Here is a 58,175-nt window from a genome sequence, read left to right as displayed (position 1 = left end):
CGGCGAACCACGCGGGTGTCTCCGGTGCCGTAGGATTAAAACAACGAAAATTTTTCACTTACGAGACTAATTTGCAACATGCTCCACTTACGGGACTAAAATGATAAGGGGTTCAGTTACGGGACTAAAAAAAACAGTTTAGCTTAATTCAAAAGTTATACTGTTACTAATTCTATAAAAATAATAGTAAATTATTATTTTTTTTTTAAATTATATAAGACTGGGAAGGCCAGGATCGAGTATATATATATAGTTAAATTGAAGATTGTGATATAAGATCTATGTATATAAAGTAAAAAATTATTGAATAATAATTTACTATTCACTTATTATCAATCAATTTTTTTCATTATGTTAATTAGTTTATCATATGATATTTCTACAATTTTTTGTGTTGATAATATGTAGTAATTCTCAATATAAAAAAAAATTGTTTAATTATATAATAAATATATTGAATCATATTTTCGATATCTTAATCTAAAAAAAAAAAAAATTAATATTATCTTAAATTATAGTATAAAAAAATTATTGAATTGCACAAGAAAAGAAATTTGTAATCATATTAATTCAACAATATTGAAATTATTATAGTATTAATTTGACAGTGCACCCGCACGCACACTAAAGTACTTTGAAGCCGTACGTACCATACACATACACACCTACCAAATTCTGACACTGGACTTTGACTTTTCTATTGGATAATAATCATAACATATATTGATATTGCATTTTTTAAATAACCCGTGTGTGAAAATAGACTTACCATTGTTAACCTAATTGTCGATTCTTACCCAGACAACTCACATACTTTGGTATTTTATGATGTCAAATATGCACGAATTTTAATAAAAATAAATAATTATTATTATTTTTTTCTTTTATAGTAAAAAAAAAAAACAAAAACATAATAATTTTTTACTTAAAAAAGAAACGAAAATATTTTTTAATGACAATCGAAAAAGAAAAGTGAGCATAGATTTAAATGAAGGAGTAGGTAATAATAATGGTTGTAAAATGTTCAAAATTTCAAATTTGCAAGGCTTTAACTAACATTTGTGGAATTACTCGGTAGCCAATGTTTGACCCAATAATAATTGGATTGTTTTGTATGGTTATAAATTGAGTTATGATATATGGTATATATTTTAAAAGTAAAATTTCATATTTTAATAAAATATATTTAAAATAGACATTGTCATATATATATATATATATATATAATTGTTGTCCTAAATGTGGGCAACTTTTTTTGTTTTGTTTTTTTTTTTTTTTTATCAATAATGATATATATAATATTCATTTATGTGTGTGTACACTAATTTGGATACTAATTCAAACATTTTCTTTGTGGTGGGGTATTAACTAATTTCTAAAATGTCATCATCCACACAAGTTAATTAATAAAATATTTAAATTGTCCTCGAGTAAAAACTTCAACACGAAGACTTGAGCACCTACCTACCACAAAAAAATTATAAAATACAAAACGATGCATAAGCATGTTAATAAAAATTCAACTTCTAAACTATACATCGAAATATTTTTATATATCATGAAGGGATCTTGTCAAACTAGCTTTAATTTATTTGAAAATGTCAATTGTTTTAGTTTAATACATGTAAGAAATACAAGGGAAATTAAAAATAAAAATAAAAAATGTATATGTAAGGAAATTATAATAATGAATATCATTGTGTTTGAAATGCAAAGCAAATGTATTCATAGTTACTTATAAGCTGATCAAATTCACCAAAAATAGTTACTTAATTTGTTTTGAATGAAAATAAAATGAAATAGTCAAAATGTATTTGTAAATCAAGCTAATATTGGAAAAGTCTAACCAATCATAAGGTCAAATAAGGTTAATAATGGATTTTATATGACTTGTCGAGTGTGAACTTTTGAAATGTAATTTCTAATATGAATGGATCCAAACAATTATATATTTATTATTTTATGTTATCTCAAGATGTAGGAATAGGTAAAGTATATTTCTAGAGCATTGCTATGGAGATAAATATTTTTAGATATTTTTTATTTTTTTGTATATATATATATATATATTTTCAATATTATACCCCCAATAAAAATACTCATCATAAATATTTTTTACTTTTTATTATTTATTTATTTAAAATTATTATTATTATTTTTTAATATTGATTTATAGTTGGTATCTTGTCATAGGTTTCAAGTACATGAGCGAAGGGCAAGGGGGCTCCAGCTGTCTCTCTCCTCGCTCCATTCTTTTTTTTTTTTTTCTTTTTTTTTAATATATTTATTTTTATACTATATATTATAAAAAATAATTAAAAAATATTAAAATTTTGGTATAAAAAGTTTTTATTTATTCTTTTGTTATTATAAAATACCAGAGTTTAGTATATCATTTTTAGTATGATATCTATAGTTTAATATTTTCAGTATATATTGAAATAATTTGATAATTTAATATTCGATATATCAAAATATATTAATAATTCAATGTATTAATACCAAAATTATTATTTTAAATTTTATTTTTTTCGTCTCACTTACAATGTCCGAGTTACTCAAGAATTTAATATAAGTATAATTAGTAAATAATTAATAATATATTAATAAAAATAATTATTCTAAAATAATTATAAATTAAGATTAAAATTACTAATTAGTCTCATTAAAATAAAAATATACATATAAATTAAAAAATTTAAAATGAGATTAAGTTGTGTAATTATTTTCCAAAAATAAAAAAATAAAATTAGATGTGAGATGAACAAAAATAACAATATCAACACAGTGAATATTGTATCAAAATTTCAATAACTATGTATAAGGACCGTAGGAGGTAGGGGTTAGGGGAAAACTTTCCCCAAGCCCTTTCTTTTATATATATAAGTAAAAATATTTTTAAAATTTAACTCTGTAATTTTTTCTCCTAATCCAAATCCCTTAACTCTTTTTCATCTTTCATTTTATTATTTTAATTTACAATATTATATGATAATTTTAGTTCTTACTAAAATATAATTTTTTTATCCTAAATATTACTATACTTGTAGTATGCATTTTTTTTTCTTCCCTGTTATTTTTTTGATTATTTAAAAAAAAATTCACGTACCCAAAAAAAAAAAGAAGTCAAACTACCATATTAAATAAAATAATCTGAATTTAACGGTTCGAAATATTTTAAAATTGAAATAGAATAGTAAAAAATAAAAAAAAATTAAAACCGACAAAACAATTTTGTCCCCCCTCCCCCTTCCGTATCTGAGTATCTATATTTATCATACCGATTTTTCTGTATATTAAATTTTTTTATACAATATAGATACAATTTTTTTAAAAAGAAAATAATAGCCCCCTTTGTTCCAATTCTGATTCCATCATTGTTTAGGTATAAGGAATTTTTTTTTTTTTTTTTTTTTGGTTCGTAATTTAAATCAATTTTTTTTAACTATGCAATTTATATAATTTTATTAAAAATATTATATTATTTACTGAATATTATATTAAAATATTGTTTATATTCAAATTCAAATAAAAACTAATAAAGTTTTACTACTAGGCAATACATTAAATAAAATGAATGAGCCACCATATTTAGAAAAGTGTCTTAGGATTGTTGATATGGACTTTTCATTACCTGCCCAACAAAGAATGTAAGAAGGGCAATATGGTCAAATTACAAAATTTGTGAATAAATAAATTATACAATTTATTTATTGAAAAGAAATAAATAAATTATACAATTTGAATTTGAAAATACCTAATATATATTTAGTTTTATTGCAATATGAAACATCATTAGTAGATTAAAGTAATAGTACACCTTAATGGATCATATCATAACCTTAATGATTATTTAAATGACTGAACAATTCAAAGTTGAAATTGATTAATTAATACTATTATAATTAATGTTGCGTTTGTTAGTTTGGGTTTTTAATTTTGTTTTGATGCTATGGAAATGGTAAACCATAAAAATATTTATTATTTTATTGTTAAAAAAAATATCATACTCAACATATCTATATATATTTATATTTAGATTTTTAAGTATTGCTATCAAAATTCATTACTTTATCATGTTCGAAACTGTATGGTCGGTCCCGATTAAGGTGGTCAGGCAGCGGGTCTCTTTTGTGATAGGCGGGGTGCAAACTCAAGTCCCACATTGGAAGTTGTGAAGAAAATTTCACGTCCTAAGTGAACTCCATTAGTACGAGGTCTTTTGGAGAATATCCAAAAACAAATCCGTGCGAACTTAGTCCAAAGCGGATAATATCATAGTTTTAGTGTTGAGTTGACCCAATCACAACAGAAACACCGTAAACCATACACGCTTAGCCTTGTTTACTTGAGTGTATTCTTTTAAAGTTTAATTTAATTTTATTTGTTTTTAATTTAAGGGTAAATTGTTTTTTAGTCTCGTAACTGGACCCCCTTATATTTTAGTCCCGTAAGTGGAGCCTGTCGCAAACTAGTCCCATAAGTAAAAAAAGTTCGCTGTTTTAGTCCTCCGGCGCCGGAGATGCCTGCGTGGCTCGCCGGAGGTGACGTGTCCGCCAGGTGTCGCTGACCTGGTAGACACGTGGATTTTTTTATTATTTTTTCATTTTTTTAATTTTTTTAAAACTTATTTTTAATTTATTTTAAATTTTATGTGTATTTTTTTATTTGGTACAATTAAAAAAATTTAAAAAATATAAAAATAAATCCACGTGTCCGCCAGGTGTCGCTGACCTGGCGGGACACCTGGCGGACACGTCATCTCCGGCAAGCCACGCGGGCGTCTTCGGCGCCGGAGGACTAAAACAGCGAAAATTTTTCACTTATGGGACTAGTTTGCGACAAGCTCCACTTAAAAGACTAAAATGATAATGGGGTCCAGTTACGGGACTAAAAAATAGTTTACCCTTAATTTAAATAGTGGTTTTGGTTTGGTGTATGGTATTGTAAGCTGAATAATTAATTACATAAAGTAACCGTGATTGTTGTATAATGAGAAAAAAAAAAATCAAAATTTGGTGTTTTGTATTTGCTTTTTAAATATATTTAAATAAATATTGAATGTAATGTCTTATGATAGAGTTTGTTTGGTTTTAGTTTGAAATTGAAATTTTATTTAAATAATATTTTTTAATTATTGAAAACTGTATTGAATAATTTTGATTTTGAATTTGAATTTTTTTTTTAAAAAAAATAAGGATTAATAAGAGTTGAATAATAATAATAATAATAATAATAATAATAATAATAATAAAACAGAAATTTATTTTCCATATATAAAAGCATTGCATTCAAATTTCTTTCTTAATTTATTACTAAGTAATTTAAAATGCCAAAAATCCCCAGTAACAAAAGCATGTACAAAATAATTAGATGTGATGATTAATATTGCTTATTCCTTAGTATATCATGAATTTCTTTAGTTGTGATTTGAAATGAGATATTATTTTGAATTTTTTATTTAAATATTATTTTGATATGATACTTTTTTTTTTAGAGAAAATAGTATATTTCGATTTTTTTATTGTGATATGTTTAAATAATTAAATGCACCAATATTTTTTTATGAGAAAAGTGCAATTGTTTTGAAAATCTAATTGCATTTAAGTTTCTATAGATTTTGATTGATTAAAATACTACCTTCGTCCTAAAATTTTTACTTGCTTTAGTAATTGAATTTTTTAATTATATAATCCACATAATTATTTTAACCTATTTTGTACCGCTTTTAACTTGCTTTTATTTTTATATATAATGCAAACAAAAAAGTAATATAAAATTCGAATAAAAGAACACAAAAGTTTAGGTCCCCCCTCCCAAAAAAAATATTATAAAGAAAAAAAAAATAGGGATGTGGATTGTATATTTGGTGTTATTCAGAAAATAATATATAATTATATTATATATATATAGCACGAAATAAATTAAATGATGACATTTGATAAGGTGTGTATCATATCAAATTAAATGGAGTACAAGATCAAAAACATACCCTCGATACAAAACTGATCAAGAAACCCTAATCATCAAAAGTCTATTTTTTTAGTAGAAAAATCATATTAGTTTTTACTATTTTAACTATTTATTTATATATATTTTTTTACTTTTTTTACTATGAAGAGTAAAAAATACACGCTATATTAAAATTTATATCTAAATCAAATGAGTTTATTTTTATTATTAAGAGGGCAAAGGTGGTATGCATGGTGTGACGATGGTGATGGCCACATGCATGCAATGCAGACGTGGTTTTCTTTTTCGTGCTATTAAGAAGAAAATGACAGAATGCTTCATAATTAGGATCCAAGAATTAATGTTGGTTGGTTGCAATTGCAATTGCAATTGCAAGGACATGGAACAAACAACAATGTCCTTTCTTACATTGTCCTAATCTTTACACGTGTCTCATTTCTCAGCCCCATGAAACAACTACCTTCATTTACCTTGCTCCAATTACTAGTAAATTTGTGGCCGTGAGGTTACAAGTTACAGTGATCTTGTGCTATTTCAAATTATGATTTTTTTTTGTTTTTTTAAGATCTAAACAAACCCTTAATTTAAACTTCTGTCCTAATCATTTATACATGTCCACAAGCAATGATCACTTGTAGTATTAAGTTTCAAATAATTAAATTTTATCAAAGTGATAATAAATCTCCTTTGTAGAACATTAGAGTTAATTTATATATTTTGTTTGTGTAGGAGTTACTCTGCTTTTTTTAATATATATATATATATATATTTTTTATATCTATTTCATTATTATACAATTTTTTATATTTAAAAAACACAAATAAATAATAATAATAATAATAATAATATTTTATTTTAGCGCTGCTTTATAGGTTATGACAACGTATTAATATCGTCCATTAATGATGAGCGGTGGATAGGGGCAATAGGCACAAAATTTATTAAAAGGTTAATTGCAGCAATATTAATTAATTAATTAATTAATATTGTGACAAGATAAATTAATTAAATTGGGACGTATACACAGGATGATGTTTCTCTTAATTATGTGAACAAATTAAATAACTGCCATAAGTACGGATCAGTAAGTCAATCAATATAAAATATATATACTATCTTAATATATATGTTTGTTAAATTCAAAAAAAATTCTAATCATAAATTATTTTAATAACAAATTTAAATCTTTTTTTTTTTTTTTTTTTTTTTTTTTTAAACCCATCAAAACAAACATACATTATACCTAATTATTTGACAATAAATATATACATTATTGCTATTTTTGAACAAAGCCAGAAAGATTGAAATGTGGGTGAGGTACAATAAATAGTGATTTATGCATTTTTGTAGCAACCAGACAACATAATGACAAACAAACTAATTTTATGGTACATAATCATTTTACTTACCCCCACTTTACTGACACTATATAGTATATACTATAAAAATGGCTTCTTCTTTAGTTTTTTCCTTTTAATTTCAAATTGTGTATATAACAAATTAAATGTCGAGCCATTAAATTTAAATTGTTAATATATAATCCAGAATATATATATATATTTTCATAATAGAGAATATATATTATGTTGAAAGTGGACTCTACATGTGTTTGGATTTTGGTTGATGTTGTTTGTAGGTGGTCCGATCAACAGACGAATAGATGCGGCCCAATTTGTTTTGAGTCTAATTTGTTAGAAATTTTGGGGGAAAATAACGAGATTGTCTTATTGATCATCAAAATAAAGAGCCTATACATAGGCAATACAAAACAGACTCGATAGACTCAAATCTAAGTAATCTAATCTATGAATAAGATCAAATCTAAATATAAATCTACTAAATCTAAAACTGAATATCTAAACTATCTCAACATCCCCCTCAAACTCAAACTCAAGTGGTATAACATAAACCAATTTGAATTTGATGAGAAATTTGAAATCTAAAACTGAATATCTAAAATATCTCAACATCCCCCTCAAACTCAAGTGGTATAACATAAACTAACTTGAGTTTGATGAGAAATTTGAATATAAACGCAAAAGGAAAACATAAATAAAATTAGCAGTTGACTCTCCGCCCACCAGAGCAAAAAACGAGATGACTCTCCACCGGAGCAAAAAACGAGATGACTCCACCGGAGCCGAAAATGAGATGACTCCACCGGAGCTGAACAAGCCGAAAATGAGATGACTCCACCGGAGCCTAAAACGGAATGACTCCACAGGAGCCGAAAACGAGATGACTCCACCGGAGCCGTCGAAAACGAGATGACTCCACCGGAGCCGTCGAAAACAAGATGACTCCACCGGAGCCGAAAACGAGATGACTCTACTTGAGTCGAAAATCACATAACTCCACCGGAGCCAAAAACCACATAATTCCACCGGAGGCGAAAACAAGATGGATTTGCAAAAAGACAACTTGCAAAGACATGATCTCAAAATTACAAAACCTCCGGGTACAATCCAAGTTGAATGCACCCGGAGAAACACGGGTTGATAAACTATATCTACGGCATGATAAAAATAGGCTCTGATACCATGTTAGAAATTTTGGGGGAAAATAATGAGATTGTCTTATTGATCATCAAAATAAAGAGCTTATATATAGGCAATACAAAACAAACTCGATAGACTCAAATCTAAGTAATATAATCTATGGATAAAATCAAATCTAGATATAAATCCACTAAATCTAAAACTGAATATCTAAAATATCTCAACACAATCTCAAACAAAGAAATGACCCAAATTGATCAATCCAATGAAAATCCAATCGAATTGATCTAAAAAATTCGTTGGTCCCCCCAATCTATGTGTGTGAACAACAAATGTTGATTATAACAAACTTTATGAATTGTGGGAGAGATAGTGGAAGAATAGATTTTATTCTTGTTGAGTTTGTTAGTGTGAATATTCGTAGAGCTTCTACATGGTAGGGTGAGTTTTAAAAAAGATAGTGAGCTGAGGCAATTGAATAGAGAACTTAAGTGAGAGACACAAGTTCAATGAGTTGATGGTGATGAGGGGGATAGATTAGGAGTGGGGTATATTCAAGAAATAGTGAGATAGATTTCTTGAGAGTTGAGATTCTAATTATATCCATGGAATCTCATGCTTCGACTACTTTGATAGTGAAATTTGTCTGGATTGGAACTCCCAAATGTAGATCGTTGATGACCGAACTGGGTTATCAATTGTTTTGTATTTCTTGTTCTCATCGTCATCAGTGTGCACTCGCAGTTTGATCATCCAGCAAACAACCAGTTCGACATATTCTTGGTGGTGAAATATTCTTGGTGGCGAAATATTCTTGCTGTTTGATTTGGAGCGAATTTGGAGCCAACATATTATAATTATATTTTAGTGATAAATTTTATTTTCATCAAATTCACCCAGCCATGATGTTGATATATTTTATCTCACGTGAAACTCTTTAAATTATATTCAAGTGATTTTACATATATTATTCAAATAATTAAGTAGTTTTTTTTCTTCATTTTATTTTAAACTTTGAGAAGCAACAATCTTATCAAATAAATCTGGATTAATGTTTTTTTTTTTAATTAAGATATGTGTATTATATACGTGGATAATACTTGGACAAGTAATCAATACCCAAAATTAATCGTGGAATATTATAAACCATAAAACAAAGCCTTTATATATATATATATATATATATATATACATAACATGTGTATCAATTATATAAAGAAATAAAAAAAGAAAATTGAAAGTCATTAAATAAATAAACAACAAACATTAGAAGAGTTCATAATTACATTTTAAATGCAATATGCATCATTCCTTCGATGTTGTTGTAAAGTCGCTTTCAAGCTTCTACCTTGTTCCATACTCAATAAATTTTCTGCTGTATAAAAATAAATATAGTTTGTAAATTATACACTTAAAATAATGTTTATTTACTTATTTATTTTAATTTCACCAAATGCCTTGAATTGAAAGAAGAAATACCCAATTTATATTGCAATTGAAAAGTATATATTTTTTTATTAAAAAAATCCGAGTGACTTTTAAACTATGGACCCAATGATGGCAACATCAACAGCCAATATTTGTTACTTACAATTCAGTTTGGAAAGAGAATATACCCATTCGAATTTCTGTCTATTTTATTTTTTTTAATTTTGTTTTTATTAAAATTTGGACACGAATCTAATTCAAATTTATTAGATTTGAGTTGAATTTTACGAGTTTAAATCAAAATTGAATTAGACCTACCTCGAAAAAGTTAATAGTTAGGCTAAAGTGTGTTGTCATATTTTGTGTTACTCGAGAGATATTATTGTTGACATGATAATTGGTTTTTTTTATATATATATATATAAATTTTGGTGATGAAATTAAGTGGGTTTGTCACGAAAATAAAATAAAAATTGAATAATAGAAACAAATTTATTATTGATCCCCAATTATATTTAAAAATGAATTGAAGTAGGTAACATTATCCTATTTCTATGACCCATCCCTAACACAACATTGCAATGAATGCACTACATCTGCCCTCACAATAATTTTCATTGCCAAATTACTACTACCATTATTAAGTAATAATAAATTAAATACATACAATTATATTCATATTATATATATATAAAAGTAATTATTAATTAAGTATTATATTGGGACTTGTTTGTTCCAGTTGAGGTCTGGTCAGGAAGCAAAATGAATGAGATGAGATCTATAGAAATTTTAGTTGATTAATTAGACTGAATTAAATTAATTTTTATTTTATTTTATACTATATATATATATATATATATTTTATTGATATAATGAATTAATTTAAATCCAGCGTTTATAGATAATGACAGCGAGTATATGCGCGTGTGTGTATTTGGGCCTGTCATTGATTATTCTTCCTTCATCTCTATAAAGCAGCAGCGCAGACACCCCCACCCCAACCTTCACACCCCCCCCCCCCCCCCAATCGCCGCCGTCTGCATCGCGCACTCTGCTGCCTCCTGCTTCTCCGACTGCGGCGGCGAAGGATATTTTTAATTAACTAATTAATTAAACAATCAGTTAGAGAGGAGAATGGGAAGATCGCCGTGCTGCTCCAAGGAAGGTCTGAAGAGAGGGCCGTGGTCGGCGAGGGAAGACGCCATACTTTCCGACTACATCCTCCAGAACGGCGAAGGTCAATGGCGAGCACTCCCCGGAAAAGCTGGTACGCACACACAAATTAAACAGTACTCGCCTAATTCTCAATTGATTTGTGGATTGATTGATTGAGTTGCTGGGAATTGGAATTTTGAATTTTAGGGCTGTTGAGGTGCGGGAAGAGCTGCAGATTGCGGTGGATGAACTATCTCCGGCCGGGGATTAAGAGGGGAAATATCAGCCAGGACGAAGAAGATCTGATCGTGCGGCTGCACGGCCTCCTGGGCAACCGATGGTCGCTCATTGCCGGCAGATTGCCAGGTCGAACGGACAATGAGATCAAAAACTACTGGAATACTCATCTCCACAAGAAGCTCGCCGCCGCCGGAGTTCTCCCCTGCCCGAACCGACCACTGCCCGGCTCAATCGCCTCCGAGAAGAAGAAGAAGACGAAGGAGGATAAGAAATTGCCGGCGAAGGAGGAGGAAGAGCCAAACAATGATGCTGCGACGAAACACGGCCGTGTTGATGATTTGGTTCCTCCGAAGACGAAGGTGTACTCGCCGAAGCCGATGAGAGTGTCGCCGGGGTTCTCCAGGAGCAGCAGCTACGACAGCTGGGCCACCAGCGGCACGTCCAGCAGCGACGGCGCAGATAAGGCGGCGGCGGCGCCGTCGACCGCCGAGGTGTTGTCGTATGTTTGGCCGGCGATGTTTCCTGCCGGAGACGGCGGGGATGAGGAGGGGGATGATTTTCTCGGCGCCGGAACCTTCCTCCCGCTGCTCCACCACCAGATGGACGCCATCGCCGGCGACGACAAGATGCTGGATCAAGTCTACGACGAGTATTTGCAGCTTCTCTGAAATGTTGAAATTATAATAATAACTTAATTAATTACTAAGACCATGTTCTTTTGTTCATCGTAATTGTAACTGTAACTGTAACTGTGCAGTGTATAAATAATTAACTTTTTCTAATTAGTGCTAATTCTCATTTCTTTGTTTACTTATATCTTTTCGCCCATCTTAATTAAATTTATATCTTGAAATTTATTTTATTCTACAAATTTAATAAAAATAATATAAATGTTTTTTTTATAGCCATAAATTCATAGGAAAAACTGAGCCCTGAAGATGCCACGTTATATTTATTCTGAGTCCCATATTTTATGGACGACTATAATTATTTTATTTTATTTTATTTTTCAAATCCTCTTGCAATAAACTTTACAGATATTTATTAAAACTGAAAATAAATCTAATTATTTTTGGCCTACTAGAAACCACATTAATTAAGTGAGGGTTAGTGTCAAGTTAGTGGAGAAGTCCCCCTCATGTTTTTATAAAATAAATATTTTTATGATAATAATTAAAACACTTTTATCACCTTAACACAAAAATTATAAATATAATAATAATAATGGATAAAATAATTATCAGAAAATAATAACGTGAGGTTAGTTGACTGCTGTGGTATTAGTGACTGCCCCAATCACACAATAAATTAATTACCAACTTGATATACATTATTATTACCATTATTTTCTTCCAAAGTAGATGTAAAAATAATAAATAAAAATAATAATTATAATAATAACAAACTTGTAAGAAATGAAAATGCAAATTACAAAAAGATGTATATATATATATATATGATTAACTAACATTCAATTGGTTTTATTTTATTAGCAAACAACCAGATATATTATATAGCATGTTGATGGGGTTTCATATTCATTCAATTTATTTATTTATTTATTTTTAAATGTGACACGAGAAAATAATTTATGATTTATGTGCGACGAATTATTTAAGGACAGTCGAGGTTTAGATTAAAATATATTGTTTAACGACTAATTAATTACTTATTATACATGATTATTGCAAGCCTGTACATGTACATGTACATAACAACGATCTGCCAAATATTCTCTTTTTAAACAAAATAAAATTATAAATTATAATTTTATTTAATTTATTGCACCCTTTCCATTTATAACGTCAATAAATATTCGAAATTATTGATGAATAATTTATACTATAATTTATTTATTTATTTATGCTAATAATAGGTGGATCTCAATTCTCAATTCCCAATACACGTGCACATATAACTAGTGATCTAAAATGTAAAAATTAATGTTGAAACAATCTAGAACAGATTTGGGAATTTGATTTATTTATCAAATTAATTGCCATTATTTATAGTTTTGGGTGTAATATTTTAATTGTTTGTTTGGTTGAATAATATATCAATCATTGTAATGTCAATAATTGAAATTATTCCGATTAAAGACAATTTAAGCAATTGTGTTGGAAATGATTCTAAAGATAATATTATGTCAATCATTATTTGATTTATTTTATGATTAGCTGCTTATTTATTTATTTTTCGTTTTTTTCAAGTCCAATTAGTACAAGCAATAATAAAAAAAATAAAAAGTAAAAATGGTCAAAATTCCGGGGATATTATATATATATATATATATATACATATTAAGTGGTAAGTAACATCAATTCAACTAGTAGTACATAAAAATTTAAATTATATCATGTTTGCTGAATGTGAATGTATTAATTATATATGTTTGTGTGGGGATCATTCATCATTATTTACTTGAAGAAAAATATTTTATGACATTCAATATTGAATATTTTTTATTGAAGTCTTTGACACAAATATATTTTTTTGTTTTTAATTAAATATGTATTATATCATATATAGTTATTGATTAATAATATATCATTTTAAATAATAAAATCCAACTTTCAAGTAACAATATGAAATTGTAACTAAATAGACTCTAAAATGAATTATTTGAATAATTCAACCAATATAATTAGATTTATTCATTAAGTAAAAGAACCCAAATAAAATATAAATTTTGATGAATAAAAAGTTCTTCTCACTTGACAATTCTTTCAACATTTTTTTTTTACCTCATCTCTCATAATCTTCTCTAAAGATACAATATTTTGTATTACAAAATATTATATTCAAATTAAAAAAAAAAAAATCAACTAAACATACCCCTAATAATGTAAAAAAAAATAAAATAAAAAATTAAGTTGTGAATGATTAAATAATTTGGAGATAGTTAAGTGTTAATTATACTTGATTATTCAGTGACATTAATTAAATATTGATGGACGAAAAATGATTCATTACATCAGCATAAGATAGATATTCGAAAATTGATTTGACAGATATGCCAACAAATTTTCAATTTTGTTGAGTATCAAGTCGACATTACATGGATTTTGAAAACAATTATATATATAACATTTTTGTAAAATATATTGATATAGTAAAATTTAATTTCCCTAATTTTTTTAGGACAACTTTGGTAAACACGAATGTAATGTTTTATAACAGAAATTATTGATCTTTACAGCTATAAAAATTAAATAATAATAATAAAAAAAATTAAATAATAATAATAAAAAAAATGAAAATGAATATTCTTAGTTGGGATCACGTAGGAATTCGTGCAACCCAAAAATTCACCAAAAATGGACAATAAACACATACATGCATAACGCATTGTAGAGTAAATCAATTAAATAAAGAAAATGGATTGTCTATATTTAATTTAATTTTTTATTATTATTATTATTTTCAAATGCAGCGAGTCACGAGGGATTATTATTATAGTCACAAAAAAATCACAATATTGTTGGACTTACCAATTAATTATTTTCAAAAAATATGAATGACACACAGGGAAGAAAGACAGCTAAAAATTCCAGACGAGTGCAGAAAAACACAGACAAAATTGAAACGTTCCAACGTATTTAAAAAATGAGAAATACAATGGAATAGTCAATTATGAAAATTAGTTTCTTCACAAGGAAGAAGATTATTTATTTATTTATTTCAATTATGAAACAATGACTGTTTGTCAGACTGTCACTGAACATCGATCCTTCTACTACCAACTCCAAATTGACCAATTAAGGCTGCTCATAATCTTTAAATAAATATAGAGATTTGGTGCAAGTCTTTTTTAAATCATGGAATCTTCCAAGATCAGATTCTTCGTATATAAGTATTACAGTACCATTTTATTTATTTATTTCAATACTATGGTTCTGGCAATTTCATAGATTATTGAATTCCCAGTACAGCTAATAGACAGATGATGGGTCGTTGGGAAGTTGGCTTCAGAATCAGATCATCCATTTTCAGACCACTGTAAATATATACATCACTCATTTATTGATTTTCAGAATACCAGCAATTATTGCATCTATCTGTCTTCCTTTGGTATCTGTGTAGTGTAGTGTGGTGTAGTGTAGTCAGTCGAAAGTAGATTTCTTCAATTAGTTGAAATCAACCTCACCATTCGAAAATAAAAATCAGCAGACGGCAGAGTAGATGAGAATTGAGAAGATATCATCATAAATAGAAAAGAGCAGAAACTATCTCATCAATTTATTAGTACAGCAGCAACCACAAAGTGCCCAACCCTACAAAAAGGGCAAGAACTAAGAAAGCACACCGGACAGGACTACCTAATTGAACAATGATGTTCTATACTAATGTATTTATTTTATTTTATGATGATTGTACAATCTTCTTATTATCCAAGAATGTTACTTTGAAGGGATTCACCCTGCCTTCCTTCCCAGACAACCTGCAGTTGATCCACACTTATCCATATCAAGATCCTAGCAAGTTGGTGGTTTTGTTATAAGATTCAAGTAATCAATGGCACTTCCACAACCCACAATCTATGACAATCCACTTATGATGTATGAACCTAGGGATTGGATGCATTTCCTGAAAAAAAAATGTTCAAAATCTCAAAATAGAGGCATGAGAACTCACAAGATGATTCCAGGGCTCATCAAGAAGCAAAATGTGTTATCTTGGCAGATGCAGCCCTGCTTTTATGATCACCTGGCATTTTGTTCAAAAGATATCAAATAAATTCCAACTCACCAAGCAGCTATGGAAAACACAAGTACTAGAGTGATCCTACCTGATAATGTATACATTGGCTGTAGGAGCCATAAATATCGCCGACAAAATATAGAATATGAACTTTGTAGACCAATTGATAAAATTGGTCCAAGGGAATAGAGAGGTAACAAACTAACAATAGATCATGCATTAGAAAGTGACAAACATTGGCTATACCTTTGCCTGGTTGAAGCTCCGCAGAAATAAACTTGAGTATGGTTGAATTTCCAGTACCATTTGGGCCAACAACTGCAAGGCAAGTATGCAAATATGCCCGGTTGGTACTAAGTGAATATAAGAAACTACCTCATAAGTAATATGCATAATTCACAATCGGAAACAAAAACTGGAGAAGCATTAGTTCACATTATTTAATCGATGTATCATAACCACATAGGTAGTGGAAACAAGTTGAACTATAATTATTAACACTGGACAGAAAAACATAGGCGTTCAGCGAGTTCCAAAAAAGATATCTTATTTGATATCCGGCAATCAAGATCAATTCCAAAATTCAGTGTATTGAAATATAAAAGAAAAATAAAATCTTATTTGTGACTACTACCTGAAAGAAAGAATCAATAGAGGGTATTTTTTTAGACAGTAGTAAAACAATACAAGCTAACCTGGAAACTATTATCCAAAAGATAGTTTAACACAAGCATCGACAATAAGGTCATGCCCCGACAGAAACATTAAGTTTTCCATGTGGATATCTCTCACAGCTGCGCCATCACTGTTCTCATGGGTTACAACTGCATCAGGAATCCCAGCTCGGACTTATACAAAAAATAGATAGTTGACACAAATGCCAACTACTTAAACACGTTTCTTCAACCTCTTGTTTTTTTCCTTGCATTATGTACTAAAAAACACTAATTACCCATATATGAATGAAGATTAAAGATATATAAAGATTCAGCCAATCCAGGATTCAACTCCCAATCCCACACTATAATATTTTTCCTTTTTCCCCTATTCTTGAGAGCCAATGAGATAATCATTAGACCCTGCTGACTATACACTGCTATGAATCTGCTAGTGTATTTGGGAATACATTCTGCTGAAACTAGCACTAAACATTGAATCGCTTTATATTCTTGACATTGTCTTGTTTCTGCCTCCAATGAGTGACAAATACTTCTTCCTAGTTCAACGAGGTTGCAGGAAATCTGAATCACAATAAGAAGAGGTTTTTCATTTTGTTCATTAGTACCATTCTTATCCAACGCTTTCGTTAATGCTAGATCCACGAGTAACATTAGAAGTTGATATAGAACACAATACAGTAATTCGAAAACCAATTACAAAATAAAAAGCATCCAACTACGATGACGAGCAACATCAACATATATTGGCCACTATCCAAATCACCGAAAAAATAAAAAAACAAAAAACAAAGCTTGAATACAATCAACCCATATCGATCGGCGTTCAGAATCGTCGTCTGCGCATCAGGAGTCCACGAGAAGCTCCCCCAAGTGCCTCGAATACACCTTCCCCGTCGTGGTCGAAATCTAAATCCTCATCGGCGAGGACGTTGATGATATACTCTACAATTGGGAGGATAATTGTAGAGGTCTAAGTCATCCAGTCGCCTCCCTAAAACATCGTGCACCACCGCGCTTGCCACTTCCGCCATCTCAACGGCAGAGTCCAATCAGTTTCAGCAGTTGCTACCAGGGATCGAGTATGCTTCGTGGGGTGATGCTTCGCGTGGAGCAAGGCCAAGAAATATGAAAAAGGCGGCGAGGCAGATGAAACCCGTATCTCGTTAAATTGCACTTTGACCATCAAACTTTATCAAAATTGCACTCTCTCTACTCTCATACTTTGGACCTTTCTTTTTTTCCTTCCTCTGTCTTCCCCTCCTCCTCTTCATCCTCTCCGGCGCAGCCTCTCCACCACTTCTCCAGCCCCCGCCACCGTCGGTGTTGTAGGCGAAAGGAAAGGTGAGCCGTTCGCATTCTCCGTCGTTACTCTCTTCTTCACCTCGTCTCCGGAGATCTGGGACAGAAGCAATCGGCAATCCCTCGTTCTTCGGCTTACAAATTGATTAGAGAAAGATTGTGTCTGCGTCGCCGTCTCGAGCAATTGTTCTGATTTTATCTGATCCTTGCCAAATTGTAAGATTGTGTTTGGAGGAGGAATTTGAAGGTAATTTCCTAGTTATGCTAATTTTGGGATTAGATTGAAGTGTGCGGAAACTTGAACAAAAAACACCCATCTTGCTTTACTGAATGAGTGATTTTCAGGTTTCGATATTGTTTACTGAAATTTTAATGGATGCGGATGTGAAGAATATCAAGAAATGGATCGTCTTATACCCAATTTACATAAACACAAAGAAAACCCTCGCTGAAGGTCGGAGAATCAATGCCAGCAAAGCATGTGAAAACCCTACTTGTGCCGAGATTTACGATTGCTGTACTCACCTGAAGCTCCCGTCCGCAATTGAGGTTACTCCTTTCCTTTATAGTTTCTCTATCACCGTCTTGTCCGTAATTTGAATTTGCAAGGGACTATCTTTATGCACAACCTTATGACATGCATGAATGAAATGCAGAAATTTCTAAGAGATAAGAACAAACTTCAGAACAAATGGAAAATGAAATTGTTTTGATGCTGCTGCTTTAATCCTCCAAGTACTTGAATTTCAAGCACCTCTTTTGAAGATTGAGAATTTTTTTACTACCCTTGAGAAATTAATCTCTATTTAATTTTCCTACAGTGTGTACTTCAAATATGATCCCTCAATTTATCAGTCACATATATAACTCTTTTATGTTGTTGGTATAATAAACATTAGAGCGAGAAGGCATATCCCCGAGACTTTATGCAAAGAGGAAGAGTGAGGGTTTTGTTGAAAAGGGAAGATGGGAGTCTCTACAACCCTGCCATATCTTCAAGTATGCAGTTTGGTTCTTGTTTCCAAGTAATCTGTGTAATTTATTGTTGTCTTGTTGATTGCATGCATTGGGATGCTTTACTTTTTGTAATTTATGCATTTTTGTTAGTGCCGAACATCTAATTTGACATACAGTGTATGCATGATAGATCAACATATTATGAGTGACACTTTCTCACTGGAAAATAAATCCTCAGAATCTTAGATGTGTCTTGAGTGCTTATTGTTGATTTAATCTTTGCTGTTAACACCTAGGCCCAGTGGATGTGCGATTCTTCATAAATCTGAGCTCTGCATACATATATGGGTAAAAGAAGGTAATGAAGCAAAGTAGATGATCATTGTGCTGAATCTAGTGTGACTGTCCCATATCAGGAAGTAGAAAACATAGCTATGCCTTTGTTTATACAAAGTATAGAAAATGAATAGCAATTGCTTTGCCATTATTAGAACTTTATAGCTATGCCTTTACTATTGTAATGTGTGATACTTTCGGATTTTGTGATTGATGGTTGGCTCTCTTGCATCTTGAGCTGCTAACGAGTTAAACTAAATCGAACTTTTCAAATTTGAGCTTTAACATTTTTAGCAATGCATTCATTTGTTTACAAAGGATTGACATGAGAATTTGATTTGGATCTAATGTTATAAAATTTATAATGTGAAAAAATTAATTTATCCTCTTAGCTGCTAAAAGTTTGCAAACAAAGCTGGAGGTTGTTTGTTAGTTTAACCAATTTACACATGTTTGTAAATTGCTTGCTTGTTTTGCAGCTTCACTTACATCCTATCCTAGGTTTTATGGAGTTGACATGTTTGGCTGTAAGACTTGCATAGCCCTTGTATATAATGATTGTCGGACACCTGTCTAACTGTCATCGGATGCCATTGCAGGGAAGCAGCTAATGCTTCATGTTGCAGAGTTGGTACCTCGACACCCTGGTCGAACCAAGAAGCAAGAACCCCCCTCCACCTCAGCTACTGGTGGCTCCAAATCTGGGAAGGGCGGCAAGAAAAAACGATAGTGGAAAGACAGTTTTCAAACCAATCTATCTACCTATCTACATTAGCCCTGAATCATTTATATTTTGATCTATTTATATTTTGCAAGATTGAACTATTTATATTTTGAACTTTCTCTCCTATCAGCGTCTTCTTGGACTGGCTACTCGAGAAATTGTATATTTTCTTTGGATATACAAGCTTTCTCTGCTGTGCTGAAGTCCCTGAATTTTGAACCATGGATTAGTTGTGAAGTGAAGAATGGATAGATTTATATCTAATTGTCTTTATAATATTTAAAAAAAATATAATCCCTCCGTCCACAAAATAAGTATAAATTTATTTTTGGCGGTAAAAGTAGTGAAATGACATTTTTACCCTTATTTTTTTATTATAAAAGTAATTATGTGATGTAAAGTAAGGGTATTTGTGGAAAAAATTGGTTATTTAATGAGATGGTTATTTGTAATGTAGGGAGTATATTTTTATTATTAATAATATCAAACAAATTTTTAATATATTTAAATAATAAAATAAATAAATAATATTAATTTTATATTAATTATATAAAAATAATAATAATAATTTATTTGTTTTTTAAAAATAATACTCTCTCGTATAAAAAATATATGTAAATATATCATTAAATAATTTCACAAAATAAACAAACCCGTCTTTAATTCCCCTTTGGATTCTTCTCCGTGTGCGGCTTCGTGTTGATCCTCTCCGGTTTCAGCTTCTCATAGTAAAAACGCCGACGTCTTCCTACGGAGAGAGGGGCTGAATCACATCCTTGCCCTAGGTTAGTTCCGCCGCTGCAGGGAGATACCACAATGGTTAGAGGAAGCCTATCGCTGCTGAAATGCGCCACAACTGGAGCCGGACTGAACGCTACTCTGACCGATATGCTCGTCTGCCCTCTCTCCAAGCAGCCGTTAAGGCTCTGCCGGGAAACAAATTCATTGATCAGCGATTCCGTCGGCGTTTCTTATCCGATCGTGAATGGAATTCCTCGCCTTGTCCCCGCAGACGGCAAGGTCATTGCTGAGGATGACGGTTTCAGCTCCCAAGATGCAAAGGCTTTACCGGAAATTAATTCATCTGCGGAGAAGTAAGCAGTTCGCTGTCTTTTTGTGTCTTTTCCTTCCCAAAACGCATTCCATTAACAAATTGAACGACATTTTCGGCTTGAAATCAGGCATTTGAATTTATCGGAGTGAGTTGGCTGATAATTATTTCAATTTCCGGGACCGATTGCTTGATTGCACTAAATTGGCAGTGCTAGTTAGGGTTTTAGTAGATATATTTTTGATTGAGCAAAGTTCGGTGTTATGCTTGGTATATTTATCGATAATCATCATCCAGTTATGTTTCAGCTCTGTGATGAGGAGATTCTTTCCTCTTTACAGTCAATTAATCTCATAGTCCAAAAATCAATGGCTTTGATGTTATTTTAATTCATTTGGACATCCAGACAAGAAGAAAATCAATTCTTATTGCCTATAACCAAAACAACACTTTAAATTCAAAACATTGTTCTGTTGTTTTAATTGTTATCCATTGTTTGTCAATCTAGCTGACTTGATTAGAAGCTTCATTGTCTTTTTAGCAATTTGCTATGATGTCGACAATCCAGTACTAGCAGAATGAATACTTATATATCATTACCCCCAAGTTCGCCTTTTCTTTATTTATATACATTGATCCCAATTGATGTTATAAGCTATACACAGCAGAACTCACTCTCTCTTAAATGTTTATGATGACAGAGATTACTACAAAGAGAGCCGATGCAAGAAGAGCTGAAGTACAAATAATCCTTGTGGGGATTCTTCCTTCGTCGGTCCTCCACGCCATTGCTTCATAAACTGGCCAACTATTCGCTACTCCGAAACATGTAAGCAACATTTGTCCATTCAGTTCATTCTGCCATTTTCCCCTAAGTACTTGCAATATTCCCCAAGAACATGCTGCTAGATTTATTATTGCAGCTGCCGTCAGCGGCACAAACATGGGAGAGGGAACTCCAAATTCGAATTTCCCTTCATTGTATCTTTTCCTTTGGTTGTTGTCATCGACCTTGTTGGTCACATCAAATCCTCTTGTAGTGATTCCCAATTGGTTTCCCGTGTACTCTATAGTTCCAAACAAGTCGGATGAGAGTACCCTTATGAGCCACATCCGTTGATCGTTCCACCATCTTATTGCCGTCCCCTTCGCTAGGAGAAACTCTATCAAGTCTTGTCCGTAGGCACCTAAAAAGAGGAAGGCGTACACGAAGAACCGTGGCTCTGATACCTATTGTGACAAGAGATTAGCTTTCTAGTAGCCACATATACATCTTCATTTCTTACATCACTCAAAGAACTAAAACATTACCTTAGGGAAGATTGAGACATTGTTGAGCATAGTGATTTGAGGGAGGAAGGCATAGATAGATATAGGAATTGACCACATTGGCCCGAAAGCATAGTAAGAGTAACAATGGGCCATTAATGGGCCGAGATATCTTGGACCGTAGATTATTGTGCTATACTTCGACAAAGACACTTCAAGAAGTCCAACGGACCATCGCTTGGTTTGGGCCACAACATCCCTTAGAGAAATAGGCATCTCGGCCAAAAATGCTGCCCGACTCGGGCTACAATACACGGACTTCCATCCCTTGCAATGTAGCCGATAGCCCGTGTAATAATCCTCCACAAGTGAACCGTAGAAGAACCCTACCTACAAAAATCGAACAAAATTAGTCAATTCATACACAAACACAAATTCGACAAAAGCTTGGTAAAGCCTCACATTGATGCCCCACTCGGTTTGGTTCTCAAAATCGCAACGGGCCACATCATGGGCCAGGCCCAAAATGACTTCATCATTGATGGGTTTCTCGACAACATAGTCGGGGTCCAATTCTGGGATTTCGGGCACTATCTTCACCGATGGATTGCCATGAAAGGCTTGGCGATTAAAAAACGTGCCGGTTCCGAAGTAGTCAGGGCCCGAGAGGCCATTCATACCCAATGGATTGATGTGAAAAGGGCGCTTAAATTCAGACGAATAAATATCGGCATTGTTGAGCCCATCAAAACAAACAGGGAACTGAACATATCCCAAGTTGGGCTTCAATCTAGTGTCCATGAAGTAGCAAAGCATCTTGTGTGGGGTGGAAGGGTCATTGGAGATCATGTCGCAATCCAATGTAAGAATCATCGGCCCATTTGTCATAACTGCCGAAACTCGAAGCTTAATCCAAAAACAAGTGTTAGAACATGCAAATTTGAGAGAAAGATCGAATCAAATTTTGGAATTGTAGTAATAATATTGTCTTACCAGAGCATTTAGGGCACCTGCTTTAAAATGATGGAGAGGTGCTCTGAGGGAGCTCTTCTCTCTGGATAAGTAGATAAGGTTTGGCATGGGACACCCTGCAACATCTTTATCCTCACTAGTTTGTGCAAGAACCTATCTTGTAATAAGAACAAGATTATGATGATGATGATGATGTAGGGTAAGATCAGAAATCTCTCTCTATACCTGAATGAGAGGAGGATGAGAGTGCTGAGTAAAAGCTTGGGTCCAATGGCTGAAAGCTTTGGCTGCTTTGTGATCATGATCTTGGGGTATCCGTTTTGTAGTAGCTACTTCCTCTACTCTTTCCTTCATCTTCTCGTACATTTCCTATATATATATATATGAAATATATATACATATATATGGCCCACAATTATTTAGAAGGTTAGAAGTACTAACCTTAATTTTCCGGGCTTCAAATGTGGAGCAAAGGTCCGACCCGAAGAAAGATTCGGGGCAGCGGGCAGTGACCCGGTTCTGCTTGCAGAACGGCAGCCAAGACTTGCCGAATTCGGCGGCTTCCGCCAAAGCGAACAGGGTTAGCTCCGACCATCCGTCGTCGGACACGTAGATCGACAGTTTCTCAGCTGGGTAGTCGTAGGCCATCGCCGACAGCGCTGTGCCGGCGACCTGGATCGGCGGCTCCTTCAGCGGGTCGGCCGTGCATATGAACACGTCCAGCGCCGGGAAGTCCTCTGCCCGAGTCAGAGACTGCCGGAGTTTTTCGGGGTAGGGTTCGGTGGCGACGGGGTTCATCCGGAAGGCCTGGGAGTTGAGCCACTGGAAAGCTAGGATGAGGTCGGAAGCGAGGATCCCGAGGGAGACGAGGAAGGAGGTGGGGTGGGTGAGGAGCGTCCTCCCATGGTGGTAGAGCAGGGCGGCGATGGCGGAGGAGTAAAATACGGCGAATAGGCGGTTGAAATTCCGGCGACGGCGGAGGGGCCGGGATGAGTAGAACATTAGATTATTGTTTTTTACTTTGGCTTTACTTTCCATCACTACTGTGGTCAGTGTGGTGTTATCTTGAGATTCAGGGAATGGTATTTATTATATATATGGTAAATTGATTGATTATTATTTTTTAGCCATGATTGCAGTACATTTTTGACAATTGGGAAGATGGGGGTTTTAATTTAAATTTTACATCACTCAGTCTTTGAGTCTCTCTTGAGATGGATTGGGGCATGTCCTAGTCCTAGTCCTTAGTCCTACTATCATGGCGGTGCACACGTACAAATCTTGAACCATAAGGACAGAGACAGAAAGAAAGAGAGAGAGAGAAGTTAAAATGGATATATTATTGTTATTAATTTCACCATCTCCACAATACACAAAGTTGCTGCTGATGCTGTTGTCTCCTCTGTTTCTTGTCGTTTTGTGCAGCTGCTTTTCGTCGTCGGCGTTGAATGTGAGTGATGCATTTTCTCCACTCTTCAGCAAATTCAACATCCAGCCTTCTCCCGACCACTCCTCCGTCAGCCTCCTCCTCAATCGCCTCTCTGGTAATTCCATTAATTTAATTTTGTTATTTCATATCGCAGTTATAATTATTGGTTGATATAATAATATATTACGCAGGTTCTGGCATTATATCTTCCGATTATTACGACTATGGCTTCTTCAGCGCCAACATCAAAATGCCCTCCCAACACACTGCTGGTGTCTGCGTCGCATTTTATGTAATGTACACCCCCCCTCTTTCTCTCTATGTATATATATTGTGATCGATTATATATATATATATATATAATCATCGATGATGCAGACGTCGAACGTCGACACATTCGAGAAGAACCACGACGAACTAGACGTGGAGTTCTTGGGGAATGTAAGGGGGCAGCCATGGCGGTTTCAGACCAACATGTACGGCAACGGCAGTGTCTCCCGCGGCCGCGAGGAACGCTACCGCCTGTGGTTCGACCCCACCACCCTCCCCCACCGCTACTCCATTCTCTGGACTCCCCAAATCACCATGTACGTTGTTTTTTTTATATATATAACGTAAGAATTCGAAAGATACACCTTCATCTGTCTCAATCTCAATATGCAGATTCTACGTCGACGAAATTCCGATCCGAGAAATCGTCCGCAACGCCGCCATGCGCGGCGACTACCCCTCGAAGCCAATGTCTTTATACGCCACCATATGGGACGCCTCGTCCTGGGCGACCAACGGCGGCAAGGAGAAGGTCGATTACACCTACGAGCCGTTCGTTGCGGAGTTCCGCGACGTAGTCCTCCACGGCTGCGTCGTCGATCCCACCGACCAGATCCCCTCCTCCAACTGCACCAACGACATCGCCGCCCTCACCGCCAGTCCCTACTCCACAATCACCCCCGCCGGCCGGAGATCCATGAAATGGTTCCGCCAAAACTACATGTACTACTCCTACTGCTACGATCGGGTTAGGTATCCGGTGGCGCCACCGGAGTGCGTCGTTATTCCGTCGGAGAGAGAGATGTTGACGGAGACTGGGAGGGTGAGGGGGAGCGTTAAAGCTCAACGCCGCCGTGAGCGCCACCGCCGAGGGAAGGGCCGCCGTGGTCGGAGTAAGAGTGTTAGTGAAATTTAATTAGTTACTTACAGTTAGGGACCACATACATATCTCAAATCAATTATAAATTTGCAACAAGTTCAAAGCACAATTAATATAAAGAATAATCAATTATCATAGCTTCGCCATAGACAAAAAAAAAAGTGTTCCTTTCTTCTTCATGCACGTATTTATGTATCTATATAGATAACCGTTAACGGTCAAGAACAAGAACGAAGAAGAATGAACTTAACATGTCCAAAAAAAATCAGGGGAACTGGAAGGAGCCGCCGATCTGGGTATTCCCCGCCGGCGGTGAGATCGCGACCCAGAGCAGTGAAATGGTGATGGCAATAAGCCCCGACCAGACGTAGACGATCGTCGGAGTCCTCCCGCGCCTCCCCATCAGCCCTTTCGCGAACGGGTAGAGATGCGCCAGAACCCAGAAGCTAAAGAACACGCCTCCGATAAGTCGACTCCACTGCGGAATTGCGCTGTAAATCGTCCGGCTGAAACCCACCGCCACGGCGATCAAGTTAACAATAATGATCGTGATCGGCGGGATCATCAGAGACGTCCATTTCAAGATGTACAGATCCGCAAACTCGTCGTCAATGTCATCTCCGGCAGACTTGGACGTCAGCGTGAACGAGATCTCCACCCCGGCGACCACCTTCAGCAGCCCCTGCAGCACCGCCGCGAGATGCGCGCTGGTGCCGCCGATCAGCCAGAACTGCTCGTTCCGCCACCACTCCTCCAGATTGATCCCCGACCACTTCACCTCCAGCATCGCCAGCACGCAGAGCGTCAGCGAAATCACGAGCAAGTACGTCAGGAACGCCACATTCAACGACTGCACGATGAACTGCCCGGAAAACAGTGACAGCGCCGGGAGAAAGCAGTACACGATCAAGAACAGGGACGTGAACGGGTAGATTCCGACGTTCAGGTATGCTACCCTCTGTAAGAACTTCATCCTCGGGCTCGCAAGAAAAGCATTGTTGCGCGAGAAGAAGATCTCGACCGATCCCGTCGCCCATCGCAGGACCTGGTGAAGCCTGTCCGTCAGATTGATCGGCGCCGTGCCGCGAAAAGCATCCCTCTTGGTGACACAGTATATCGATTTCCATCCACGGTTATGCATTCGATACCCCGTCACAACATCCTCCGTCACCGAACCGTAGATCCACCCAACTCGATTCCCCCAATCCGTTTTATCCTCGTACCAGCACGAAATGACGCTAATCGCCTCCGCAACAGTCGTGGCATCAAGAAGTTCGCGAGGGATCGTCAGGGCGCCAGGCGGACGACCGTTCTTAACAGCAGGGTGATCGGCAAGCGGTCTTCCCTGAAATTCAGCCACCGGAATAGACTCGACAAGGAAGCTCGAGTTGCCAAACCTTTTCGAAAACAGAGAAGGATTCATATCTTCTTCATCGTCCTGCATTCTAAGAGCTCGGTGTTCCTCCGGGGTGGAGGTGACCGACGAAATTTTTTTGCGACGAGCAAAGCAACAGCTGCAGAAACCGGAGTGCTCTTTCGACCTGGGTGGATCGAAGCCGTAAAGCGCGGTTCTTCGGAAGAGACATCCGGTGCCAACATAGACCGGGCCCTGGAGACCGTCGAGAGCGCGCATGTTGACATCGAAGAACACGGTGTTGTGATTAGCATATCGATCGGAAGGATCTATTCCCTCGAACCGTTGCGGAAACTGGACATAGCAAATGCGATCGCCCCCGCGATCCATCATGAAGCACATGCCTTCTCGGATCGCCTGCGAGTTGTAGATATAGTGATCGCAGTCGAGATTCAGAATGAAGGGCCCGTTGGACATGATCGCGGAGGCTCGAACCAGCGCATTCATCGCCCCAGCCTTCTTATTATGATCGTACCCGGGTCGCTTTTCTCGGGAAACGTAGACGAGCAAGGGAAGCCTTATGTCGACTTCGGTGAAATCGAGAGGACTTCCCTCGGCAGTTCCATGCAGCGATTCGTCACTCGGAGGCTTCAACATTACCTATTGTCGATTTGCAGACAAGACGCAATCAATCCAACAAATTCGAAGAAATGTCGATAACATATTACAAAAGATTGAATATAAGTACCTGTATGATGCCGGCATGATCGCCCTTGGAATGTTCTCGACCGGGTACAGTCCATGTTCCGGGCCAGTGTGTTCCATCAGCCATCCACGTTGCTCGGGAAACCTTCAACGGTTCTAACAGGTCATCCTCTGCGTTCTGTCGCTGAATCTTCATCGCCTTGATCTCTTCTCGGGCGTTATAGGCATCAGAGCGACGACGAATCGAATCAGGGAGGCCATTGATCCGAACCTTGAATTCATCGTACTCGCGCTTCACCCTCCTTCGATCTTTTACAAAATCCGGCCGAACTTTATTCTTAAAGGGATCCCTTTTCAGGCTGAAGTAAGACTCCGGATTTCTTGGCTCAATATCATGTTTGCGACAGAATGGCACCCACAGGTTGGCAAAACTTGCAGCTTCTGCCATGGCCTCGAACGTCAGGAGAGCTCCGCCATCATCGGAGACATAGCAGGAAAGCTTCTCGACGGGGTAATCAGCAGCAAGAATCGATAAAATAGTGTTGGCAGTGACGAGCGGGGGTTCTTTTTCAGGATCGGCGGTGGAGACGAATATGTCGACGCCTGGAAGATCAGATTTCCCCAATGGATTCATGGGGGAGGGAGTTTCGAACTTCTCTTTCAATACATTAAGATCCGTTGCTCGGTTGACAGGGCAGAGCTTCGGAAGCTGATCGAGCAGCCACGAGAAGGCAAACCAAATCTCACAGATAATCGACATCAACCATAGCCATCTAGCATCACGATTCGGGTTACGAACTCTCCAAGCCAGAAACAATCCAAGAACAGCCATACGTACAAATATCAAAAGCCTGCGCAAGAAAAACAACACAGTAATTAAGGGATTCGATCCGAAATTTGTAATGTCATCGAAAATGAAATCACAGAACATATCGATATACCTGTAAGGGCTGATTATAGCAGCAGGTATCTTCAGTTTACGGGTGAGAGGCCTCCACGGTTTCGAATTCAGAAGCTCCGGAGGCTCGCTCGATTCGTCACTTTTATCATCCGAAAATCCTCCCCCATCTTTAGTCCATATAGCATTTCCGTATCCGTATGTACCCTTTGTCTCGAACAACCATCGATTGTGATCCAAATCCGTCCCGGTTTGGCTTCTCATGAGCCCAGACTGGCTCCGAATAACCGACGACCTATTTCCCGACTTCATCAGAGACAATCTCCTCTCCATCTTCGACATCCCGCCAGTTGGAGGCAGTGGCAAAGGCTGTCCCGGCTCCACAGAATTTTCCGGAAGATCGGTGCTTTTGTAAGGCTCCTTGCAGCCCGGGCAGATCCCGTCGCCCGTCTTGACAGAATCGAGGAAACAATCGCGGCATATCTTGAAATCACATTCGCAGGGGAGAATGTCTTTGCCCCTCCCATCGCTCATCACTTTCCCGTCGCAACCTTGGACGGCGCAGGACGATCCCTTCTTACCGGCCATCTGAGGATGGCTGCTCTCGGACTCGATCACTTTATCCATCAAATGCGCACGGGTCACGCTGTTGAACCCTCCCGTGAATAACGAACTCGACACGTACTGCTCTTCCACTCTCTGCGACACCGGAGGTTGCTCCAACCTCGTCGATACAGGCTCCATCGGCTGATTGTCGGGTGTCGGCGGTATATGAACTGTATACTCGTGAAAATCGACGCTATTAATGTCGCTGTCGATACTGTCCCTCGACAGGTTGACGTATCGCCCCGACGATGTTCTCCTCGTAAATGTCACAGTCGGGCCAACGCCCTTTCCCGGCTGCGAAGATCGTCCTGCCATACTAATAATGTCTGCACCAGGAAATTGTATGTATATATATGTTATGCTTATTACATCAAGGATGAAAGATTCAGAAACTGGACTAAGTTTGGAATGCTGGAAAAAACAAATGATTCATGAGAAAATGGATGATGATATAGACGGGGCTTTATATGAATTGAAAACGTGCAAACGAGTAAGTAATCAATATCAAGACACAATCATATGTAATAAGATTTGGGAGCAGGTTGGTGTATGCATGTAGACCACCTCGTCTCGACTACTTCCTCATTCTCCAGCTACTTAAAAAAGGGAGATGCGCTTCGAATAGAAACAAAGAAAAAGCCTACACGAGACGTGTAAGAAACTTTCAAAACCAAATACTACATAAATATATATAATAAGAAATAGTTGTCACAACTAAGGTCACCACTACATACACGAATGTGGTCTGCAGCTATTACCAAAATACAACTGTAATATATCAATGCCGCCGTGACGTGATAGACTCAGTCATCGAATCTGTTCCACAAGATTCTTCATCTCTACCTTAAAAAAATGGAGTTATCGGATAGGCCTTTAGGATTCAAAACACCGAACAATAATTAATCGAATATCGAAGCCGGACAACAATTAAAATGGCGGACGGCAAACTCTCTTCTAACAAATCGCAAACCCCAATCACTGTCTACTGTACAGCGATCGTACATACACATACCTATTTTTCAATTAAATCGACAGACAAAACTCCAGACAGACAATCCAATCTAAGAGAAATCAAACTTCAGGACATACACATACATTACCTATCCTCAAAATCCTCGCAGACTTGAATGCGCTTTTCCCCTTGGTTCGAAAATTCAAACAAGGAACGATGAATAGGGCTTATTATTACCGTGTCCTCTGTAGTCTGGGAAAGAAGAACGATGACTGAGGATAGAAGGCGGAGATTGAGGAAAATGGGGACAGCAAAACGAGGATTTAGGGGCGGTTTGGTTCCTTTACGCGGTCGGATTTGTACACTGTTTTTTTAACTTTTCCTTTTTGTAATTTTTATCTGCTAATTTGTCCTAAAAAGATTTTGCCTTTATTTATGAATTTTATTTACTTTACATATATTTGAATGTATCATAATTGGCTCGCCTCGCCTCGCAATTTACTCTTGTTTTATACGGAAAATTAAGGGGTATTTATTTGTAAAAATTAATACACGTATTGTAACATACCAAGTTCTAAATTGATCCTAACAAGTTAACAGACAGCAGATTTACATACTAAAATGAATGTGGAATGATTGTATAACTTGGTCCTTAATCAAGACTGGCATAAGTAATTTGTGTATATTATTTTGTCTATTGGTAACAGACAGAGTATTACAGCTGTAATTAACATAATGCTGTTGAGATTACGAATATGCCCTTCGCAAGCGCGTAACCGAGTCAGGCAAATCAATTGCGGCGGAAATGGGAAAACGCTAAAAGCGGAAACGCGTTTATTTCGGAGTAATGCGACAATATTGGACTCTAGCCATTGGTTTGGACCAAAGTAATAATTTTGGGCCTAATTGATCCAAGCCCAGATTAAATTCCGGGTCTTAACAATGAATTCGAATATTTGTTTATTTATTTATCATAATTGTGATAATAGGCACCATCGTTATCCTCCCCACGGTGACACGTGGCAGGTGGATGTTGAGGCCAGTGAAATCTTTGAAGGTCAAAGCGGAAATGATGACCTGATCTGACATGACACTGAACACAGTGGGGGCCCACGTGCTCCTCACGTGGCAACTAGAAGTGATAGCAGAATCCCTCTCGTTCCTTCGTGGGTCCCACCGTTCTTGTGGGTGATAACATTTGGTCAGGTCTCGTCTAACCTCTTATCCGGCCGGGCCGGACTGGACCGGATCATACTCTAATTTGCAAAAAATTTTGTCATACTCATACAGCTAGCTATTTGTTTCCTTCAGGTTTTTTTATATTTTCATTTTTAAATTTTTAAATAAATTTTATTGAATGTGATTATTTTAATTATAAAATTAGCATAAATGATGAAATATATATCAAATATATTATATATGTAAAAATAATAATAAAGCTTGAGATGCGTTTTTTTATTATATAACTATGGTGATTTTTTATATAAATTTATTATTTTTATCTTACGTAAAATTAAGTCCAAATCACCATTCAAACAAAAAAATTGTGTGTTTTTTATTTTAAGTTTAAAAAAATTGATTTGAATTTAATATTAAAATAATATTATTTGATAGAATGTTTTGTAAAATTTAAAAAAACTTAGCAAAATAAATACACCATGAACACTATTGGAACGGTACTTATTTTAAGTTTTTCAAATTAATCTTTTTGGGATAAATATATTGAAAAATTTTCATTTAAAAAAACTTCCTTAATTGCATATGTTTTCAATTTCATTTCTCCACTTTTCATAAAGAAAAATAAAATATATATATTCAATACTTTTATATAAATAATATTAATTTTTATTTCATTTTTACTCTTTTTAAATAATTTTAAATAAGTAAACACATCATAAGTATGATTGAAACTTAATGCCCATACATAAAAAATAATCCAGCAATTTTTATATTTAGAGCTGTTAAAATATATTGGCGAGGATAAAAATAAAACCAAACAAACACTCTTTTAAAACATATTTAATGAATTACATATATACATTTAAATTATATTGTTGAATAATAAAAAATAAATGTGCACGGTTTTCGAGAATTGGCCTAGGGGTGTGGACTGGTGTATAATTCAATGGGTCTGTTGTTAATGGCAGTGGGATCCTAAATGAATCTGAATATAAGTCAAACGGCTCAAGTGATTAGGATGAGACGGTCGATACGGAGGTCGGTCAAAAGAGAAAGTCGGGCGAAGAAAGATGAAAGAGCAGACACGGAGGTCGGACAAAAGGAAGTCGGGGGAAAAAAGATAAGATGGTCGATACGGGAGTCGGTCAAAATGAGGTCGGGCTAAAGAAAGATAAGATGACAGACACAGAGGTCGAACAAGAGGAAATATGTGTTAATTGGTCGGGCGAAGAAAGGTCTGTTAATTGGTCGCTTAATTAAGCGACCGGTTAATCGACTGATCGATTGGCCGGTCATTTGGTCAAACAGTAGGTCAGTTGGTTGCTTGATTGGGCGATCGAGGAATCATCTGGACGAATGGTTGTTCAGCCGTTTGAAGAGACTAAATGGTGGTCGTTTGAGTGGGCGATCGATTAAATCGTCTGGACGGATGATTGTTCAGCCGATTGAAGGGACTGAATGGAGGTCGTTTAATTGGGCGACTTATTAGTATCTGGGTTGGTCGGTTGGTAAATCGTTGAGTTATTCGGTAGGTTCAATTGGTGGATGATCCAGACGATTTCTCAGTCGGGTGGTGATTTATGATTTGTCTGAAAAGACGAAGGTTGTTTTCAAAGTTATAGGGTCGAGCAAGCGGTTGCTAAATATAAATGCAACAAAAGACAATTTTTCAGACGGTTGTAAATACGATGAGGTTTCTCTATCAGTTATAACTGGTAGTGCACGATCTGATAACTGACTTAGAAGGCATATAAGGGAAGTTACAACCGGCGAACGGACCGGACAAGTGGAAGGCTGGTAAGATGAGACGTAGCAGCAGGTGTGCAGGTCGGACGAAAAACAGTTTTAAGACGGTTGAGAGAAGTTACAACCGGCGAGCGGATATGAAGGCACGACCTGGATGTGACGGTTGACATAGGTTTTAAATAGGTCTGTTCATGACCTAAACAAACCATCTTCAATCGACATCAAATTCAGTGAATTTCTTTTGGGATCGCCATTTTACTTTTACAAGTCCTGTAGTATTTATTATTCCTATTTTATTTACGTATCGTACGGTATCTAGGGATTCTTAAATCTCAGACATTTTATTTTATCAAATTTGAAGATAATTTCTATTTTCGAGTTTTACATTTTATCATTGAAAATTGGCATCGATATATTTCAATTATTTTTAGAAAAAAAATAAATAAATTAAATTACCCAAAATACATTATAATGAAACGGAGGTTTTGTTAGGCCTTAATTGTTTATTTCTGAAAATTGGCACAAGGGTACCTATTGAACTGTTGATAATGTCGATATATAAAATAGAATACAGATGTGGAATAAAATGTTAGCATTTGATTTCAATAATTGCCCAATTCCAGAATAATAAATAAATAAATAAATATTACTAATTGTTTCGACATGCCTTGGCAAATTTGTTACCATGATGGTTTCATAATGGCAATGTAATAAATAGCACTGCTACCACACGTTACATGCCCGTACATCTGGTCTATTATTATTTTATTTATTTTATGCTTAAGCAACAATTTTTAGAATTTTGGTTTTATTTATTTTTTAAAATATTATTTCAATTTTAAGCAACAATTATCAGTATCACGCTGTGTAATTTAATCACTTGTCGGAAAAAACCATTCAAAATAAACTATTTAAAACAATTTATTTGATATACCAACAGACATATATCAATTATTTGTTGATTTATTGAAACAAGATAAGCATGTTGGGGCCAATAAAATTGGTGTTTAAGATAAACACACTTTTAGTGACAAATAAATACTATTCAAAATGGCCCATCTTATATGGCTTTGCTTACCACATTTTTAGCATATTATATTTTTTTTATATCAAAGTCTAAAAATATAGACTATATATATATATTTTTTTTATTTTCTGATTTAATTATGAAGTTGGGAAAAAATCTATCTAAATGAAGTCAAATATAAAATGCTTGCACTTAATAAAAAATTGTGTTTCTTGTAGCATAATTTTTTTTAAGAAAAAAAAATTAAATCACATATATATTAAAAAATAATTTTATATTTAAAATATCATATTAACATTTAAAAGCTTAAAGACAAAAATTACTTGGTTATGTCTATTTATGATTTTTTTTACTATTTAATTTATATATATTAAATAAAGTTTTACTATTATATTCAACAATTATTTTATTTCAAAATTCATGTTTTAAATCGACATATTTGAAAAACACAAAAAAAGATACAGTGAATCACGAATAAACAACCCATAAATGGTAATTTATTTAAAGCACGGAATATAATTATTTGTCGCATGAAAAATGTAAACGGAGATGACAAACTTTAATGAAAACTAATAAGTCCAATAAATTGGAGCATTCAAATTCTTACCATGCTTTAATAAGTTAGGTCCCAGGAGCTCGGCACCACTGCTTTGGCTCATATTGCGTATTTTATTATTCAATTTAATTTTTATAAAAATAGATTTTCTTCATCGTTGTTGTACAGATGTTTTATTACCATTATTATTATTATTATTATTATTATTATTTTGTATTGTTATTGTAATTAAAAAATATTACTCCACATGTTCAAAAGAGGGCGTAGGCATAATAAGTAAGAAATAATAATATTTAATAAAAAATTAATATAAAGTAAATATAAAAGACTAAAATGCTCAACGATTTTAAAAAATAAGTTAAAATAATAATTACGGATGATTTGTAAAAATAGAAATAATTTTATTATAAAATTGAGACCACAATTACTAAATAAGAAAATAAGATAATTATTTTGGGACGATCGAAAATAAAAAATAAAATAATTTTTTTTGGTCAGAAATAAAAGAAATATTAATTTTTAAATTTGATAATTATTTTTAAATTAAAATTAAATACTAAAATAATATTATAATTTATTAATTTATATTATCTAAATAATTGTTCCCAAGATCTGTCATTATCTAGCAAGAGAAGTATACTAATCTTAATTGGTCTCTTTTTTTAATCATTTTTTGTACTATGCTTTTTCCAAAAGAAAACATAAAATATTTTATCAAATATTATTTTAATAATCAACATAAACTAATTTTTTTCAAACTTAATCAAACAATTACACCATTTTTAAAAACATTTATAAAGTACTCTTTCTGTTTTATTTATTATATTTATTTTTTCATTTTTGTCTATCCATTTATTATGTTATTTTTAAAAAAAAATTATACATTTTAATTTTATTTTTAAAATTTTTTAATTTTTTAAATTTTAATTATACTAATAAATTATTTTAATTTTAATATAAAAATATTTTTATTATATAATAATTATTTTTATTAATTATTTATTAATTATATTTTTCATAAAATTTAGTGACTACAGTAAATAAGATACCGGACCGAAAGAGTATTAATTACGAGCAAAAATACCCTTTATAAAATATATGGCGTGGGCCCACACCTCTGACGTAAAATGTCCACTTCGACGAAAATAGTCTGTGACAGGAAGAGAGACTGTGCATGCTGACGCATCTTAATAAAATCTCCTTCACAGTTTGCTTATTTAAATAATTTTGTTATTTATTATTATTATTATTATTATTATGAAATACATAAAGAGTGTGTTTGTTTGAAGGATTTTGAAGGATTTCTATTATTCATTCAATTTTTTTCCTCCCAAAAATATCACATCAAACACCTATTTTTTATTTTTTATATTATACTAAAAATCAATTTTACATTCAAAATATCACATCAAACCCTATTTATATCACATCATACAACTATTCAAATTCAAAATTTTTACTATTCAAATCCCAATCCAAAATCCAAACCCCCAAACAAACACACCTAAAATATATTCTGTCTCTCTTTTATGTTTTTTCTGTTCCAAAACTTCTATAATATATAATGTGTATTTTGTTTTTACATAATTAAATATATTTTTGTTAAAAATTTGAAATTATATGTGAAGAATGTTCCTTTTGTTTGTATTTTAAAAATAAAAATTAATAAATAATAACAATATATATAAAAAAATAGCATTATTACTACTCCCTCCGTTTGGGATACCATGTCCACGTTGCCGTTTTTGTCCGTCTACTATGTCACTTTTCTTTTTTTAAAAATAATTACACACTTTAATCTCATTTTAAATTTTAATTTTTTTTTTTAATTTTAATTAAACTAATTAGTTATCTTAATCTTAATTTATAATTATTTATATCATAGAATAATTATTTTTACTAATATATTCTTAATTATCTACTAATTACACCCCTCCTAAAATACCGTGTCTACGGTGTAGAAGACACGGTATCTGGGACGGAGAGAGTAGCATTTAAACCCGTGCTATACACTGGTGTATATATAATTAAAATATGTTTAAAACAATATTGTAATATAATTATATATTTGATAAATTTTGCACATATAATTTATTTATAATTTATAAAATTAGTTTTATACTATATAAATAAAATTAGATAAAATATTGTAGATGGAATCCTATATAATATAAATCATAAAATTTAACTAAAAGTTATTTTATAAACTACGGACAAAAATATATAATTTCAAAAAAAATAAAAAAAAAATAGTTATAATTGTTAAGGTCTTTTCAAAATATGAGAATATTCTTCGCACAAATCTACGGTAATAACTTGAAATACCACACCGGAGATGGAACATCTGGTCTTACAAACGTTGCAAATGCAGTCAAATAATTTTTTTGCATTATTTTTCCATTTATATAAATATAAATAGATAAGAAATATATATTTATTTATTAGAAAAAAATAAGTAATTCAAATTTTTTAATTAATACATATGCATTATTATCTTTCTAAAAAATACTAGAACTATCTAAACAAATGTATAAATATATCTAAATTTTCTTCATAAAATTATCTAAAAAAAATATAAAGATACTAACAACCTTGATACTTTATATCATATATATATATATAAACACAATGATGTGCAAAATAAATTATTAAAAAAAAATTATAATTATTTATTTATAAAAAAAGAATCTTATTTGATGATGTTGCTTTAAACGAAGTTATATATTTATATATTTGTTTAGATAGTTTTAATATTTTTTAGAAAGATAATGCATATGTATTAATTAAAAATTTTGAATTACTTATTTTTTTCTAGTAAGTAAATATATATATATTTTTTTATCTATTTGTATTTCTATAAATGGAAAAATAATGCCAAAAAATTATTTGACTGTATTTGCAACGTTTGCAACCAGATACTCCATATTCGGTGTCTAAGTTATGACCTAGATTGGTGTGAAGAATATTCACATATTTCGAAAAGACTTTAACAATTATAACTATTTTTTTTCTTTTTTTTTTGGAATTATATATTTTTTTCGTAGTTTATAAAATAATTTTTACTTAAATGTTATAATTTATATTATATACGATTCCATCTACAATATTTTATTTACTTTTATTTATACAGTATAAAAATAATTTTATTATATATATTTATTTTATAAATATAAATAAATTATATATAAATTTTTTATCAAATATATAATTATATTATAATATTATTTTGAACATATTTTAATTATATATACACTATGGACGGATTTAAATGCTAACAATAATATAATTGAAAATTTATCCTCCATAAAAATCTAGAAAAAGACGCTTTTCACTATTATTATTACTCTACAATTAATATTTGACAAAAGGAGTATTTATTTATTGTTATTATTTTATTATTTTATTTTTATATATTCGCTCTATTCATTTCGCACACACACGTAAACTCTTCACTCTCTGTGCATCGCCAGCCTTTTCGCTCTCACAGAGTACACGCACTCCCGTCCCTCTCTTTCTCTCTCATCAACAGATTCCTCAAAAACAGAGAGAGAGAGACACTCATCCCTTTTTTCTCACAGATTTATTACCAAACAAACAATTCCCATTTCCATCCCTCGAAGCAAAAACACCCACACTGATTTTTCACTCCACTTCTGCTCATGCATTCATGAGTGGAATTGGAATCGATTGTTGGTCGGGGGGCTGTTGGTGGACGATAAACATCTGTTTGTTTGTCTGATTTATTTATTGTTATTTCGATTAAATGGGGTGTTTGGTGTCTCAGCTGGCGGCCAAATTCGCCTTCTTCCCACCAACGCCGCCGACTTATCAGGTGAAGAAAATGGACGACGGCAAGATGGTGGCCGTCGTGACCTCGTCGTCTCTGCCTATGGCCATTGATGATTCTTTTCTAGATGTTCTCTCCATCCAGACCAAGAGGGGCAACAAGATCGTCGCCTTTTACTTGAGGAACCCTTACGCCAGGCTTACCTTGCTCTACTCCCATGGCAATGCAGCTGATCTGGGCCAACTCTACGACCTCTTCGTTCAGCTTAAAACCAATCTCAGAGTCAATCTCCTTGGGTCTGCTTTCTAACCTTTTTTTTTTTTTGAGTTCTTAGTGAAAAATTTAACTTGGGGGTGAAAATGGATCTTGTTGCTCTCTATCCCCAGTTTTTCCTGCTTTCATTGACCTCTTTGTTCTTAATATCTTCCGTCTTATGCAGAATTTCCTGCTCTTGCTTTCCCCCTTCTGAATTTATTTCTGTATTATTAATAGGAAGTGTAATTTTGTTTCCTATACTGATTTTTACCTCCAATTTGGAAACGGGAATTTGACAGTCTGTGAAAATTGGGGTTTCCGTAAAGCGCCGCACAAAATTGTCATGCGTGTTGCTTAACTTTTTGGTTTGGTAACTTTTTTCATCTGTAAAAGTTTAGTGGTTTCTTTATGGCGTTTTGGGTGCCTATATTCTTTTCGCTATATGGTGAAACTTTTGCGAGCCTGTTTCTTTATTTCTAGGTTAGATCTGAGATTTGTATTGATGACAAAATGGCGATTGAGTCTATCTACTGCTTTTGCCAATTAGTTCATTGACTGATGATTATCTTTTCTGTCAAAATTGTCCGGCTGATAATTATGATGCTCGTTTCACTTTGATTGAATGTAAAGTAAATGATGTTGGTAACCCTTTTTCATTGTAGTTATGTTTATCATCTTGCGTGAAAGTGATGGGTTTCTGCAGCCACTCACCTATGATCGGCTAAAAGTATTTTGATGGGCCCTTTGGATAGTGACGTCCAGTGATTTCTCTACTTTGTTTTTGATCTTTATTTATCGGGTGTTCTTGATTTCTGTTTATCTGTGTTGTCATCGACTGTTTCACTTTTAGGTTTCAATCTTCGATAGCATTTCTTCTCAAATGCTCTTCCAGGGACAATTCAATTGTCTCTGTATTTGCACAATTTTTATAGACATTAGTGTGACATTGCCTGGTGATCAGCTTCTTTTAATGATGTTTATTATCGTGTCGGCTCGCCTTTTAATCTGTCGTTTTCTGTCTCTAATTCAATAAGTATAGGCTGATTTATATGCCATCTATGGGAACTTGTGTGACTTTACTGTAATTTAGCCTTTCATCCATGAATTTTATGTGACTTTTAAAGTGTATGCTTTGTTTTATTCATCGTTTGATTGATGTCAATGTCTTTTGGATTGCACTGTCTTTTCGTGTATAATGTAATAAATTGGCATGTGGTGTTGATGATTGTTTCACAATTGATTCTTCCATGAAACTTATGCGAATCTTGACGAGTATTTGAGATTGCTTGATCAACTTGCATTAGCATCCAACTTTTTTTTTGGCTGCATTAAAGTGAATATACCTATGGATCTCATAAAATGAAGATTATCGTGACTTTTCCACGGTTTTAACACGCCTTCTTCCACGTGTGAGTCTTGAAGTATGTTATTTATTCACTTGCCTTTTGCTTAAACCTTTTTCGACTTTAGTCCAATAAGTAGGAGAGTGATTGATGTCACTTTTCCCACAATGTGTATGTGAATCTTTGGGTTGTTACCTTCTTCGTTTTCCTTGTGATTGTGATTCCACATTTATATTAATGTTACTTTCTTGTTTGCCATCGGCATCTTTTATGAAGTTTACAGGAATCTTGAAGACATCACACCGACATATTTGCTCCTTGGCTTTCGATTATCCTGTTTTCTCTATAATGTATTTTCATATACATTATCTAGTGAACTTTTACATTGATACTGTGTTGGTTCTGATCCCACTTTGCAGGTATGATTATTCTGGTTATGGAGCTTCCACCGGTAAGGTAAAATCCGAGCCACTCTAATGGTCCCGGCATACATTCTAACTCTTGTTTTTACTTCCCTTTTTAATTTAGCTCTTCTAGGCAACAATAACTTTGTTTCTTGAAATCATTCAGCCAACTGAGTACGATACATACGCTGACATTGAGGCTGTATACGAGTGTCTTCAAACCGAGTATGGGATTGGCCAAGAAGATTTAATCCTCTATGGGCAATCCGTCGGAAGTGGCCCTACATTGCATTTAGCTGCTCGGTTGCCGAGGCTGAGAGGTGTGGTTCTTCACAGTGCCATTCTATCCGGCCTTCGTGTGCTCTGTCATGTAAACTTCACTCCCTGTTGTGATATTTACCAGGTTAGTACATAAGGTGCAAACTCTGTGATCCTGTTTATATCGAATTGTAATGAGATAAACAGTACATGGCGTTGCATCAAGCTCCTAATTTCATTTTACCTATGCAGAATGTAAAGAAGATCCGAAAGGTGAAGTGTCCTGTGCTCGTCATACATGTAAGCGTTATACGCGTAATATTTAGCAAGTATTGGATGTATTCCATTGATTTCTTGGAGGCCTGATAACCATTCCTACTGTGTGACTTCCAGGGCACAGATGACGATGTTGTAGATTGGCAGCACGGAAACGTGCTATGGAAAATGGCGAAGGATCCCTACGAGCCATTGTGGATTAAAGGCGGTGGGCACTGTAACTTGGAGCTGTATCCTGATTACATCCGTCATCTCTTCAAGTTCGTTCAAGAAATGGAGAATATGACCGCCAAAGATCTACTCAAGAAGTTCCGCGACAAAGACTCCTCTCTTCAGCAACACACAAAGGCTGGTTGCGGCATTTGCTGTTGCTGCCCAAATATATGCTGCAAATGTAAACTCAAAAGACCCAAATGCCCGCGCTGTCGATGGCCAAAATGCCCGAGTTGTTTCAAATCTTGCTGTGGATGCGCCAAATGCTCGGAATTCTTCAAATCTTGCTGCGGATGCACCAAATGCTCGAGTTGTTTCAGTTCTTGCTGCGGATGGCAGCGACCAAAGTGCATTGCGTGGAAGCCGAGCTGCTGTCTCGCTTGCTGCAGGCCCAGTTGCTCGATCCGCTGTAAAAAAGGCTCGTGCAAGTGCGCGACGTGTTTGTGCTCTTTCGACGCCAAGTGCTCGTGCTGCTGATATTTAATGCTTAGGGTATACAACAGAGAAAGATTTAGGTGAATCTGTGGGTAGAATTGCTGTACAGATTGCAGAAAGATGCTAACACCAATCTGTCCTATGTAATGAATAGTGAAATTGTGTTGGTATAAGGTGATCACAGCTAATGTAGACTCATTTCTTGCATTATATAGGTCGAAATTTTTATTAAATCTAAGGCCATTTTATTCAAGGCGAACCACAGCAAGTGTATTGCAGCGGCTGTAATGTAAAATTGAGTTTTGGGGCACAGTGTCTGTCTTATGAACACACAGACTTGATTTCATACTTTTAATCCTGTTGCAGCCTGCTTTATTTGTTCGATTGTGAAGACCCCAAACATGTCGTCATCGATGACAGCATTTACGGCAGCATAGGCGACATCATCTACGCTTACGGGAGGAGCCAGGAATAGATCCGAGGCAGGAAGAGAGTTCAAGGGTTTGGTGAAGCTCTCGACAGCTTTTAGGAGTTTCTCGATGGGCTCGCCTATCAGGTCGAGAGGGATCTCAAATCCATCGACTTTCCTCTTCCCATATATGAATCCAGGTCTCAAGACTACACCTGTTGAATTTGGGCAGTGAAAATTAATGCCACATTTCATATAAGTGCAAGTACAGAAGAAAAATTATCAATCCCAGTTGATACAATACAATAAAGTTATGCTGCTGTTACCTGTTGTTGGATATTTGGACAGTACCTCAGATTCAGCTTTCCTTTTACCGGTGAAGTAGGAGTTCGAGAGCACGAATGAGGGCAGATTATAATCATGGACTGAGATCAGTATGAACTTGGGAATGCCTGCAAAGATATGAAAAGAAACATATGCTCAAAGGGCGGGCGATATTCTATTGGTGAGTGACTGAAAATAGCAAAGGATGCGAAAGGCATTTGTAATTAATGAACAAGAAGATGACGAAGCACCTGGAATTAATACATGAGCAACAAAACTTAAAAATAAAAGCCAATTGCAGAATACAGTAATCATGTCCCGACACATGGTGAAAAATCGACAGTCTTGTCATTTAAAAGAGCTTCTGGGTCGATGAACAGCAAAAACATTTCAAAAATGGCATCATCTCCCAGCAAGTCTTAAAATAACTACCTTCAAACTAAATTATTGATGCTGTACAGCCAACTCTTGATTGGATGCGATAAGACCTATCTCGTAGAAGACAATAAAATAATATAATCGAAGACAGCCATCTTATCATAAATAGTTTAGAGTATGTATGCCATCATCCAAACTTTAGATCAAAATAAATGCAGGGGAAGTGGAGTCTATTCACCAACTCCTGTCTGCATGTGTAGTTCTCGACTCAATATAATCTTCAAGCTACTTAATAAAGATACTACTTAAAGAAGAAAATGCTCATGACAGGCCAAAACAATAGCATTAGAAAGAGTTATCCTTGGTAATCAGATGACTAGGTCAAAGAAAAGTATCGAGCAAATCTGAACAAACACGAGATGATTTGTAAAAACCAGTTGCAAACTGCATAAATTGAACCAGGGAGCAGGGAGATAAAAGAAGTTCTCACCAAAGTCTTTAGCTGCATTAACAGCTACAACATTAGCCTCGCCATTGATTCGTTGCATTTGCTCCTCACTGCCAAAACCTCCAAGAGTGGAGACAACTGCTGTAGCTCCAGGAAGCACTTCATCCCAATTTGCATAAAAAACATCCCCTGCATGTTTTAAAGATCCAAGTTTGTGATTCACGTAGAAGGTGATGAAGGGAATCCCGAGGTGGGTCGGCTGATCATCTTGTACTTTCGGATTAAAACCAAGGCAAATGCCAATGTTGCACGTATGCATAGACAAAAGGAAAAAAATAAATAAAAGAGGATTATGGCAGATAATCCTCAGGAAGAATTTGGGGAAGAGATTAAACTAATTTTCCTATTGTTCTGTAACAATCATTTTAATCTTATTTGTTTTGTTTTTCCAAGTACACATTATTGTTGCAGTAACACTTAAAAAGGGATACGATCTTTAAGTTTTGTTTCGAAACGAGTATGCATCTGATTTACAGGCTTATATATCTTATTGTGATAACTTACAGTGATTAGTAATGCAGTATCGCATGCCATGGTCCAAAGACCTAGATAGTGCATGCCATATAAAAGTTCAACACAAAATGATATGGTAAATGAAATATACTTATTGACAAATTTCATAAAAATATGTGGAGTTGGAGCTAATTTCACATAATTAAGAATAAACATATAACCTTCAATTTAAAATATTATCAAATTTCAAGTACAAATAGAAATCTCTATCCTGAAGTGTCTACCTGACTTGAAACAATAGAAAAGAAGAAAGATTTCTATAAGAAACAAGAAATGAAAAATTGTTACCCAGAATAAATGCATCCTTTGTCCTGCGCTTGGATCAAAAGTGCTAAAAACATATTTTACAAGTGTATGCTAGCCAATCAAACACCAAAATATAAAAGAAGCTCGAATCTTGTAATCCATCGTGCTAGATTAATGCCAAACATCATGGCATGGAACAAAGCACCCCATATAGTTTTAATAAATAAAAAGAACAAATGTGTCATAATTAGGAAATCAAAATCTATCTTAACTTAGGCATACGAGTACTTGATTGGCAAACTTGCACATTTTTTATTACAATTTAGAATTACAAAAGCTAAAAATGCAAGCACATTTGCCATTTCTTCTATTATAATAACATTTCCATGTCAACTGTAGTAGATCTAATCATAATATAATAGCACCATTTTTGCGTTTATATCTGTACAATATAATCCAGGAAGCATTCCAGTAAAATACCCGTTCGAAAAGCAGGTCAAAGCTTAATAAATTATTAATTGATTGGGCTGATGGGAAGACATAGTAAAAGAGGTTCATAATTCTTTGGGGTGTTTCATTATTAGTGAATGCTATCATTGGTGGCAATATGTAGTCTAGAAGTAATTGGCAATACATATTATACTCATATCACTTTTCAGAAGGGCCAACTTTAGTTTTGGGATTCAACAATCAATCTCACTCATTTGCTTAGTTCTTACACACAACAAATTCCTCAAATATTTCACAAGTACAATACTATAAGTTCATAAAAATATATTTGGTTTTATTATAGAGAAACAAAACCCTACCTTTCAGCCAAGTGACCTGATCTACCCACGAATCTGAGTAAGAAGGCCGCCCTGACCTGTAACACAAGCTTTCAAAATCGATAAGCAGATGGATACTACCACAGTGAAAGCAGTGACTTCCAGCTCTATTTGCTGAATAACAATAGTAAAATCCATTTCATAAGACTACTTTGTGTGAGAACTATAGCATCTTTGTAAAAAAGTCATGAGAGGCATTTCACACCTGCTTAGACTAATGACCTCTATACCCTTTGATACTGCAGCTTTGCATATTGCAGAACCCACAAAGCCATTGCCTCCTAATACAACAATCTGAAACAGAATAGGTAATCCAGAGTTAATTTACAATGCTATAACAAGTACATGCTGTGTCGAAAGAAGAGTAACAAGATCAATCTCAAGATCAGACTCGCTCAGGTTTAACATCAGCTACAACATCAATTGTTCCAACATTATAGCTGCCCTTAATGTTGGGGTCAGCATAACTGCATCTGAAACTAACCCTGCTTGATCTGCAATACAATAAGCAAATATAAATTAAATGAACTAACACTTGTTTGCAATATCAAAGAAAATAGACACTGAAGAGCATGCTCCCCCTCCTCATCACAACCATGTCGACAAAAAACTCAGCAGAAGCTATTTACAGGCTTATCATGGTATAGGGAATGACATAACAAAAGTGTAAAATCAGGATCAATTGCAAACTCAAATCACCAAACCATTCCCCCTTCAACTTGACAATTGCCAGCCTCACAAAATGCACAAAATTGGGCCATCCACAATTCCAAATGTAATAGGACAAGAAAACCAACCGAGGAGAAGAGAAGCTGACAATATTAGGGTTCCCCAAAAGTGGAGCAAGCAGCGTCCCGCTAGACCGTAAAGAAGTTGGGGAAATGGCTGAGGTAAAAGAAACAGATGCCATCCCTCGGCCGTGCACAATCGCTGCGGAAGCTCTATCTGATTAATTCTGGCGGTGAACGTAAGGCAATGAGACAGTACTGCGAGGCGGCAATCACCAGATTCTCACGCACGCATCGTTTAATGAAATCTCATACACCTATGTGCATATCTCGAAGCTTTTTCCTCCTCTGAATGGAGAAGAACATGGCATTCAAAACTTACAATTGTGGACCCTTTTAAGCCAACATTTCACGACAATCTCGTTCAAGAATTTCAGTGGAAAAATTTTCCAATGCAAAGGTTCATTTTTTATATTTTTGCAGTCTTTTCTCTCTCACAAACACACACACACACACACACGTAATATCCCTCTCCATATTTTTATTGGGCTGAAATGATTGGCTCAAATAAAATTAATGGGCCTTGAAAGGTGTCATTTTTGTTCGGGCTTATATTAAATGGGCTCAGAGAAATATTTATTCGCCCTTCGTTGGTTGCACACAGACAGGTATTGGGTGCGACTTTCTGTCCTTTGCACAGGGAGACGGAGATCTGATTGCGGGAATGGGGAAATCTTCGACGTCTACGAGGGATGCGCAGGACCTCTTCCGTTCTCTGCGGTCTGCTTACGCTGCGACTCCAACAAACCTGAAGGTAGCCTGGGTGATTCTATGAGTAGATTTTGTGTGTCAGCGGTTTGTGTTTTTGAAATGTGAGGTTATTGTTATGATTGTGGATTTGCAGATCATTGATGTTTACATCGGTTTTGCAGTCGCCACGGCCTTGATTCAGGTACTGTTCGTTTGTTTATGCTACGTTCGTGTTTTATTTTTGAGTCGTATGGCATGGTGTTTTTTGTTGACGAGCGATCTCGACTTCATTTAAAGATTTCTGCTTGATTTACTTGTGTCTGGTGTAATAGCTTCTAAATTTCGTGTTTGATGGGGTGACGGTGGAGAATTGGTGCTTATTTAGATAAGACAATTTAGGTTTTCTTTTTTGAATGTCTTGAGCTAGTGATGTGTTGCATTGGTGGTTAATTTTGTAGACATTTGTTAGCTCAGAATCTTGTTGATAGAGAGTTTGGAATGTAGACATGGTTTGGGTTCTATTGGACATTATCAGAACCTAAGGGGAAGCATAAACAGAAGTTCCAGTTTGAGTGTCTTAAACGTAGAATTATAATTGATATTTTGGTTTTTATCTGGATAATAATTCAAAAAGGGGAATTAATAGAATCGGAACAGACAATCAATTTGTTCAGCAATGCACATGTTTTAATGAAAATGATTGATAATCAATACATACTTTGATATTCTAATTTATTTCAAACAAAAACATCATGTCTTGTTTTCCCACCTTTACTTTTCAGAAAATTTGAATCACTTATATCTGCCTTCATAAAGTAAAATAAAATAACGAATTGGTTTCTTTAAATGTTCTGTTAAATTGTTTTTCTATTAGAATTTGTGAGAGAGCACTTAGATGTAACTGTGTCAAACTATAACCAGAACCAATGAAGAAAAGGGATCAAAGCTATCGGTTCTGTAGTTGGATATGCTAAAATTTCAATTGATAATCTATCTTCAAAATTGTGGCTGCGTGTTAATGCATAGTAGCATATCATGCAAACAGGCTGTTCTGGTGCTCTGTGCTCTACCTGGTCTTGGTGTAGGGGATTGGTGCGGATTCTCTATTGGGAGGATGAGCATTTCATGTGGTGTTCATAGGAAATTTATTATCATGGGTTGTTAATTTATTGTGCCATCTGTTGAGAACATCAAGCTGTCCAATAATATGATGGCTCTGGTACAATCCTTAATATTTCATGCCCCAGGATTAGATCCAGTCTCTTATAAATGTATATGATTGAGCAAAACTTTTTTTTGATTGATTTTCTTTGATTTTTGCTCCATGATTTGGGAAACTTTACAACTTGTTTATAAGTTATAAAACCATATTCTTATATTCTGATTTCCTTGTTAGTCACTGAAAGAGCAAAGGGGAAGATGATGATTTGCTGTTTCTTTTTATACTCTGGTAACAGGTAGTTTATATGGCCATTGTTGGGTCATTCCCCTTCAACTCCTTCCTTTCAGGGGTTCTTTCGTGTGTCGGGACTGCTGTCCTTGCTGGTGAGTTGCTTCCATATTTTCCTTCTACTGAAATGTATATAAAATATATTCAACTGATGTATTCTCTAATTACAGTGTGTCTACGAATTCAAGTGAACAAAGAAAACAAGGAATTCAAGGTAATGTTTCTTGGTGCAAAATTCGTTACATTCAATTCAAAATGCAATCATTTAAACAGAAGAATAAGATGTTTGACACTATAGGTCTGTAGTTTCATCTTTCCTGCTTAGTGCTTAGTGAATTGTTTTCACTGCATTATAATGGTGGATTTATTTATTTTTACAAGTATTCATCCGAGCTAAAGATTCTCTTGTTTCTAATCACATTTAATTGTTCTCTTCATTCATAGGATTTACCTCCAGAACGAGCTTTTGCAGATTTCATACTGAGCAACCTGGTGCTTCATCTGGTCATCATGAACTTCCTCGGATAAAGCCGGCAAGACAATACAGAGTTGGATAAAAAAATGGTTAGGAAGACTTTCCAATACTGCTGGTAATCAATCAATCAATTAGGGGGGGAATATTAATTTGCATACAAGATAGATTTTTGTGCATGATATGATATGATATTTCCTGTGTTGGAGATTTTTTGCTATATATCATCAAGTGAGAGCACATTTCTGGACAAGTATTATTTCAGGCGTTATCCATCATGACTGCAGATTTTGAAATCCCTTTTTTTTTTTTTTTTTATATTGGCATGATAAATTTGTTGATTACGTACTTGCACACAACCGGTCTGGAGAATGTGTAATTGTGGTATGAATCATTTCCTAATTTCACGATTTTATCTGCCACTATTTGGAAGCTTGAAATATTTGATTCTTTGCTTTTTATGCTACGGTGTGTGAATTGTTGTCTTGTTTTTATAGAGAACCATAGGGCCCGATATTTTGTTGGGGTTCTCAGTTGTGGGCCGTCAGATATGCACCAAAAAAATAAAAGAATGTCCTCCTCTAAACATATATAGTAATATTGATTTATTGAACTACGTACATATATCTTTTACATATTTATTTATTGTGTGTGTGTGTGTGTGTGTGAGTGAGAGAGAGTAGAGGGGTGGGGTGGAGCAGCTGTCCCCATCCCGTGTCAACTGGTGGTCATGCAATGAATTGGATTGACGGACAGACGAGGAGGACGACATCTCTGCACCTCATCAACCTGTCCCCTTAAATCCATTAATTGGAGGTTGAAGAATATAATGCTTACTAGTAATTATAATGTGGGAGGGGAGGTGCAGTAAGAGTGAGAGTAATAGATAGAGAAGGGAACTAGCTAGCTAGGGCCTAGGCCTAGGCAGATCCAGTCCAGTATTAGATAGATTAGACGGATGGACATATATAGATAGCAGCGATTTAACAGCAGCGGCCACAACATTAAAAATTGGTTGGTGTACTAGTAGTAGTACAACATTTCGTAGAATAGAATTGATTAATTATTTCATTGTTGTTGAGCATCACATCACATCCAGAGGAGAGGAGAGGAGACAATAATGTGTATCTGTGTGAGTGTCTATCGATGGATTATGATGAACTGATGATCATCCCCCAAATTCGGTCACTCATCACCATCATCATCATGTTGTGTTGTTGTTAGAGTGAGCAGCAGCAGCTAGTGTTTGCCTCTTCTTCCAACATTGTCCTCTCTCTCTCTCTCTCTCTCTCTCTCTCTCTCTCTCTCTCTCTCTCTCATGTGAGTGTGAGTGTGAGTGTGAGTGTGAGTGTGCAGGTAAGTAACTAAAATTCCACAAAAACGAAATACTAACAATGAATCAATGTCGATAATATATATATATACACTAGCAGGCAGGGCAGGGCAGGGCAGGGCAGGGCAGCAAGCGAATTAGCAAAAGTGATTGGCGGAGTGTGTGTAGCCTAGGTATGGAGTTGAGATAGAAGAGTTAGAGTTCATCACCAAAAACACTGACAGACAGACAGACATACAAACAATCAATCCTCCCTTAAGAGAGAAAGAGAGAGAGGAGTAGAGAATAATCAATGAATGAATCAATCAGAGCTCACCGTCACCACCACGGTTGCAAGTTAAATTAAATTAAAGTTGGGAGGAGTGATTCCATTACAATGTTGAAGAAGAAGGTCAACAACAACAACAACAGCAACTTTTCCAGACCAGAGTGAGCGAGTGCCTCGACTACTACGCGCGACAGTAGTAATGTAATGGCTGTCCTGAAAAAGCATACCTACACCTACATCTACATCTACATCTGCATACATACCTATTTATATACTCCATCATGATGATGATGAATTGATGATGATGGTGCAGTGCAGTGCAGTGCAGTGAGCAGAGAGAGAGAGAGGAGCAGGAGCAGCAGCAGGTGCAGGTCGTCGTCGTCTCGTCTGGCCATATTTTATTTCTCTGTTGTTTGTTTGTTGGCCCCCCGCAAAAAGAGCCATAGCTCACCTCATGTCATCTCATCTGGACGCGTGTGTCGTGTAGGAACAGATAGATATGCAGCAGCAGTAGCACATCACGTGCATGGGTCGAGAATGAATGAAATTTGAATCATAGTGTAATCATGCTTTAATAATTACTATATAATATCATTATATCACTTTCTCTCTCTCTCTCTACACTCTGTCCCATCATTTCCACACTTTGTTGCAATGGTTGGTGGTGTAGGGATTGGATATGTGACCGTAAAATCATGGGTTCAAATACCCGACGCTTCAAGTCACCCACCACACATAATTCGCTTAATATGACTTGCTTGTCGGATATAGTTTGCATAATTTTAGATTCGACCAAAGGCTTATTCGGTGTGCACTTTCGGATAGCGGCTGCGGATTCCCGTATCATAAAAAAAAATAAAAAAATAAACAAAATACGTACATGCACTACAAAATACATACATATATTGTATATATATGTATACTATTCTTTTTATTCGATAAAGTGTTTTTTATTTTTTTCTATTTCAATTTGTTAACATAATTTGTCTATTTTTAAAATTTTATTTCTAGAGGAGGGAGTACTTTTTTTTAGTTTTTATAGTACTAAGGAGTACTATATATATACCACTAATGGTTGCAGTGCAGTCAAATCTAGCAAATTACTTGTGTACTACCTTCCCACTTTATGTCCTCCTACTACTAATACTCATTACTCAACAAACACAACTCAAAACTTCTCCTTTTTAAAAAATAAATAAATAAAAAGTACATCTTTTATACTCCCTCTGTTCCACATAATTTTTCCCTATTTTTTATTCGTCTGTCCCACATAATTTATCATTTCTTTTTTTGAAAAATTAATTATACACTTTAATCATATTTTAAAATTTAAAATTAAAATTTTTTTAATCTTAATTAAACTATTTAGTTATCTTAGTCTTAGAGTGTGTTTGTTTGGGGATTGGATTTAATTTCTACTATTCATCCCATTTTTTCCCCCAAAAATATCAAATCAAACACCTATTTTTTATTTTTTATATTATACTAAAAATCAATTTTACATTCAAAACATCACATCAATACCTATTTATATCACATCATACAACTATTTAAATTCAAAATTTTTACAATTCAAAATCCAAAGCCCCAAACAAACGCACCCTTAATTTATAATTATTTTTACTAAATAATAATTATTTTTACTAATACATTTCTTAATTGCTTACTACTAATTATACCCGTGTGTACAATAATAAACCCATATTATATGGGATGGAGGGAGTAATATTTTTGTAAAAAAAACAAAGAAATTATCGTTAATAAATAGTATAAAAATTATATATCTATATAAACAAAACTAATATTTTTACTTCTTTTACATTAGTTGTATTAATTCTATGATCTTAACCACTATTTAAAATTGCAAATAAATTATTATCTAAAATATATATAAACAGAGTAATTAATCAAATTATTATTCCATCCATCACCCCATTTTTGTTCATTTCACATCTCCTATCCTTTTTTTTTTTTGGCAAAATATTTACATTTTAATTATATTTTAGAATCTTATAATTATATTAATTTTAATTAAATTAATTAATTATTCTAATTTTAATCTATAATTACTCAAAAGAGTGCAAATAAAACATAATATATAAACAGACATCACAAATCTATGTTAATATATATATATATATAATACAAATTCAAAGCATAAACTATACACATTATTTTCATATGTTGAATACAAAAGTGCCTCATGTATTATAATTATTACCAAAATTTGTTTTTAAATAAATAAAATTTGTTGAAATAATATTTTGATATAATATAAATAAATGTTGAAGCTTAATAAGGGTGTAACATATAAGATTAAATTATGTTCAACAAAAAATTTAATATAAAAAGGGCTTCATAGACGCAGGCGTGATATTTTCAATATAAAATTAATTTTACTATAATATAAAAAAAAAATATATAAAGATTTAGTTTGTTGTTTTTGAGTATGCATAAAGGAAATCCACCAAAAGCTTTGGAACAATTTAATTCTTAACAAGAACCCTAAATCACTGATCACCATTGTATATATTAATTTAATTACACAAAGCTTAATTTTCCAGCCCCAACTCCTTTTTCCCAAAGTGCACAACAGAAACAAAAATCTATTACAATTTTAAATCATTTACTCAACTAATAATAATAATAATAATAATAATAATAATTAACTTTTGACAACAACTCATCAAGCACACATGTCTTTAGTGAGAAATTTTCTTTCTTTCTTTCTTCCTTTTGTGTGCTTTCTTGTCTCCATGCATGTTTTTCTTTGGCTTTTACATCAATACATATATATATATATATATAAGAAATTTTCCATCTTCTACTGTAATATTAATTATTTTGAAAGTGTGTAGTAGAGGGTAGAGTAGTGAGAAATTGGATGATCAGATTTTAATCGATCATACATATATATATATATATATATCAGTGTGGTCTCCCAAGGGTGAACTCCAAATTAGGCTTCTTGGGACTTGTCTCTGATACACTAGTCGATGAACTTGCCTCTGATATTCTGTCTTGACTATGGCTTTCTCGTTCCATTTCTTTCTGCACACACAAAAATATTAATTAATTATAATGGACAAAAAAGAATATGTATGCATGTAATAATTCAACCAAAACATCAGATTATTATATCCATAATGTCATGCTGCAAAGATTAATCACTAGTAGCTTTGTAAAGCCATGTCGTTTTTGTTCTAAAGGGACAGGGAAATAAAATATAAAGCTTGTATGGTCTCTTTATTTAAAATAAAATAAAATTAAGCATGTATAATTACACTACTTTCTTTCATAATTAATTAATTTAACAAAGTGGATGGTATATCAAGTACGAGGAAAATGGCTTTTTTATTGATTAAGTAGTGCATTTCCCCCTTTTGCAAAAGAAATATATTTCAATTTCTTTGCAACAAAAGCTGCCCAATTAACACACACATCTGAAAATTTATATATATATTTTAAGTTATCATATATAATGTGTGTGTGCATTTTAATTCATTCCCATTCTCTAAGAAGATTTTTGGCTACTTTTTTTTCCATCTCTCCTTTTTATCTCATTACCTCTGTGTGTAAAGAGAAAAAAAAAAGAAAGAGATTTGCAAGTGACTTTATTCACAAATATCTATATAAATACAAAGCACCAAAAACAACACACTAAATTAAAGCTGTGTAGGTAGCTAGCTAATAATTTTAAATTTATCTTTTTGCACACACATGGACATCACAACACCAATATTATACTATATAATAAACATTATAAATTAATATTATTATTAGTATTATTAAAAAATAAGAGTAGTATTAGTGTGTGTATGCATGCATGTCTTGTTTGTACGTACCTCAAGAGATTGTGTGTGTCCTGCACCACCACCTCCACAGTCCTTTATTATCCCATGCAACCAAGCTTCTCTTCTACATGCATTTTCCAAAGAATATTTGCAGTTAGAGAGAGAGAGAAAGAAAGAGAGAGAGAGACAACTTTAATTTGTAGTGTGTCTTATAATTCACACTTCTTCCTACATCCATCTTTTTACTATGTCCTATATGCAAAGTAAAGTGCAAAACCCATGTGACAACCATGGCTAAACCCATTCATGTTCATTAAATCAAATTGCAATATATATATATATATATTCGAATCTTTTTTCTAGGTATCCAACACAAACATCCAATGTAATATCAACCCTTGAAATAATATTGCCATTGGAGACTTGTTCCACAGTCAAAAGAAAAGAAAATAGAATAATTCCACAAATAGCAACGTAACACACAATGCATTGCAGGGTTAATTTAATTTAATTTAATTTAATTAAATTGGTTGCTGAGTTAGTATTGGGTTGAGTGACGAATTTATTTCTTAGCAGCTCTATTCAATAAATGGTTCTATATATATGTATGATTTATTGACCCTTTGAATTGAATGTGGCGTTGTATTACACTTATAACAACGTAAAAAAATTTAATTTTATTGCCACATTGAATGCAAATCAAAGCCCTAGAATTTTATAGCTTAGATTTCTCTTCTTCTTCCTTTCCTTAATTTCCTTTCGTCTATTCTACCCACAAACACCTAAAGGCTACCCATTGTGGCCTGCAGATTAATGTCCCTTTTAATGTTTCATTACCACAATAAATTATCAACTATATAGGTAGGTTTCATTTCGAACATTACAATCTTAAATCTTACAACCCAAAATAACAAAAAAACAAAAAAACAAGTGTTTCACCTAATGCTAGCTATGAATTCTTTATGTGGTGGATCTTGTTGTAACTCCAAAATCTGTATATATATATATATAATGCAAGAACTAATTTTTTATTTTGTTTTATCAGCAAAAAACTAAATAAGATAATCCAAATTACTCCTAAGTACGTAATCAAGCAGTTATGTAGTGTTATTTCATTTATTTATTCTTTTATTACCACATTGCCCTAATTAATAATACTCCTAATCGGATTATGATTATGATGTATTTGACAACACAGAGAGTATGTATATATAGACGACACTGCCAAGAAATTCACGGGCTAGCTAGTCGAGACAAACTGCATTAAAGACTGTGGGGCTGTCTGTAAATAATAGTATACTAGTATTTTTGTTTGAGAAATTATTCTTGGAAAGTTGGAGAACAGATGACTACTACTTATTACTGCAGTGGGTAGAACTTAATTAAAATCAGAGATTATTTATTTATTTAATTAAATCATTACCTTGAGGAATTGCTCCATTGGGCATGAAAACCCTTGTCCTGATGATGATTCACAAGCATTTGTCTTCCCTGTTGAACTGATGAAGCTTCTGACTTTTGAGGATTATGGATGTCGAATAGAAAGTCGTCGGAATTGTCGCCGGACGACGCGTTTTCGAACACCTCCGATTGCCCTAATTCATATTCACAGGATGCATAAGTACAATCAAACTTATATATATATATATATATCCAAAAAGAAAAAGGGAAGAAGGATTGTGGATTAATTTAATTAAATTCAAATCAAGATTTAAAATTTATTGATAGTAAAATTGAATTAAAATGGATAAACCTGAAGTAGCAGCTGGCCTATCAGTGGATTTCACGGTTCTATACATCTGCAAGAAAATGTGAAGAAAGATATTATTTATTAATTAAATTATTGCTTAGAAATTAAGTAATGTAGATTCTTCTGGTAAAGGAAGACAGTACGACATTTTTAGTAACAGCTTGAAAATACGTATATATATATATGTGTATACGTACAGATATACTTATTACATATTCATAGAGAGAGATAAACATGCATGCAGTTGTTGTACTGATCATTTATGTTTTCGAGGTTAACCATGGTTTTGTCAAAGGGTAGTTGGGGTTTTGCCTTTTAACAAAGGGCATGCAGATATAAATAAACAAATAAATATATAAATATGAGTGTGTGTGTATATATCATTGTGTCATGATGGAGTTTCTGTACTGTTCGAAACCGTGTGTACTTTTTGTAATGAACTGTTTTCAACTCCTTGTCTTATTGCTACGAGACTTTCTAATTAAATATTTATTTCCCACTCTCTGTGACTCTCTGCCCATATTTTCCATCCTTTTACTTTACTTGGATGGTTCATTCTTCCAAGCAAAAAAGCTGGTTTGGTAGCTTGCAGAGCCTTCAATTCAGATCTACTTGAAAATACCCACAAAAAAATAAATGGAAAAAGAAAGAAGCAGACTATTGCTGAAAATCTTGAGGATACAAAAAAAATTATTGGGTACTTGAATTTGAAGTTAAAATGTTTGTTAATTATCCACACATCTTTAACTTTTGTTTTCTTACAAAGATAAAATTTTTTTGAGGGTTTTGACATAGCTCAAAGCATCATAGTTTTTAAGAATGTAAAGAAGGGATAATGTAAGTAAAAATTTGTCTGAAAGAAGGGTTTCTTCTTCTTCTTCTTTAAAAAAAAATTAAGAAAAAAAAATAGAAGAGTTCATAGTTGTAATTAGTACCTGCAAATGGGACTTGACATGTGCTAAGGTGAGATCTTTGACATCCATGAGCTCAAGAACTGATTTGGGCGTAGCTCCTATACATACAAACATATGTATATATTATATGTATGTATTTTAGACAACATTATTTCAGACATTCGCCTATAATAGCTCAATTAATCAGTTGTAATTTCCAACATTAATTCGATTATAAAAAAAAAAAAAGAAAAAAAGCAAATGAAAAATGCAGTACTGGGATGTGGAGACAATTGTAGAGACTCCATAATTTGATCAAATTAAATTAAATTTGTTTAAAAAGTCAATCAATCGAAGTTGTAAGAGATTCCACTCTGGCTTACTTTCATGGCCGCCCAAGAGCTCGACGGCGTGTACGAACCGGGCATGGAGGGTGGTCGTCCACCGCATCCGCGGCGCCCTGACGCTGCGTTTGGCCGGAAACCTCGTGAGGAACCGCGATCGCATGAACCCTGCCGTCTGTTGGTGGTTGTGGTGAAAATTTGAAGCCGATGAATGGGCCCCGGCGAAACTAGTGGCGGCGGAAGACGGCGGCATTGACGGGTCCACGTGGCGGTGGTGGGGAGGGATTAATGGGAACGGCGGCGAAGCCGCCGCCGGGTGGTTTTGGTAGACCGGAATTCCTCTTATAGGTCTCAAGAAGTTGAGCTGATCTTGGTGGGGCTGGTGATGGTGGAGGAAATAGTGCCCGCCGGAGCCGGCGGCAGCGGCGGCGGCGCCGCCTTGGAGAATATGATGGGGTGTGTCGGAATCCCAAGTGGAATTGGGGGTGGAGGAGACGGGGTTTGGTGGGTGGAGAGATCTTTTGAGGAAGGCCAAATTGTCGGCCATTTCGTGGTGATCGTCGCCGGCGGCGGCGGCGGCGGCGTTTCGTCTGATCCAGCTGGTGGCGGATGAGTTTGGAGGGCTGATTTGGAGGGATAGGTCTGGCTGTGCTGCTGGAAAGAGCTCCATCGATGATGACGATTTATCCTTATCTTGTTAATTAATTCTCTTCGATGGTGGTCGTCTTCTTCTTCTTCTTCTTGAATTGATTTCTTGCAAGTGTGGTGTAATGAAGTTGCAGGTTTTTCTAATCTAGGGTTTGTAAGAACAGGTAGCAGAGATTAATTGGGAGGTTAGGATATGGGGTTTTGATGAGAATTGTGGGTAGTGGTTGCAGAGATATTGGGATTGTGATGGAGAGAGAGAGAAAGAGAGAGGAATTTGTAGAGAGAGAGAGAGAGAGAGAGAGAGAGAGAGAGAGAGAAAGGAGGTGACAAAGGTATGAAGAGAATGGCTGTTTCTTTTGTGTGAAGTATATGTAAGAAAGTGACACTTTGGAAAGGGTTAGAGAGTTAGGCCTATTTGATTACCTTATAATATTACAAGAGTAGTGTGATTTATTAATTTCAAGAAAATAAATAACTAATTAAATATTACCCCCAAAAAATAGAGAATAATTAGTGGGGTTAAATATCTTTCCAAGAAAACAGATTAGATATGTTGCAAAATCGAGTGTATATATATATATATTTAAAAAAATATAATAATAATATTACTTAATTACATATTGGTTGGGATTGAAAAGATAACACAATATTTTCCTCACTTTTTGTGAGAATATAATAAAAATT

At 34.4% G+C, this 58,175-nt stretch overlaps 10 protein-coding genes and 1 long non-coding RNA gene across 18 annotated transcripts; 6 read left to right on the top strand and 5 right to left on the bottom strand.

Moving 5' to 3' along the window:
- Positions 1 to 10,917: 10,917 nt before the first annotated feature.
- On the top strand, positions 10,918 to 12,108 carry LOC127240146 (transcription repressor MYB5-like). Its single transcript, XM_051258641.1, has 2 exons — positions 10,918 to 11,166; positions 11,262 to 12,108. Exons 1-2 carry the CDS (start codon positions 11,034 to 11,036, stop codon positions 11,960 to 11,962), a joined length of 834 nt encoding a protein of 277 aa, XP_051114598.1. The 5' UTR covers positions 10,918 to 11,033; the 3' UTR covers positions 11,963 to 12,108.
- Positions 12,109 to 15,483: 3,375 nt separating this feature from the next.
- LOC127240153 (uncharacterized) lies at positions 15,484 to 17,386 on the bottom strand. Its single transcript, XR_007836302.1, has 3 exons — positions 16,242 to 17,386; positions 15,930 to 16,001; positions 15,484 to 15,735 (listed from the first exon to the last, which is right to left on the bottom strand). It is a non-coding gene; the product is annotated as an uncharacterized LOC127240153 (long non-coding RNA).
- A 36-nt stretch (positions 17,387 to 17,422) lies between these two features.
- Positions 17,423 to 20,096, top strand: LOC127240147 (signal recognition particle 19 kDa protein-like). Of its 2 annotated transcripts, XM_051258642.1 has the most exons (5): positions 17,423 to 18,221; positions 18,320 to 18,523; positions 18,874 to 18,973; positions 19,747 to 19,794; positions 19,867 to 20,096. In XM_051258642.1, the coding sequence occupies exons 2-5, from the start codon at positions 18,347 to 18,349 to the stop codon at positions 19,995 to 19,997; spliced, it is 456 nt and encodes a 151-aa protein (XP_051114599.1). In that variant the 5' UTR covers positions 17,423 to 18,221; positions 18,320 to 18,346; the 3' UTR covers positions 19,998 to 20,096. The 2 variants fall into 2 exon arrangements, with proteins under 2 accessions (XP_051114599.1, XP_051114600.1); XM_051258643.1 differs by lacking the exon at positions 19,747 to 19,794 and having other exon boundaries at positions 17,874 to 18,221.
- A 537-nt stretch (positions 20,097 to 20,633) lies between these two features.
- Positions 20,634 to 22,093, top strand: LOC127240150 (uncharacterized). Its single transcript, XM_051258647.1, has 2 exons — positions 20,634 to 21,085; positions 21,744 to 22,093. Exons 1-2 carry the CDS (start codon positions 20,808 to 20,810, stop codon positions 21,778 to 21,780), a joined length of 315 nt encoding a protein of 104 aa, XP_051114604.1. The 5' UTR covers positions 20,634 to 20,807; the 3' UTR covers positions 21,781 to 22,093.
- On the bottom strand, positions 21,606 to 24,404 carry LOC127240136 (cellulose synthase-like protein G3). The gene is made up of 6 exons (XM_051258627.1): positions 23,725 to 24,404; positions 23,509 to 23,652; positions 23,305 to 23,436; positions 22,774 to 23,217; positions 22,354 to 22,701; positions 21,606 to 22,272 (listed from the first exon to the last, which is right to left on the bottom strand). Exons 1-6 carry the CDS (start codon positions 24,319 to 24,321, stop codon positions 21,724 to 21,726), a joined length of 2,214 nt encoding a protein of 737 aa, XP_051114584.1. The 5' UTR covers positions 24,322 to 24,404; the 3' UTR covers positions 21,606 to 21,723.
- On the top strand, positions 24,356 to 25,923 carry LOC127240144 (probable xyloglucan endotransglucosylase/hydrolase protein 30). Its single transcript, XM_051258638.1, has 4 exons — positions 24,356 to 24,827; positions 24,904 to 25,004; positions 25,091 to 25,299; positions 25,376 to 25,923. Exons 1-4 carry the CDS (start codon positions 24,614 to 24,616, stop codon positions 25,896 to 25,898), a joined length of 1,047 nt encoding a protein of 348 aa, XP_051114595.1. The 5' UTR covers positions 24,356 to 24,613; the 3' UTR covers positions 25,899 to 25,923.
- A 91-nt stretch (positions 25,924 to 26,014) lies between these two features.
- LOC127240133 (cellulose synthase-like protein D3) lies at positions 26,015 to 30,932 on the bottom strand. Of its 4 annotated transcripts, none has more exons than XM_051258621.1 (4): positions 29,990 to 30,932; positions 28,863 to 29,751; positions 27,965 to 28,772; positions 26,015 to 27,876 (listed from the first exon to the last, which is right to left on the bottom strand). In XM_051258621.1, exons 2-4 carry the CDS (start codon positions 29,738 to 29,740, stop codon positions 26,128 to 26,130), a joined length of 3,435 nt encoding a protein of 1,144 aa, XP_051114578.1. In that variant the 5' UTR covers positions 29,741 to 29,751; positions 29,990 to 30,932; the 3' UTR covers positions 26,015 to 26,127. The 4 variants fall into 4 exon arrangements, with proteins under 4 accessions (XP_051114578.1, XP_051114580.1, XP_051114577.1 ...); XM_051258623.1 differs by having other exon boundaries at positions 30,521 to 30,932; XM_051258620.1 differs by having other exon boundaries at positions 30,526 to 30,931.
- Positions 30,933 to 38,341: 7,409 nt separating this feature from the next.
- Positions 38,342 to 41,948, top strand: LOC127240139 (uncharacterized). Of its 3 annotated transcripts, none has more exons than XM_051258632.1 (5): positions 38,342 to 38,968; positions 40,690 to 40,726; positions 40,841 to 41,077; positions 41,185 to 41,232; positions 41,326 to 41,948. In XM_051258632.1, exons 1-5 carry the CDS (start codon positions 38,649 to 38,651, stop codon positions 41,896 to 41,898), a joined length of 1,215 nt encoding a protein of 404 aa, XP_051114589.1. In that variant the 5' UTR covers positions 38,342 to 38,648; the 3' UTR covers positions 41,899 to 41,948. The 3 variants fall into 3 exon arrangements, with proteins under 3 accessions (XP_051114589.1, XP_051114590.1, XP_051114591.1); XM_051258633.1 differs by having other exon boundaries at positions 38,824 to 38,968; positions 39,590 to 40,726; XM_051258634.1 differs by lacking the exon at positions 38,342 to 38,968 and adding an exon at positions 38,993 to 39,407.
- A 102-nt stretch (positions 41,949 to 42,050) lies between these two features.
- On the bottom strand, positions 42,051 to 46,235 carry LOC127240145 (uncharacterized protein At1g32220, chloroplastic). Its single transcript, XM_051258639.1, has 7 exons — positions 45,859 to 46,235; positions 45,453 to 45,555; positions 45,267 to 45,355; positions 45,044 to 45,099; positions 43,458 to 43,604; positions 42,592 to 42,717; positions 42,051 to 42,480 (listed from the first exon to the last, which is right to left on the bottom strand). The coding sequence occupies exons 1-7, from the start codon at positions 45,969 to 45,971 to the stop codon at positions 42,200 to 42,202; spliced, it is 915 nt and encodes a 304-aa protein (XP_051114596.1). The 5' UTR covers positions 45,972 to 46,235; the 3' UTR covers positions 42,051 to 42,199.
- Positions 46,236 to 46,437: 202 nt separating this feature from the next.
- Positions 46,438 to 48,747, top strand: LOC127240149 (dolichyl-diphosphooligosaccharide--protein glycosyltransferase subunit DAD1). The gene is made up of 5 exons (XM_051258646.1): positions 46,438 to 46,603; positions 46,694 to 46,741; positions 47,997 to 48,084; positions 48,160 to 48,203; positions 48,434 to 48,747. Exons 1-5 carry the CDS (start codon positions 46,514 to 46,516, stop codon positions 48,515 to 48,517), a joined length of 354 nt encoding a protein of 117 aa, XP_051114603.1. The 5' UTR covers positions 46,438 to 46,513; the 3' UTR covers positions 48,518 to 48,747.
- A 3,816-nt stretch (positions 48,748 to 52,563) lies between these two features.
- On the bottom strand, positions 52,564 to 57,829 carry LOC127240141 (probable transcription factor KAN2). Of its 2 annotated transcripts, none has more exons than XM_051258637.1 (6): positions 56,883 to 57,829; positions 56,542 to 56,618; positions 55,610 to 55,655; positions 55,280 to 55,451; positions 53,908 to 53,977; positions 52,564 to 53,113 (listed from the first exon to the last, which is right to left on the bottom strand). In XM_051258637.1, exons 1-6 carry the CDS (start codon positions 57,511 to 57,513, stop codon positions 52,991 to 52,993), a joined length of 1,119 nt encoding a protein of 372 aa, XP_051114594.1. In that variant the 5' UTR covers positions 57,514 to 57,829; the 3' UTR covers positions 52,564 to 52,990. The 2 variants fall into 2 exon arrangements, with proteins under 2 accessions (XP_051114594.1, XP_051114593.1); XM_051258636.1 differs by having other exon boundaries at positions 53,908 to 53,980; positions 56,883 to 57,828.
- Positions 57,830 to 58,175: the final 346 nt, after the last annotated feature.

This window comes from Andrographis paniculata, unplaced genomic scaffold (genome assembly GCF_009805555.1).
Source record: "Andrographis paniculata isolate CXL003 unplaced genomic scaffold, ASM980555v1 Contig79END, whole genome shotgun sequence".
NCBI classification, from domain to species: domain Eukaryota; kingdom Viridiplantae; phylum Streptophyta; class Magnoliopsida; order Lamiales; family Acanthaceae; genus Andrographis; species Andrographis paniculata.
The sequence above is the reverse complement of the archived record's forward strand: the minus strand, read 5'-3'. Positions and strand labels throughout refer to the sequence as shown.

What these genes read in the sequence shown, in the direction of transcription:
- LOC127240146 (XM_051258641.1), top strand. Translation starts at nt 11,034, where the DNA reads ATGGGAAGATCGCCGTGCTGCTCCAAGGAAGGTCTGAAGAGAGGGCCG. An exon ending in AGCACTCCCCGGAAAAGCTG is followed by an intron (nt 11,167 to 11,261) that starts GTACGCACACAC and finishes TTTGAATTTTAG; the next exon opens with GGCTGTTGAGGTGCGGGAAG.
- LOC127240147 (XM_051258642.1), top strand. Translation starts at nt 18,347, where the DNA reads ATGGATGCGGATGTGAAGAATATCAAGAAATGGATCGTCTTATACCCA. An exon ending in AGCTCCCGTCCGCAATTGAG is followed by an intron (nt 18,524 to 18,873) that starts GTTACTCCTTTC and finishes AATAAACATTAG; the next exon opens with AGCGAGAAGGCATATCCCCG. An exon ending in TGGAGTTGACATGTTTGGCT is followed by an intron (nt 19,795 to 19,866) that starts GTAAGACTTGCA and finishes ATGCCATTGCAG; the next exon opens with GGAAGCAGCTAATGCTTCAT.
- LOC127240150 (XM_051258647.1), top strand. Translation starts at nt 20,808, where the DNA reads ATGGTTAGAGGAAGCCTATCGCTGCTGAAATGCGCCACAACTGGAGCC. An exon ending in ATTAATTCATCTGCGGAGAA is followed by an intron (nt 21,086 to 21,743) that starts GTAAGCAGTTCG and finishes TTATGATGACAG; the next exon opens with AGATTACTACAAAGAGAGCC.
- LOC127240136 (XM_051258627.1), bottom strand. Translation starts at nt 24,321, where the DNA reads ATGGAAAGTAAAGCCAAAGTAAAAAACAATAATCTAATGTTCTACTCA. An exon ending in CAGGTGCCCTAAATGCTCTG is followed by an intron (nt 23,218 to 23,304) that starts GTAAGACAATAT and finishes TTTTGGATTAAG; the next exon opens with CTTCGAGTTTCGGCAGTTAT. An exon ending in AAACCGAGTGGGGCATCAAT is followed by an intron (nt 22,702 to 22,773) that starts GTGAGGCTTTAC and finishes CGATTTTTGTAG; the next exon opens with GTAGGGTTCTTCTACGGTTC.
- LOC127240144 (XM_051258638.1), top strand. Translation starts at nt 24,614, where the DNA reads ATGGATATATTATTGTTATTAATTTCACCATCTCCACAATACACAAAG. An exon ending in CCTCCTCAATCGCCTCTCTG is followed by an intron (nt 24,828 to 24,903) that starts GTAATTCCATTA and finishes TATATTACGCAG; the next exon opens with GTTCTGGCATTATATCTTCC. An exon ending in TGGACTCCCCAAATCACCAT is followed by an intron (nt 25,300 to 25,375) that starts GTACGTTGTTTT and finishes CTCAATATGCAG; the next exon opens with ATTCTACGTCGACGAAATTC.
- LOC127240133 (XM_051258621.1), bottom strand. Translation starts at nt 29,740, where the DNA reads ATGGCAGGACGATCTTCGCAGCCGGGAAAGGGCGTTGGCCCGACTGTG. An exon ending in GCTATAATCAGCCCTTACAG is followed by an intron (nt 28,773 to 28,862) that starts GTATATCGATAT and finishes TTTCTTGCGCAG; the next exon opens with GCTTTTGATATTTGTACGTA. An exon ending in ATCATGCCGGCATCATACAG is followed by an intron (nt 27,877 to 27,964) that starts GTACTTATATTC and finishes AATCGACAATAG; the next exon opens with GTAATGTTGAAGCCTCCGAG.
- LOC127240139 (XM_051258632.1), top strand. Translation starts at nt 38,649, where the DNA reads ATGGGGTGTTTGGTGTCTCAGCTGGCGGCCAAATTCGCCTTCTTCCCA. An exon ending in CTCAGAGTCAATCTCCTTGG is followed by an intron (nt 38,969 to 40,689) that starts GTCTGCTTTCTA and finishes CCCACTTTGCAG; the next exon opens with GTATGATTATTCTGGTTATG. An exon ending in ATGGAGCTTCCACCGGTAAG is followed by an intron (nt 40,727 to 40,840) that starts GTAAAATCCGAG and finishes GAAATCATTCAG; the next exon opens with CCAACTGAGTACGATACATA.
- LOC127240145 (XM_051258639.1), bottom strand. Translation starts at nt 45,971, where the DNA reads ATGGCATCTGTTTCTTTTACCTCAGCCATTTCCCCAACTTCTTTACGG. An exon ending in GTCAGCTTCTCTTCTCCTCG is followed by an intron (nt 45,556 to 45,858) that starts GTTGGTTTTCTT and finishes ATTGTATTGCAG; the next exon opens with ATCAAGCAGGGTTAGTTTCA. An exon ending in TCAGGTCACTTGGCTGAAAG is followed by an intron (nt 43,605 to 45,043) that starts GTAGGGTTTTGT and finishes TAAAACATGCAG; the next exon opens with GGGATGTTTTTTATGCAAAT.
- LOC127240149 (XM_051258646.1), top strand. Translation starts at nt 46,514, where the DNA reads ATGGGGAAATCTTCGACGTCTACGAGGGATGCGCAGGACCTCTTCCGT. An exon ending in CGACTCCAACAAACCTGAAG is followed by an intron (nt 46,604 to 46,693) that starts GTAGCCTGGGTG and finishes GTGGATTTGCAG; the next exon opens with ATCATTGATGTTTACATCGG. An exon ending in CGGGACTGCTGTCCTTGCTG is followed by an intron (nt 48,085 to 48,159) that starts GTGAGTTGCTTC and finishes CTCTAATTACAG; the next exon opens with TGTGTCTACGAATTCAAGTG.
- LOC127240141 (XM_051258636.1), bottom strand. Translation starts at nt 57,513, where the DNA reads ATGGAGCTCTTTCCAGCAGCACAGCCAGACCTATCCCTCCAAATCAGC. An exon ending in ATGTCAAGTCCCATTTGCAG is followed by an intron (nt 55,656 to 56,541) that starts GTACTAATTACA and finishes ATTTTCTTGCAG; the next exon opens with ATGTATAGAACCGTGAAATC. An exon ending in TAGGCCAGCTGCTACTTCAG is followed by an intron (nt 55,452 to 55,609) that starts GTTTATCCATTT and finishes AATATGAATTAG; the next exon opens with GGCAATCGGAGGTGTTCGAA.